This window comes from Dromiciops gliroides, chromosome 2, assembly GCF_019393635.1.
Source record: "Dromiciops gliroides isolate mDroGli1 chromosome 2, mDroGli1.pri, whole genome shotgun sequence".
NCBI classification, from domain to species: domain Eukaryota; kingdom Metazoa; phylum Chordata; class Mammalia; order Microbiotheria; family Microbiotheriidae; genus Dromiciops; species Dromiciops gliroides.
In genome coordinates, this window is record NC_057862.1 from 464,717,803 (window position 1) to 464,788,586 (window position 70,784).

At 44.3% G+C, this 70,784-nt stretch overlaps 3 protein-coding genes across 3 annotated transcripts in view; 1 reads left to right on the forward strand and 2 right to left on the reverse strand.

Annotated features, from left to right (window-relative positions):
* Positions 1-24,526: 24,526 nt before the first annotated feature.
* On the forward strand, positions 24,527-43,738 carry AEBP1 (AE binding protein 1). The gene is made up of 21 exons (XM_043984962.1): positions 24,527-24,886; positions 29,785-30,096; positions 31,847-31,921; positions 32,105-32,173; positions 32,470-32,589; positions 32,858-32,932; positions 33,754-33,831; positions 34,117-34,200; positions 34,445-34,501; positions 34,765-34,874; positions 35,129-35,268; positions 36,195-36,279; positions 36,495-36,639; positions 37,033-37,118; positions 38,024-38,147; positions 39,826-40,022; positions 40,278-40,457; positions 40,789-41,140; positions 42,023-42,162; positions 42,363-42,462; positions 42,769-43,738. Exons 1-21 carry the CDS (start codon positions 24,601-24,603, stop codon positions 43,353-43,355), a joined length of 3,402 nt encoding a protein of 1,133 aa, XP_043840897.1. The 5' UTR covers positions 24,527-24,600; the 3' UTR covers positions 43,356-43,738.
* Positions 43,739-43,950: 212 nt separating this feature from the next.
* On the reverse strand, positions 43,951-57,684 carry POLD2 (DNA polymerase delta 2, accessory subunit). The gene is made up of 11 exons (XM_043980215.1): positions 57,606-57,684; positions 53,985-54,247; positions 49,332-49,453; positions 48,808-48,931; positions 47,876-47,990; positions 47,370-47,568; positions 46,263-46,343; positions 45,947-46,104; positions 45,503-45,630; positions 45,154-45,255; positions 43,951-44,336 (listed from the first exon to the last, which is right to left on the reverse strand). The coding sequence occupies exons 2-11, from the start codon at positions 54,202-54,204 to the stop codon at positions 44,170-44,172; spliced, it is 1,416 nt and encodes a 471-aa protein (XP_043836150.1). The 5' UTR covers positions 54,205-54,247; positions 57,606-57,684; the 3' UTR covers positions 43,951-44,169.
* Positions 57,685-65,999: 8,315 nt separating this feature from the next.
* The window catches only part of MYL7 (myosin light chain 7), an 8,547-nt gene continuing 3,762 nt past the window's right edge, over positions 66,000-70,784 (reverse strand). Inside the window, exons 4-7 of the mRNA XM_043980988.1 lie at positions 70,238-70,342; positions 68,914-68,992; positions 66,953-67,001; positions 66,000-66,301 (exon numbers count right to left, since the gene is read on the reverse strand). Coding sequence (XP_043836923.1) covers positions 66,200-66,301; positions 66,953-67,001; positions 68,914-68,992; positions 70,238-70,342 — 335 coding nt within the window. The 3' untranslated portion in view covers positions 66,000-66,199. The remainder of the gene's footprint in view (positions 66,302-66,952; positions 67,002-68,913; positions 68,993-70,237; positions 70,343-70,784) is intronic.

The following is a 70,784-nucleotide window of genomic DNA, read 5'->3' on the forward strand; positions in this document are numbered from 1 at the left end:
ATCCACTGTTCCCTTTTGGCTAATCAGGAAGCCTATTGAAAGGAAATAAAAGGAATGGGGGGTGGGGGGTGTGCGTGAGATCTTCCCCATCCCTTAGTTAAAAGAGATTTACTATAGTTTTAAGTGATTTGATTAAGATAATAATATATTAACAAAAAATTGTGATTCATATAGATTGCATAAGGTTAGAAGGTTAAGTCTTTTCCCGTATTTCTTAATTTTCCTATGACATAGTGTGGTTGATCTTGTGATATCTGCATTAGGTAATATCACAGGGTCTGGTGGTGGTCAGCAATACTGTTCACGCTGCTGACCACTGGCCTACCAATGATCCACCCTACTGATATCATAATGCTGATCTGCTGTTATTTCTCAAGAATATGTTCTAATTTTAGGAATGTTTGGAAGGGGTATATAAACTCATGAATTTTGTACTTCTGGGTCTTTCAGGCCCAAAGCCTGGATGACCGGTTTTGTTGAGGGACGGGCCCTCTCTCAATAAACCTATTTGCTACAGCCTGGAAACTTTGTTATTTTCATTCTTCCATCGGACTTAAAAATTTTTCGCGACAAGGATCGAGGCAAGGAGAGGTGCATTTTGGAGACTTCACATTCTTAATGAACTTAACTTTTTTTTTTTTTGGTGAGGCAATTGGGGTTAAGTGACTTGCCCAGGGTCACACAGCTAGTAAGTGTTAAGTGTCTGAGGCTGGATTTGAACTCAGGTCCTCCTGAATCCAGAGCCAGTGCTCTATCCACTGCGCCACCTAGCTGCCCCTGAACTTAACTTTTTAAAATTTAAAATATTAAACATTCACATTTTTTAAACTTCTCTGTCCCTGTGCATAACCAGGGACAAACACTTAAAGGGAAACAGGTCACTACTCGTGTTCCAATTATCTCTGACATCTGAGCAATCAGGATCACAGGTCTGGAGTTGGAAAAGATCTCAGAGGCCATCTAGTCTAACTCTAGTTCAGTTTTATAGATGGGGAAACTAAGTTCCAGAGAGGCTAAATGATCACTTGTCCAAGATCACACAGACTGTGCATGGAAGAGCTGAGATTTGAACTGAGGTCCTCTGCCTCCAATCCAGATACAGGTAAAGTACGTTGCAAAGCTTTTTACACATTCTACAATGGGTTGTAGTGGCCCATGCCTGGGATCCCTGATGCCAGAGAGGATCTATTTCACTCAGGGATTCTGAACTGCAGTGGGCTAGGCCTTTTGGGTATTTGAACTAAATTTGACATTGAATGTGATGAGCCTCTGAAAACAAGGGACCATCACATTATCGAAAAAGGGTAAAATGGCCCAGGTCAGAAATGGAGCCAGTCAAGTCTCCCAAAATAAGAGTAGGGATCCTACCCATGAGTGGTCCCTGCACTTCTAGGCTGTGTGAGATACGGAAACCTAGTCTTTAAAAAAGCCCACAACATTGTATAAATAATATTATTCATCGTATAAATAATATTATTATTCATGCATAAACCCAGAGCTGGAATCTTTATGGCCTGTCTCTTAAAGAGTTATACTGTATAACCTACACATTTTCTAGGTGAAGTCAGTCATTAGGTCAGTAAAGCACTTTGTTGTTGTTGTTGAATCTCATTAGGGTTTTCTTGACAAAGATGCTGGAATGGTTTGCCATTTCCTTCTCCAGCTCATTTTACAGATGAGGAAACTGAGGCAAACAGGGTTAAATGACTTGCCTAGGGTCACACAGCTAGTAAGTGTCTGAGATCAGATTTGAATTCAGGAAGATGCCTTTCTCACTCCACTGCACCACCTAGCTGCCTCCAACAACACACTTATTTAACATGAACTATGTTCCCAGGCATTGTGCTAAGCACTGGGGATACAAGACAAAAAAGGAATTATCCCTACTGCCCTCAAGGAGCTTATACTCTGTTAGCATTCAGAATTGGGAGAGGAACCATCTCATGGGAGATGGTTTTCTTTGGGAGATAAGTTTGGGAAGCATGTCTCAAAGAAGGAAATAAACTGTATTTTCAGTTTCCTCATTTCTAACCAATCCTCTGCAGAAGGGATCATGATCGCTGTAGGACAAAGCCTATTTTCATCACCCTCAGAGCTTGCAGAAAGGAGTTAATGCTTTCCCAATGAAGGCTTGGGCTGGTGAGCCAGAAATAGCAGATACTAGTAAGAATCTTGTTTTGTTTATAATGTGTCTTTGATGTGATGCAATAATATATGCAAAGTGCTGTGCAAACCTCAAAGAGCTATATGAATGTTAACTGCTATTATCATTACTACTACTAACGCAAAGTTGTGTAATACTACCCCCATCCTTCTAAGTGTCCCCTCCTCCCTCCCAGATCTTTATCTTAGATCCCTGTATTCTGTTCTGTGTCAAATTGTGGGTCATAGATCAGAAGGGACCTCAGATGTCATCTTCTTTAGCTTCTTCCTTTTACAGATGAGGACACTCAGCTAAGCTTGGGTGAAATGACCAATCTTGGTTCCAGAGAATGGGGAATCAAACACCTTCTCAGTAGAGATGGAGGACTCTGGGTGTGGGGTGCTGCATATACAGTTAGACATACTCACTGTGGCACTTGGTCTTGCTTAACTGTTTTTCTTAGTTATAAGAGAAGGGTAAGGGTGTGTGTGTGTGTGTGTGTGTGTGTTGCGGTGATGGTGGAGGTTGTAGTGGAAATTACCGTGAAGTTAAAAATCAAAGACATCGGTAAAACTATTTTAAAAGGAAGCAAAAAAAAAATTACTAAAGAAGATCATTATTAAGTTGTTCATAAGAAGCTGGGTGGCTTAAGAGAAGGAATATTAGACCAGGAACCAGTATAGATGGGGTCAAATCCCGGATATAATATAATATAATACAATATGAAACAATATAATATACAACCTAACATATATAACATAACATGAAATGACATAACACAAAGTAACAATGTAATATAATGTAATGTAACAATATAACATAACATAATATAACATGATGATATAATATTACATGCTATATTATAAATCTGTATATACTTGCATGTATGCCCATATTCATATATGCATATTGGCATGTACCTATATCTTTTAAGTCTATAAATGTCTGTTATTATTATTATTATTATTCCATTTTCTGTTTGGCCTTAAACAACTCATGTTACCTCTACAAGTTTTAGTTTCCTTATCTGTAAAATGGGGCTAATAAAAACCTAATTGCCCTGCCTATCCTGTATAATGGTTGTAAAGACAGATAGGCAGGCAGCTAGGTGACAAAGGGCACAAATTCAGCCTTATATACTTACTAGGTATGTGACCCAAGGCAAGTCCCTTAACCTCAGTCTGCCTCAGGTTCCTTTTCTGCAAAATGAGATTAATAGTAGCACTTACCAGGATTGTTGTGAATACTAAATGAGATGATGGATTCAGGAGCACTTTCAGTCTTTTACACTACAAATTTAAGGCATTGTTATTATGGTGACAGTGGGGGTAATGGATAGAGTATTTGCTGAAGCACTTGTGTTCAAATTCTACCTCTGATACTCTAACTCATCATGTCCCTCAATCTCTCTGAACCACAGGCATCTCCTTAGGATTTATCTAAATTATGACTGGGGATATGGTGGGATTTCCCACAATGAAGAAATCACAGATCCTTTAGTGTATCTAGTTTGTTTTCTATTATTATAGTTTAGATTTGGTTACAGACTGATTAATGGAATGGGGAGTGGGCAGTGGGGGGAAGTCTCTGAAAGGCTGAACTCCACAGTCAGTGCATATTATCCGATCCACTGTTACTTATGTCCATTCAATCATTGGGTAGTTACTAAGCACCGTGCCTAAGCACTGAGGGGAGATAAATAAGTCATGGTTCCTGTTCTTCAACTTATTTCAACTACTATTATTTCTACTATTTTTTGGCCAAGAAAAAATAAAAGCTTGTCTAAATCAGGAAGCAATTTTAAAGTAAGTACAATTTAATTTGAAATGATATCTGATTTATTACAGTATTTGCTTTTGGTTTGCCTAAACAATTAAGTAATAACTATACTTGTTGTTGCTATTGTTCAGTCATTTCAGTCATGTTCAACTCTTCATGACCCCATTTGGGGTTTTGCTGGCAAAGACATTGGAGTGGTTTGTCATTTCCTTCTTCCCCTTATTTTACAGATGAGGAAACTGAGGCAAACAAGTTAAGTGACTTACCCATGGTCACGCAGTTAGGATTGTCTGAGGTCGGACTTGAACTCCAAGCCTAACACTCTATCCACTGTGCCACCCAATTGCCCAAAGTTTCTGTGTGACCCTGGGAAAATCACTTGACTTGTTTGCCTCAGTTTCCTCATCTGTAAAATGAACTGGAGAAGGAAACAACAAATCACTCCAAGATCTTTGCCAAGAAAACCCCAAAAGGGGTCACAAAGAGTCAGATATGACTGAAAATAACTGAAGAACAACAAAATAATTAGTTGCTTCCCACAATCTGGAAGCAAAGGCACCAAAAGGTATTGGAGTGAACTCTGCATTTGTAAGATTTTAGAACCCCAAAGGCAATAAATAGTCTTGCCATTAACAACTCTGTTTTTTTTTGGAGGGGGGGCTTGCAAGGCAATGAGGGTCAAGTGACTTGCCCAGGGTCACACAGCTAGTATCAAATGTCTGAGGCTGGATTTGAACTCAGGTCCTCCTGAATCCAGGGCCAGTGCTTTATCTACAGCGCCATCTAGCTGTCCAGGAGTGCCATTAACAACTTACACTAAATTGTAAAGGGAAAAGTACAGTGGAGTGAAGATGAGTTCTATAGATAGTCTAGGATATGATTGGGAAATAGAAACTAAAAGCAACTATTAAGCAAGAAGAAGAAAGAGAAGTGTCAGATCAGAATAAGGAAGATCAAAAGAAAGATGTGGGCTTAAAGGGCTTTAATCAACGTCCACTAGAGGGATTTAAAAAAAAAAATGGAAGAAAGTTGGAGTCAGTAGGGATGAGAGGAGAATGAGTAGAAAAGCTAAAGTTGTAGTCTGCTTACACTTTGTGTGAATGAAGAGTCTGAATATAAAGTTTTTAGAATTTCCAAACAGGAGATTTGAGGAAAGGTTTTGACCCCACTGAGATAAATAAGAAGGATTTGAGAAAGTTTTAGAGAAATTGTTGCCAAGAATTTAAAGATTAACTAATGAAAACTCTTAGAAGTAAAATTTACAGCATAAAATTATTTGGATAAACTGAAGGTTAAAAAAAGAAATTGTAGAAAAGAATAGATGCCCCAGAGGAAATATAAGGCATGCACTTATATCTCACCACTCCTCCCCCTCTCCTCCCCCCCTCCCCCTTTTAAGGTGTCAAGACTGGCTAAATTAAAAAAGCAAAATGAAATTATTTGGTTCATGAGCTAACTTAAAAAGGTTGGCCCTGAACCTGGAAGTGTTAACAGCAAATAGCCCTTGGGGAAACAGAGGTTCTAAATATTACCCTTTAAGGTTGTAAACCTCAAACTTCATTTTGGTAGTCTCATTTGCGGTGAGATATGCTCTCCTATTATAGATATTGTACTCAATCAGAATTTAAAACAAATCACCTTTGATAATCTATAAAGGGGATAATAATATTAGTACCCACCTCCTAGGGTTGTTGATGGGACCAAATAATTGTGAAGTACTTAATACATAAGTGTCTAACTTATGCAAAAGGTGAGCAGTACGATATCCACCCCTTATAAGAATCAAATTGGACAAAATATTTCTTTGGTAATTCTCTGCCACATAAGGAGTGCTTTTCTCAAGTGACATTGTACCGTTAGCATTTAACTTTTTAAGATTGGTGTCCTCAAAAAAGGAAAAACTTCAGCCTTACTACTGAACTACCCTGTGATATACATTAGCAAAGTGTTATGCTGATATATTTAAGAAATTCAAAATAACAAATGAGAAATCCCAAAATAAACATCTTAAGGTACTACAGAAGGCAGGATCTGAAACTCTTTCAATTAAGCTTTAAAAACCCGAAGAGGCCTGTCAGCTGGTAAGCACTAGATGAATGTTAATGTAAGTACTCTATGTTGTTCTTTCATTTAATCATTTAGAATGTCATAAGTGATTGTCTATGTAAGATAATTTGGAAGTGCATTCAACTCCTTTAGTAACTGGCAATAAGTTTTGTTTCATGTTTAAAATCCAAGTAAATAACCATATATATACAACCCATATCTGATTGTTTGCTGCCTCAGGGAGGGGGCTGGGGAGGGAGGGAAAGAGGGATAAAAATTGGAACCCCAAACGATCATAAAAATGTTTATTATTTTTTAAAATGTGTGTAAATTTTTCTTATACAGTAAAAATTTGGAGAAACATTGTGTCAGACACACTGTTAGAAGAGTAACTTCTCCTTTTAACCCAGATGCTGTTAGATTCTAAATTAAACTGTTTATTGTGATTAAGACATTTGAAAACTGCTAAACATTTAGTGAGGTATATTTTGCTTTAAATTGACAAATAATAATAGTAATGACTTACTGTTGGGAGAGAGTGTCCAAATCCTCTTGGGCTATCCTTGTCTGTGAGGGACTTCTTACTTGGGTGAGGTCCTAAGAACTGATCAGCCTTGCTGACAAACATGTTATGAAACCCTGAAGTGCTCCAGTTTAAGGAACTAGAACTTCTCACAGTCAAAGTGGGGAATTTTACAAATATAGCTAATAGTAAAAATAGTGAGTTTCATCTAGGATCATTTATCTACCACTTCTGAAAATTATAGAAATTGTTCAGTTTTTTCAGATTCTTCATGACCCTATTGGAGGTTTTCTTTTTCTTTTCTATTCTTTTCTTTTTTTAATTATAAAAGTATTTTATTATTTTCCAGTTACATGTAGATATAGTTTTCAACATTTGTTTTTATAAGATTTCTAGTTTAAAATGTTTCTCTCTCCCTCCCCCTTCTCCTCCCAAGACAGTAAGTAATCTGATATAGGTTATATATGTACAATCGCATTAAACATATTTCTGCATGTTATAAGAATCAGAGCAAAACTATTGGAGGTTTTCTTGGCAAGGATACTGGAGTGGTTTGCCATTACCTTCTGTAGCTTATTTTACAGATAAGGCAACTGATGCAAACAGATTTAAGTGACTTGCCCAGGGTGTGAGAAATTATTATTAATAACTGATACCTTGGAGAGATTCAGAGCTTCCCCCCTTCTTCCAAAGCCCTGACTTTTAGAGGTCCAGTTTCTCCTTCATTCAAGTTTTTCCTTGTACTGAATCTCTTCATCTTGGTCAGGAATCTAGAAATCTAGGTGGAAAAATTCAATGTATTCTACTCAAGCTTGGGTGGAGACACATCTGTTTGTCTAGCTAGGAAGGCCTATCATTTGTACCCCCTACCCACCATTGAAGAGGAAGACATTTTTTTAATTGATAGCCCAAGATTGGAGATAATCTTTCTGTGCAGGAGTCAATTCTTGGCCCTAATGACCTCCGACTATTTCAAGGGTATCTAAGCTCTGTGCCCCACCACCATCATGGTCTTTGGTTGGAGAGAGATGGCCAAATGACCATCCTTTTCATAATAACTTTTTTTTTTTTTTGCGGGGCAATAGGTGTAAAGTGACTTGCCCAGGGTCACACAGCTAGTAAGTGTCAAGTGTCTGAGGCCAGATTTGAACTCAGGTCCTCCTGAATCCAAGGCTGGTGCTTTATCCACTGTACCATCTAACTGCCCCCTTTTCATAATAACTTGCTGGCCTTATAAATAAAATGATTAAATTCACCCAAAACTATGTCTCTCAAAATTTTAATTGTTACAAGAATCACACATCTAGTAAGTATCTGAGACCAGATTTGAACTCAAGAAGATGAGTCTTCCTGACTTCAGGCCTGGCCCTCTAACAACTGTGTTACCTATTTGCCCATCCTGGTGACAAAGTCTAAATCAAGGATTTCCAGCAGACCAGCAGAATTCAACCTTACTGGGAAAGCCCATTTCAAGTACTAGTGACCAGCCTGAGACATCTGGGGCTCAAAATGAAAATGCACCACTTAAATGGATGTTGGGAGTGGGTTTCCAGGTGCAGGGGGAATCAATGTATTACAATTTCCACATATGTTATCTCCCCTGTTAGATTGTGAGTTCTGCGAGTAAGGACTGTTTGAACTTAATTCAGGGCTTTGAATTATTCTATTGTTTTGGCCTTTTGATTCATGGTGTTTATATTTCCTGAGTTTTCTTGGTGATATGTTAATCTCCCCTCTAAAATTAATATATGGTGGCACCAGTATCAAAAGCAAGAAAGTAAGGACATCCATCAGTAACCCTGTAAAAGAACATGGAAAAGGGATAAAGGCCCTCTGGTCCATATTTACACACACACATATATATATATGTACACAGATATCATATATATACATATATACACATATCTATTTATCCATCTATGCATCCATCCACCCATCCATCCATCCATTCATCCACTAATCCATTCACCTACCCATCCATTCATGCATCTATCCATCTAGAAATCTCTCACTTGTGATTCGGAAGCTGGCCCAGCTCACAAGTGAATCCATCCACTCCTTTGCTGCTTCACAAGGAGGAGCCTGTGCTCCTTTTGTTCCTATGTTAATGGATATCAGGAGAAACTGTAACTGTAAAATACTACTATGACTACTACTACTGCTACTGCTGCTGCTGCTACTACTACTACTATTAATAATAATAATAATAATAATAAATGCTTACTGCCAAAATGGGTACAAAGCCCCCCCCACATATGTAACAAATAATTTTAGAAAACACAGCTTAGCAATCAATATAATTTTAAAAACCACAGGTGAACAGAACCATTACCCCCTGTATTGCTGAAAAGAGAATGAGACTAACCCAGTGTCACTTTTGTTTTTGTTTTTTTGATGGGGCAATGAGGCTTAAGTGACTTGCTCCAGGTCACACAGCCTAGTAAGTGTCAAGTGACTAAGGCTGTATTTGAACTCAAGTCCTCCTGAATCCAGGGCCAGTGCTTTATCCATTGTGCCACCTGGCTGCCCCCTATTGTCAGTTTTAAAGATGAAGTCTGTTTGGCTATGGCAGCCAATGTAGAGAGGCTGTGATAGGAGAACACAGGACATCTCCCACAAGCTGGTCCCTGTCATACTTCGAATGAGGACCCCCATCTTGGAGAATCTGGGCAGGGTCAAAGCCCTGTTACACATAACTATAGAATTCGGTGTCAACATTGTAACCTCCCAGTAGAGCAGAGGCTTCCTGAAGACAAAGGCTATTTCATATTTTGTGTCTGTGTCACCATTGGCTGAGCACATAGTAGACACAATGCTTACTGAGTGAATGAAAAGAAGTACCGGGCAGGAGGAAGACCACTGGTGCAGCAGAGAGACATGAAGTCTAGTCCTGGCTCCACCACTGACATGCTTTGTGACCTTGGGCAAATCATTTATTCTCCCTGAACCTCAGTTTCCTCATGTGAAAAAGGAAGGAATGTTCTGTAAGCTTTCTTTCAACTGTCATATTATGAACCATAAAGTAGGAGAGGATGTGAGTAAGTGGAGAGGAGAAGAGAGAGAGGGCATTTCAAGGTAGGAGTAAGGGGAGAGGGTATGGGCTGAGCTATGGTTCAAAGGAGTTCATGATTCAAACCTCCTTAAGGTTTGAGTCCTGGGTTCAAAGACTTCCAAATAACTCCAAGATTCTAATTAGCATAAATCCTTTGATCTTGTGATCCTAGCTGGGAATGTGGGGACAGGGTTAGGAGGAGGCCAAGGGGTGTGCTGAAGGAAAATAGAATGAAGGACCTAGCAGAGTAGAAATGGCCCTAAGACTAAGCATATCCAGTACCTCCAACCCCCATTGCACAGGTGCTAGAAGGAATTCTCAAGGCAGAGCTGTAACTATTTTTTTTTTACTATCAAGATAGAAACCTGCAATAAAGAGAAATTGAGGCAACACATTTCTTTCTGTCTTTTTTTTTTTTTTGGCCAGGCAATGAGGGTTAAGTGACTTGCCCAGGGTCACACAGCTAGTAAGTGTCAAGTGTCTGAGGTCGAATTTTAACTCAGGTCCTCCTGAATCCAAGGCCAGTGCCATATCCACTACACCACCTAGCTGCCCCAAGGCAACAAATTTCTAAGCATGAGCCATTTATTAGCAAAGCTAGCGATTGCCAATAAATGGAGTTTAAGGCTCCTTAGTAACCAAGGACACATCTGACAGTCAAGATGGTTCTTTTATAGTCATACAGAGGAACCCCAAAATAGACAGTGACATCAGTCCAGCAGAGCAAAGGTGTATCTCACTTCTGATTGGTCTGGTTACTAACCAGGAAAGTCTTGAGGAGGGGAACTTAATGGGTGGAGGGTGACTAAATAGGAAACTAACAGATGTAAACTGGATTGAAAGCTTAACAGGACTGATTCTATATAGGAACTGAGCTAAATCTCTCTCTGGTCCCCAGAGACTGTGGTGGTGCAAGGAGGGGATTATATAACACTGCCCCCCAGGGGTGTGGGTGTGTGGGTGTGTGTGTGCGACATGTTTATATTTTTGTTCTTGCTATACCTTTGAAGTAGATATATTCCTTTACGAAAACGAATCCAACAGTTACATGGTCCCAATGGAACTGCAGTATAGGAGATCTCTAGAATTAGGGGAACAGGATCAGTAGGGTTTTGGGCAAGTAGCAAAACCTAGACCCTAAAGCCTCATAAGGATACCGAAAAGCCATAGGGGAGAAGCAAAATTTAGCAGATGGAGTCTTTAGATACAGGACCCTAGGGAAATCACTGTTACATATAATTTACATTTAAAGGTCCAGCTCAAATTCCATCTCCCCCAGGAAGTTTTCCCTGGACTCTATCTCATTCTCTTCTTCTTCTTCTTGGTGGGGCAATGAAGGTTAAGTGACTTGCCTAGGGTCACACAGCTAGTAAGTGTCGTGTCTGAGGCCAGATTTGAACTCAGGTCCTCCCGACTCCAGGACCAGTGCTTTATCCACCGAGCCACCTAGCTGCCCTATCTCATTCTCTTCTAAGACCTTAGGGCACTTCAGTTGGCCTTATCCCTTAACCTCTGGCACTGTAAAAAGAAAACATCTTTTATATCACTGCTCCTCTCTGCCCACCCCCACCCCCCACCCCATATATAGGAAACATAATATTCGGTTTGGGGAGGAATGGAAAGAACACAGGACTTGAAATCAGAGGATTTGGGTTCAAACATCAGCTTGATAATATCCTTTGTGACTTTAAACACATTTTGGGGCCTCACTCAGCTCTTCAACTGTAAAATGAGGGGGTAGGTTGAGATGGATTGCTAAGGTTCTTTCCAGCTCTGAATTTCTAATCCTATGGTACTCAACAAGTGTTTACTTCATTGATTCTCAATACTCCATTTGAGCTTTTGCAACCACCTTTCACAGTTACCAAATAAGACCTCCCCTCCCCCCCAAGTATCTTGTCTTGGAACCTGGAAAGTTCCTCCCCAAAGTAGCATGCCACTGACCACTGACTCCTTGTGATTTTTCCCCCTACTTCCATGAGATGATTTTGGGAGGACGGGGAGAAAAGAGAAGGGCTAGAGCCAAATGAGAAGGAAAAGAAAATAATGTAGGTGATTTGGAAGGGGAGTGGGATTAGTAGATGTAGGTCAGAGGATGAATCTGAGGAAGAGAAATTTGGAGGAAATTGAGAAAAATTTAAAGGAGAAGAATCTCCAGGTCTAGATACTATCTAGAATCTACTTCTAGGTGTGGAAAGAAGAATAGAACAAAGGACGATTTAAAAGGATATGACAAGGCGGGGGCAGCTAGGTGGCGCAGTAGATAAAGCACCAGCCCTGGATTCAGGAGGACCTGAGTTCAAATCTGACCTCAGACACTTGACACTTACTAGCTGTGTGACCCTGGGCAAGTCACTTAACCCTCATTGCCTGCAAAAAACAACAAACAAACAAAAGGATGTAACAAGGATTGAGTTGGCAAGGCAAGAAAATAGAATAAGTAGAGGATAATAAAAACTGATAGGATTAGTGGGCAAATTGGGAAATGGTAGATTGGTACAAGGATGCATAGGGAGGAATGGTCCTGTGGAGTTTTTGAGACCAAGGAAAAGAAAGTGAGTTTTGTTGCCAAGTTTTAAAGAGGTGATAATTGGGTGTAAAAATTTTAACCAGGTGTTTAAGGTTGCATGCAATTTTTTTGTGTGTGTGAGGCAGTTGGGATTAAGTGGCTTGCCCAAGGTCACACAGCTAGTAGGTGTCAAGTGTCTGAGTTCGGATTTGAACTCAGGTCCTCCTGAATCCAGGGCCGGTGCCCTATCCACTGTGCCACCTAGCTGCCCCCACATGCAATTTTTTAAAAGAAAGCTGAAAAGCTCAGCCCTTCTCCCATTGGTGAGCTGCTTCTGAGGCCTCCACTTTGGGAAAGGACCTGGGCCAGCCATCCTTCATTCCCCTCCAGCTGTGCTTCTGACTCTGCAGATGTTACCATGACTCTGGAGCATCTCTCCACCATGCCAGTGCCCTCTTCTACTGGTGAGCTCCTTCTGAGGTTTCCATTTTGAGAAGAATGCCAGGCTGGCCACACCTTTTGCTTCTCTGGACTTTGCTACTATGCCCCTGATCGGGTACCTTTTCCTTACCTATCACCTCTCCTCTTTTCAGCTCCCTTTTATGTTTTGTCTTCCTCCATTAGAATATAAGTTTCTCAAAGGCAAAGGACTGTCTTTGTTTTGTCTTGTATTTATTTGCACCCCCAGGCTTAGAACAGTGCCTGGCAAATAGCAAATATTTGATAAGTACTTGTTGCCAGTGGAAAGGATGTAGTGACTTTCACTGAAAGTATGTTTGTATTTCTGCCACAGCCAAGGGATAGTTATTTGTGTCCCAAGTCTAGGCTGATTTAGGGAGCCAACATTCCAAGTTGTTAGCCAGAATGAACTGTTTCTTCGAAGCAAGACTCTGGTAGGAGAGGGTTAGGGTTAGGGTTAGGGTTAGGGTTAGGGCAGTTTACATGATATGGAGGAAGGGAGGCTTGACCCTTGTCAGGATATCAGAATGGAAGGGAAAGAGAAAGTGAATGAAAGCTATAGAATTCGAGTTTAAAACAGATTTGAGGCTCTTCTTGAAGAAGAGAGAGTGATTCTCGGAAGAAAAAGCAGCAGCTTGTCCTCCAATGAATAATATAGAGCCATGGAAACTGTTATGCCAGATTTTTTTTTTTACAGGGTAATGGGGGTTAAGTGACTTGCCCAGGGTCACACAGCTAGTGTCAAATGTCTGAGGCCACATTTGAACTCAGGTCCTCCTGAATCCAGAGCCAGTGCTTTATCCACTGTGCCACCTAGCTGCCCCCTATGCCAGATTTAATAATCTAGATACAAGTGAGATGGTTAATGAGTATTTAAATCACCTGGATTTGATGGAGCTGCCTTATTAACCAAATGGATTCTATGAGACCCTGAATTAATAGGAACACAAACTTCAAACTGAAGCCAGACAGTCCCCATTCACTTTCCCCAAGAGAATAAACAAACTTAAATGCCCCCTTTGAAATTCCCATTCACTATCTTCTTTCCCCAGGAGAGTAAATAGATCTCATTGTTCTCCTTATCAACTATCACTTTATCACAAGGCTTCCTTGCCTTGGATAAAATCCTTCCTCTTTCCACAAAAACTAATAGCATCTGCTTTAGGTTGAACTGCTAAACTGGTTTGTATTGTTTAACTGATTTACATTTATAGTATTTGTTTTAGGTTGATTTGTAGCATGCTAATGAAATAGATGTTACCCTGTAACCAGTGGGGAAAAGAACTTTGAGAACTTTTCCTTTGAAAGCTTCTCCGAATGTCATACTTGCTTGTTATTGGGATGAAATCAATCGGTGCTTAGTTTTCCTACCAATTAATTCTCTGATCTGGTTTTCTGTGAAGTGTTTACATGAGTAGGAGAGGTGGGGATGGCCTTCTCAGATCTATGTGAGTTTCTGGCTTTGTTTATTTTGTAGGAGGATAGGGACAAAAACTCTATTTAATTTTCGACAAAACTCAGAGAAAGAAAAAAGGAGTAGTAGTTGTGGTTCCCTAAGAGGTACTTAGATACATGTCAACTATCTATTATTGGGTAGATGGAGATAGAGAGGTCTATTGTCTTCTTGGGATATGAATCCAAGGCATACAGAGAACCTGCCAAGACCTATCAAAACGGACAACAACTAGCCACTTCTGGTGATTGATATACACAGGCACATATGGCATTGCCAGAAGGAACCTACAAAGTATTACCAATGATTATGAAGCTTTGGGCAAGAAACTGAAGACCAAGGGGGTTCAGATTATGTTTTCCTCTTTATTGCCCAATGAAAGCAAGGAATTCAAAAAAGAAAAATGAGTTTTGGAAGAGGTTAAGAAGGTAATGTCTGAAGATGGGATTTGTGTTTTGGGGCCACAGCTTAAAGTATAGGGATGACAGATTCCTGGCCAGAGATGGAGCACAACCAACAAAGAATGGTAGCAATGTATTTACTAGGTATCTTGGTAATCTAATAAAAAGAAATGTAAATGAAAAAAAATTATGAGGATAGAAGAAGTATATGCCTATGCATATACCTCAAGTTAGATACCACAGAGAGAAGCTATAACAAAGGAAGAAAAATAGTGGTTGAGAGAGCTAGACAACAGACCTCCTGTTCATAGGAGACAAAGTCTAAAAATGGAACCAATAGTAAAAACTGTGGCCTCAATTGTTTATTGATTCTCAGCTGTTGTAGCTACCTTTTACGTTACCAAATATACTATACTAACCCTTAAGAATGGATGCTTCTCATTCAATCTACCCCCTCCGTACATAGACATACACAGACCCCTTTTCCTGGAGCCTGAAAAGGTTCTCCCTGAACCAATATGCCACTACCACTGACTTTTTTTTCACACCAGTGCCCAAATTTAGACAACACATGAGGAATTAGAGATTCTAATAAAAGAAGACAAATATGATCTCATAGGTGTCATTGAGACATGAAAGAATGAAACCCGTGGCACTGGATGGCTCTTTGCTTCATCCGGAGAGTCATCTCAGACTCTCCTCACTTTCTTTTTTGACAGGATTACTAAATTTAGAGATGATAGGAATGCTAAGGGGATGGTTTACCCAGATTTTAGCAAATTCTTTTGATAAAGCATCTTGTGTTATTCTTGTGGAGAAGATGGAGAGAGATGGATTAAATGAGAATACAGACAGAATTAGAACTGGTTGGCTGGTCAAATTCAGAGTAATTGGTAATTGTTTAATGTCATTACAGGAGATTTCTGGTGGAATAAACAGAGATCTGTGCTTGACTCTATGCTGTTTAATTTTTTTTTTTTTGGTGGGTCAATGAGGGTTAAGTGATTTGCCCAGGGTCACACAACTAGTGTCAAGTGTCTGAGGTTGGATTTGAACTCAGGTCCTCCTGAATCCAGGGCCAGTGCTTTATCCACTGCGCCATGTAGCTGCCCCGCTGTTTAAAATTTTTATTAATGACTTGAATAAAGGTATACATAACATACCCATCATATTTTCAGATGACTCAGAGTGGGAAGGGGTAGGTAACATAATGAATGACTTAGACAGGATCCAGAAAGAGCTCGGCAGGCTAGATCATTGGACTGAATCTGTCAGACAAAATTCAAAAGGGATAAATGTAAAGTCTTTTACTTGAGTACAAAAAAAAAAAAACAACTTTACAAGTATAAAATGGGGGAATCATGGATAGACAAGAGTTGTTCTGAAAAAGATCTGTAGATTTTAGTAGACTATAAGCTCATTATGAGTCAACAGCGTGATACGATAGGTTCCCCCCCCCCCCCAAAAAAAAATGAATGCAATCTTGGGCTGCCTTACGATAGGAATAGCTTCTAGGAATAGGGAGAAGATGATTCCACCACCATATGCTGTCCTTGTTAGACAGAGCTTATCTAGTGCAGTACATTCAGTTTGGGTACCATGGTTTAAGAACGTGGGCCCCGGGGGGAGGGGGGGGTGCAGCTAGGTAGCACAGTGGATAAAGCATCAGCCCTGGATTCAGGAGGACCTGAGTTCAAACCCATCTTCAGACACTTGACACTTACTGTGTGATTCTGGGCAAGTCACTTAACCCTCATTGCTCTGCAGAAAGAAAGAAAGAAAGAAAGAAAGAAAGAAAGAAAGAAAGAAAGAAAGAAAGAAAGAAAGAAAGAAAGAAAGAAAGAAAGAAAGAAAGAAGGAAAGAAAGAAAGAAAGAAAGAAAGAAAGAAAAAGAAAATGGGCTCCAAAATGTCAAATCTGAAAGAAAACCACTGAGGCAGAGATCTGAGCAAATAATCATCTATTAAAGGGACCTGGACCCCTTTAATGAATTGGATCCCAGATCTTCCTCACTCTCTGAAATGCCCCCTTCCTCCAGGGTCTTAATTTTATAGTGCGATTGGATCAGACAATACAGATGAAGCAAACTAAAAATATTGAATCCCATAGATGGATAGAACTTGCTCTTGACCCTCCAGGAGGGTCCACACGAAATATAGAATACCATTGATTGACAGTCAAGCTGATGAGCAAACCTTGACAGACCTATCTTTTTAAAAATAGCATTTTATTTTTTCCAATTAAATGTCATTTAAAAATATTTCATATTTTATTTTTCCCAACTACATGTAAGTTTTTAACATTCATTTAAAAAATTTGGATCTACAAATTCTCTCCCTTCTTCCCTCTCAAACTCCTCCCTCCATTGAGAAGGCAAGAAATTTGATATAGGTTTTACATGGGTAGTCATGCAAAATATTTCCTAATCATGCTGTGAAAGAAAACATAGACAAAAACACTCAAGAAAAATAAAGAAAGTAAAAAAAAAATATGCTTCAATCTGTGTTCAGACACAATCAGTTCTTTTTTGGAGATGGGTAGCATTTTTCATCATAATTCCTTCAGAGTTGTCTTGATTCATTGTATTGCTGAGAATAGCTGTCACTCACAGCTGATCTTCTTACAATATTGCTGTTACTTTGTGTACAGTACATTTCACTTTGCATCAACTTTTCTAAGTCTTTCCAGGTTTTTCTGAGAGCATCCTGCTCATCATTTCTTATAGCCCAATATATTCTATCAAAACCATATACCGCAATTTGTTCAGTCATTCCCCAATTGATGGGCATCCCCTAAATTTCCAATTCTTTGTCACCAGAAAAGAGCTGCTATGAATATTTTTGTACATATAGTTCCTTTTCCTTTTTAAAATCTCTTTTTGGATACAGACCTAGTAGTGGTATTGGTAGGTCAAAGGGTATGAAGGGTTTTATACACCTTTGGGCATAGTTCCAAGTTGCTCTACAGAATGGTTAAATCAGTTCACATCTCCACCAATAGTACATGGATGTCTCATTTTTCTCACATCCCCTCCAACATTTGTCGTTTTCCTTTTCTGCCCTATTAGTCAATCTAAACAGTATGAAGTAGTACCTCAGAATTGTTTTGATTTGCATTTCTCCAATCAATAGTGACAGAGCATTTTTTCGAATGGCTATAGATATCTTTGATTACTTCATCTGAAAACTGTTCATATCTTTTGACTATTTATCAATTGGAGAGTGGTTCTTATTTCAATAAATTTGACTCAGTTCTCTATATGTTTGAGAAATGAGGCCTTTATAAGAGAAACATGCATCAAAATTTTCTTCACAGTTACTATTGCTAACTGTATTTCCCTCCATCCAATTCCCTCCTTTGTTTATTCCATTCTCTCCTTTCACCCTGTGTTTTGTTTCTGTCTACCCCCTCCCCTAATCTGCCCTCCTTCTTCTATCCCCTTCTCCTTCTACTTTCCTGTAGAGTAAGATAGATGTCTATACTCAACTAAGTGTGTATATTATCCCCTCTTTGAGCCAGTTCTGATGAGAGTTTCACTTACCCCCCATCTTTCCCATCTTCCCCTCCACTGTAAAAGCTTTTTCTTGCCTCTTTTATGTGAGATAATTCATTCCATTCTGCTTCTCCCTTTCCTTTTCTCCCAGTGCACTCCTCTCTCACCCCTTAATTTTTACTTTTTCAGATATCATCCCTTCATATTCAACTCACACCCATCCCCTCTGTCTATATATACTCCTTCTAACTGCCCTAATAATGAGAACTTTTTTATGAGTTACAAGCATCATCTTCCCATATAGGAATGTAAACAGTTTAACTTTATTAAGTCTCTTATCATTTCCCTTTCCTGTTTCCCTTTTTATGTTTCTCTTGAGTTTTGTATTTGAAAGTCAAATTTTCTTTTCAGCTCTGTTTTTTTCCCATTGAGAATGCTTGAAAGTCCTCTATTTCATTGAATGTCCATTTATCCCCCTGAAGGATTATACTCAGTTTTACTGGGTAGGTGATTCTCTATTGTAATCTTAGCTCTTTTGTCCTTTGGAATATAATATTCCAGGATAATATTCCTATCCTTTAATGGAGAAACTGCTAAATTTTGTTTTATCCTGATGGTGGCTCCACAATATTCTAAATGTTTCTTTTTGGCTGCTTGCAATATGTTCTCCTTGATTTGGGACCGCTGGAATTTGACTATACTATTCTTGGGCCTTTTCATTTTGGGATCCCTTTCAGGGAGCTCTCTGGCTCCAGAATATCAAGACAGTTTTCCTTGATATTGTTTTGAAAGATAATGTTATGGCTCTCATGCAGTCCAATAGCTTTAAAATTATCTCTCCTGAATCTATTTTCCAGGTCAGTTGTTTTTCCAATAAGATATTTCACATTGTCTTCTATTTTTTCATTCTTTTGGCTTTGTTTTATTGTTTCTTGATTTCTCATAATCATTAGCTTCCATTTGTTCAATTCTAATTTTTAAGGAATTATTTTCTTCAGTGAGCTTTTGCATCTCCTTTTCCATTTAATCAATTCTACTTTTTAAGGAGTTTGTTTTCTTCAGTGAATTTCTGTCCCTCTTTTCCCATTTGGACAATTCTGCTTTTCATTGGCTTTTTGTGCCTCTTTTACCATTTGGCCTCATCTGTTTTTTCTTTAGTATTTTTATGCTATCAAGCTGTTGACTCTTTTTTCAAGATTTTCTTGCATCACTCTCATTTTTCTTCACAATTTTTCTTCTACCTCTCTTATTTGGTTCATATATTTCTCGGAAGCTTTGGATGTAGGAACTTTGTTATCTTCTTCTGAGGCTGTGTTTTGATCTTCCTTGTCACCATAGTAGCTTTCTATGGTCAGAATTTTTTCTTTGTTAATTTTCCCAGCCTGTTTCTTGACTTTTAACTCTTTGTTAAAGTGAGACTCTGCTTCCAGGGTTATGGGTGCACTGTTCCAAGTTTCAGGGGCTTTGTGCAGCTATTTTCAAAGATACTTCTAGCAACCTCTAAGTTTTCAATTCTTCCAAGGTGGTATGATCTAAGGAGAGGTGTGTTTACTACTCTCCTGGTCTGTGTTCTGGTCTGTGAGTGAACACAAGCACTCTTTTCTACCTTGGAACTGTGACCAGGGTCCCTGCTCCACTGCAGCTACAAGCTGGGGTGTGCTGGTGCTTCTCCTTGCCCTGGGATTGCCACCCAGGACTGGGACCAGGATCCAAGTATGGGCAAAGCAATGAAGTCCTGCCTTAGTGCTAGCAAAGAGACCTCTTAATTTCCTTCTGACCAGTTGTTTGACCCCCTTACTGTCTGTGGGCTAGGAGCTTTGGAAGCAGCTGCTACCACTGCTGATTCAGTGGCTCCCAAGGCCTACTTCTGGTTTGTTGGGGCCCAGTCTGTGCTGGTGAGACCTTCACTAGACTGTGTTCCACCCTTACTCAGGTGCAACAAAATTTTACTACCAACCTTCTAACTTGTCTTTGGCTGGAAAATGATTTCGCCCCATCTTTTTGTAGGTTCTGCCACTCTCAAGTTTCTTGGAGGAGTTTTGGGGAGAGCTTAGGTGAGTCTATGCCTTTTTCCCACCATTTTGGATCTGCTTCTTATCATTCATTTTTGGTTTTGTTTTTTGTTGTTTTTTGGTTTTGTTTTGTTTTGTTTTTGTGGAGCAATGAGGGTTAAGTGACTTGCCCAGGGTTACATAGCTAGCAAGTGTCAAGTGTCTGAGGCCTGATTTGAACTCAGGTCCTCCTGAATCCAGGGCCAGTGCTTTATCCACTGTGCCACCTAGCTGCCCCCCTTACAATTCTTTTTTTTTTTAACTGAGGCAATTGGGGTTAAGTGACTTGCCCGGGGTCACACAGCTAGTAAGTGTCAAGTGTCTGAGGAAGGATTTGAACTCAGGTACTCCTGACTCCAGGGCCGGTGCTCTATCCACTGGGCCACCTAGCTACCTCCAACCATTCATTTTTGAATGAAGATTTTGAGTTCCAAATATTTCTCCCTCTTTCTCTCTCCTCCCCTCTTTCTAAAATGGTAGGCAATTGGTTATAGATTTATATATGTGTAATTATGTAAAATATTTTTCCTTATTAGTCACATTTGTAAAAGAAGAAATAGATCAAAAGGGGGAAAATCCCCCCCCCAAAATAAAGTGAAGAAAGTATGTTTCGATCTACATTCAGAGTCCACTAGTTCTTTATCTTGATGTGGATAGCATTTTCCATTATGAGTCCTTTGCACTTTTTTTGGGGGGGGGGTGAGGCAATTGGGGTTAAGTGACTTGCCTAGGGTCATGCAGCTAGTAATTGTTAAGTGTCTGAGGCTGAATTTGAACTCAGGTCCTCCTGAATCCAGGGCCAGTGCTCTATCCACTGTGCTACCTAGCTGCCCCCCCTTTGCACTTTTGACAGACTTATCTTGATGTTTCAGGAGATCTTACTAAGTCAATGAATAGACTCATAGGCTGGACTGAAAAACAGATGTCAAAACATCTATGTTGGCTGAATGACCAGTAGAAAGGCAGGCCACAGGCCAGCAAACAAGGTCACTCATTGGCCAAATGCTCATAGCCATCTCCTCGTGTTGGGCAATAGGGGGATGATGAAGGACTGAGGGGCAATGCAATAGTTGGGGGAATTTCCATATCATTGAGTCACTTACATCACTCTAAGCTTGGTCCCCTACTCAGCAGGAAGAAAGGTCTTCTAGTTAGCTTCCTATGAAGTTCACTTCCTAAGCAAGTAAATTTCGTAACAAGCAAGTGAACATATAGTGAATTTATGATTTTGTAATTTACAGTTTGAGGCGTTTTGTAAGAAAGAATCCTTCCTATTTAATTATTCCTGAATGTACATGTATTAGTTGAGTAAATGTATATCGATAAACAAGTATAATGTTAATTACTAATTACTAACAATCACTACCCCCCCATGAAATCACTAGCTGATTAAAACTGATTGGGATTAAATAGGGACCCAATCATCAATTTCAAGGACTAGAGATTGTCCAGAGGAGAACAATTAAGATGCCCTATAAAGATCATTCAAAGGAACTGGTCATGTTTAGTTTGGATGGAAGAACTCTTGGGGAGGATATGATCGCTATCGTTCAAGTATTTGAAGAGCTATGTGGAAGAATGATTAGACTGTTTGTGTTTGGCAGAACCAGGAGCAATGACTGAAAGATGCAAGAAGCCAATTTAGGCTTGTCTTCAGGAGAAAACGAAAACCTCCCTAACAATTGGAGCTGTCCAAAAGTTAAACCGGATGTCTAGAAAGGTGGTGGGCTCCCCCTCCTTGGAGGTCTTTAAGGAGGTTGGATGACCACGTGTTGCCTCTGTTATAATGGAGATTTCTTCTATGTTTGTGTTGGACTAGATAGTGCTAAGGCCCCTTCCAACTATTAAATTCTTAAAACCTCTTTGCTTCTTTTTCTAGAGCCACAGAAAAGAGAATGGAGGGAACACTTATTTGTACCTCATTCCTCACACCTACTCAAGACTTCTTTCCTGCCTTTTCTCACTGACTTCCCTTCCCCCGCCCCATCCCTTTATCTAATCTGTCTGTGAATGTTCTAGACCTGTGTGTAGAGATGAGTTTGAGAGAGTGAGCAAGAAATTTCTCATCCCCATCAATGCCCTAGGCTTAGGTCACAACTAATATTTTGAGGTGACCCAACTAGGGCTAATTATTTCCTCATTATTGACATGGAAGACAACAACAACAACAAAAAAAGAATTTCTTCCCTTGTATCCAGCTGCCAGTCCTCAGACCAAAATCTGGACAAGGCAAGGATATAGGATTCAGGATCAGGGGAGCCCCTATTCCCCAATGTGTGAGGATAATGATAGCCAAACCCCGGGGAGTATCTCAAGCTATAGCTAGCTAGGATAAGGCATTTGTGGACCTCTGCGTTTGACAACTGTTTCCTAGATCAGTTACTGTTCATGGAAGGCTTCAAGACCACTTGGTAACACATCTGATATCATCACATAAATTCCCCCCAGTCATGGAAAGCCAACTTTTCTGATGTTAAAAATGTATTTATGGGGCAGCTAGGTAGAGCAGTGGGTAAAGCACCAGCCCTGGATTCTGGAGGACCTGAGTTCAAATCTCACCTCAGACACTTGACACTAGCTGTGTGACCCTGGGCAAGTCACTTAACCCTCATTGTCCCACTAAAAATAAATAAATAAATAAAATCTTTTTAAAAATGTATTTATGATAATAATAAACCAACAAGCATTTATTAAATACCTATTATCTGTTGAATATTGCACTAAACAAAGTATTAGGAATACAAAGACAACAGTAAAAATGGTTGACATGACTATGGTACAGTAAAGTAATAACTGACACATATTTTAAAGTACGCAAAGCACTTCACATACATGGTCCTACAATTATTATTGTTCCCATTTCACAGGGAAAATGAGGCCTATGGAAGTCAAGAAACTTGGCCAAAGTCACAATGCCAGTGTCAGAGGTGAGGTTTGAATCCAGGTATTCTTGACACTGTATTTATTGTTAGAATACAGAAAATATGTGGTTTTGTAGAGCAAGATGCTACCTTCTAGAGTCTTCCAGCAAGGTTTCTCTCATGACACAGTGGAAAAAGCTGCTACATTCAAATCCTAGCACACCTATTCTCAAATCCTATAGTCAACAAACCTATATTGGAATCCAGGCTCTGCCACTTACTACCTGTGAGACCTTGAGCAAGTCACCTCACCTGACTTGGTCTCAGTTTTCTCATCTGTGAAATGGGGGACTATAAGCTACTATCTATTGACCCTTCCAGTTCTAAATCTCTCTTTAACTCTAAGTCCATTGCTTTAGCCACCTAACCAATGCCAGTTCATAAAAAGTAACTTTGAAGTGTTCTTCCTTTTCCTCTCACTCCTCCGAATCCCTGAGCTCTACTGTCTGCCTTACCAAGTCCTATCTACATCCAGCTTTGACCCGAGCCTTTCTGCCAAGGTCCTGAGGCTTTCCTTTTGCTTCTGGTCACCCAGAAGTCAGGTCACCAAAACGTGGTGGTGACCATCCTCTTCCCCACAGTGGGTCCTTTGACCCCGACAGACAATCAGGTTTAGAGTTGATAGGGAGCATAAGGATCATCTAGTTAAACCCCCTTCTTTGAAGAGATGAAGAAACTGAGGCTCATAGATGGGAAAAGACTCAAGACCACACAGGTAGTAAGTAACATCGTAGGGATTTGAAACCAAATCCAAGTACTCCAAAACCCAGGACTCAAACCCACTTCTTCGGGAAGGCCCCCTCCCCTTCCCCTCTGGAGCCCTTTGCTCTCCCCTGAGTTCTCGATGGCCTGAGTAGGGCAGAGTAGGCTTTGGAACTGGAGGCGGGGGATAGAGGGGGGTGGTGTTTTCCTCAGTTCTGGTTCCAGCGTGGCCGCTCCAGCTGGGTCCGGGCAGGGGGACAGGGGGGCAGGGCAGAACCCAACCAGCCAAACCTAGCCAGGGCTAGGGTTGCTTTTGCTGTTCCAGAAGGGGTGGGAGGAGTGGAGTCCGCCTTGGGGTCCCAGCCTGGGGAAGTATACGTGGCTCAGGCAGGGGCCCCCGGCAAACCGCTCCAGATAGATCAGGCTGCCACTCGAGCCTTTTCTTCCGCTGCTGTCTACGAAACTTCAAAGACTCCGGCCTCTGCCGCCGGGGCCGCCGTCTGCTCCACATTACGCGCCCGCCCACCCTCTCCCCTGGTTGACATTCTTTGAGCCGAGCGCTAGTTTTCCCCCACTGCAGCCTCCTCCGGGGGGCAGCTCCGGCTCCTCCTCCTCCCTCTCCCCATCCTCCTCCTTCCCCGGCTGCAGAAGCCCTGGCCCTGCCCGGACCGCTGCTCCGCTCGGCGCACCCCAAGCACCGGGCTGCGAGCACCGGGCTGCCTGCCCCGCACCCCCGAGCTGAGGAAGGCAGAGCAGAGCGCAGCGCAGCGCACTGCACAGCCCAGCCGAGCCTGGCGCGCAGCGGCTTGCGGCTCCGCCGCCCGGGCGCCTCACACCTGCCCAGCTGGGGAGCCTCACCTCACTCCCTACACTGAACTGGCGACTGGGAGAGCGGCCGCCCCCGCCTGGTGCCCGAGCCCCTCCAACTCGTAGCTCGGGGCTCTGGATTTTCTCGGCCAGCCCCGCCCCGCCCCATCCCGTCCCATCCCAGTCCGTCTCCTCCCATCCCGGTGGTAACTTCGGGCTCCCTCGTAGTGCTGCATTTGGGGAGAAGGGCAGCTGGTGGCTATGGCTCGCCCTAGCCCTCGAGGGACCCCATTCTTGCCCTTGCTCTGCTGCCTCCTGGGGCTGCTGACCCTGTGCCCTGGAGGGAAGCCCCAGACTGTGCTAACCGACGATGAGATCGAGGAGTTTCTGCAAGGCTTCCTTCAGGAGCTGGACCCCCAGCGGAAGGAGGAGGGAGAGGGAGAGGGGAAGGAAGTGGAGCAGGGGCTCCCTGAAACCACCCTGACTTCCAAGAAAGGGAAAGCAGGAGCTAAGAAGTCTGCAGACAGTGGGGGGGAAGGAAAAGAAGGTAAGCGTCCTTGTGGAAAGGTGTTGGGGGTATGGCAGCCTGCCCCAGAGGAGTTACAGGGACTCGGGCCACAGGAGGGAGATGGAACTGGGAACCCGCAGGGCAGCAGCCACGTGCCCTGGTGGGGTGGGGGGAGTAGAAGGGAGAGAGGGAGGAGCATGGGAGGCGTGGGGGAGCAGGGGACTCCGGGAAGGAGAAGGGCTTGTCTACACACCAAGTCATTTCAAATGTTGAGTCCTGAGAGAGGACTGTTCTCCAAGAGGGTAGGTGGAATGGGGAGACTAATTCTCAACTCCTCTCCATTCATTTTGGGGCCAGGGTCGTTCATCCGGAAGGCTTGGGGAAGAAGTTTCCTAAGCCTTTTATCCCAATTGATTTCCCTTATGTCCTCGGTCTAGTCAGTCTGATGCATTGGCCACACCTCCCTCAACACACACAACCTTCACGTCCCTGGGAACCCTCATCTTCTTTGGACTTGACATTCTGGAGAACCCTCTGTCTCTGTGTTCTGGGACTCTCTACTCAGATAGTCTGGGCTAAGACATCTTTGAAGGGTTTCTGACTTCCTCTCATCCTTCCCCACCTTCTTTGTGGAATACAAATGTTGTCTTTCGGAGTCAGATCACACACACCTCTGGAGGACTGCTTCTTGCCTGGTGCCTAGGTAGTCAGGCAGGCACCCTCAGTTCTCTCATTGTATGCGTGAGCTGAGGGATACCTCCTCCCCCCCTCCCCCCCCCATCTGATTGCAGAAGCATCTTGTAAAATAAAACAAAACAAAAGAACTGGCTCTATCTGGAAGTTCCTCCTTCCCCCTAAACTATATTGAGCCCCTGGGCCCCACCTTCTAGGAGCAAATGAATACTTTTGTTTGGGAAAAAAATCATAAAAGGAAAGACAGCTCTGGGGACCGAGACCACCTTGGGTTAGATGGGGCAGATGTCTGCATTAAAGAGCCTGGACCAGACTAAGATCACGAGATCATCTATCTAGGTAACCTCCTCCTTTCACTGATGCGAAAACAGACTGAGAAGTGAAGTTATTAAAGCGTCTGAGGTCATCCAGGTGACAAGTAGCAGACCGGGGTTTTGAATTTCTATTTTCTGACTTCCCTATATGATACTGCTCTACTTTATCATACTAAACGGGCTCCCTAGTCTTCCAGGCAGAAGGCCTGGATTCAAATCCCAGCTATGTGCCTCTGGATCAGTCATTTAACCTTTTTGAACTTTAGTTCCCAAGTCTATAAAATGAGGATACTTACACCATTCCCCTCCCAGGGTGATCATTAAAGAAGTGCTTTGTAGACATTGAAGTGCCATATAAATGTGACTGGTCAGCATCTAGTCTTTCTTCCCCCCCACAGACCTTATTTTCAAATCCCTCCTTTCTTATTTCCGGCATTTTATCCCACTTTTTTCCCTGCTACACCCAAGAAAGCCCAACTTGAGCGATAGAACAGGCCCAGACACATAGCTGACATCACTTTTCTCACTTCCTTTCTGTGATTTGAAGCACTTTAGAGCTGAGAGGGGCTTTAGGGGTCATTTACTACAACCCTCTTATTTTACACATAAAAAAGGTGAGGGGCAGGGAGGTTAACTGGTCCCACTTTACTTAGCTAGTTTCAGAGGTCTCCTAACTTCCAGTTCAGTGTTTCTGGGGTTCAATAATAACATCCCTGTGAGGCCTCCCAACCTCCTAAAATGTTCCATCCTTCCACACTTCTGTACTCTTTCCTGGATTCCCTCCCACCTGTAGAGGATAGAGCAGAAACCCTCAGGTCTTGATCCTTCCCCAATTTACAGCTCACCTTATCCAGTCCTACTCCTCTAGCCCTACATCACCACCCTCAGCCCTGGTTGGTTTGTTCTTGAAGCTTTTGGCCAGTCTCTATCTCCCTTCGTCCCTCACCCAGGTCCCTGCCCCACAGTGCTCTTGGCCACTTCTTTTTCCCTTGTTTTTCCTCTCCCAGGTCACCATCTGTCTGGGTTTTTGGTTATTTTTCTTTAGCCTTCCAGTATTAGATTTATTTTGTTTTTTTGGTTTGGATGAAATTCCCGGCAGCACTTTCAGCCTTTCCTTATAAGTGGCTGAGCTCTCTCTGGGTCAATGTTTTTCTATGGGTTTCTCTGGACTCTAAAAAACTGGTCTCTTGCTTTTATTATCTGGGAATTTTGCCCCAAAGTAATTTTCTCTTTCTTCCCCACCCCTCTCTGTTCCCCATTATAAGACTATTAGTGAAAGCCATTGGTTTCTTCTGCTAACCCCTCTAGGTTAACTGGTTAGCTTCTCTTCTCTGGGCCCTTCCCCCACACATTCTCCCCCTGCCTTAAGATGATCATTTCCTTGCAGTTTCTATCTGCCTGGCAGTGTCCAATTCATGTGACTATCTCATTCCAGCCAGTTGGAATTCACTCTACTAGCAAAATGTCCAGTGACTAGTGTCTCAACATAGCACAGCTCTCATCCCTGTCCAACTAGTTCCTGGATATGGGCAGCTAGGTGATGCAGTGGATAGACAACTGAGCCCGGAGTTGGGAAGACCTGAGTTCAAATCCAGAATCAAGACACTTACTAGTTGTGTGACCTTAGGCAAGTCACTTAACCTCTCTTTGTCTCAATTTCCTCCAGTGTAAAATTATAAAATAATAGCACCCTACCTCACAGGGTTGATGTGAGGATCAAATGAGATCATATTTGTAAAGAACTAGGCACTGCCCATCATATAGTAGGTGCTATATAAATGGTAGCTATTATTTATATGGAGTAAGAGAAACCTTCCTTATACCAGACTGCCTGCCTGCCTGGACCACTACTCCTTACCCAGGTCTGTGTCCCCCCCGCCCCTGCTTAGTGTGGAATAATGCAAAGAACAGTGGACTTGGAAGGCAGGAGGACCTGAGTTCTGGTCCCTGTCCTGACTCGAACTTTGAGACTTTGAAGAAGGCACCCCACATTCCTGCATTTCAATATTCTCTTGTGTAAAGTGAGGGGGGTGGGAGTCAATGTCTTTTCCAGCTCTCCCATTCTTGGATACCACGGTCCTGCTTCCAAATACTGAGGATTCAGCGAAAGCAGTTGCCCACTCCAATCCCACCTGGATATCACAGGGCTTTCCCAGACCCAGAAAGATGTCTATGTAACCTCGGCAAATCCCTTAACTCTTCTGGGCCTTATTTTCCTGATCTATAAAAAGAAAAAAGTGGAATAACCAACTGCTGAGTTCTCTTCCAGCTCTAAGGCTCCCTTAGAGATCATTTTATCTAACCCTTTGATTTTATAGATGAGGAAACTGACCTGGGAAAAGTGAAGCAACTTGTAGCACAGCTGATATTTGAATCCATGTCTTCGCATTCTAAATCTAGGCCTCTTTCTACTAAACCATGCTTCCTGTTCCTATCAGAATACATTGTATGACATATCTGCCCTCCTTGTGGCTGATAGACACTAAATTAGCTCTGCTTTTCTTATCTACCCTCCTTCTTCCCCATTCTCACTTTGGATTATTTTTCTTTCTGCCCCTTTTGCCACTCTAGCCTTTGCTTCAGTCCCATGGGGGAGAAGTTGCAGGCTTCCCTGAAGTGGCAAAGAGGGTTGAGAAGTTTCTTTTCCCATAAGCTAGTTCCATCCCTGTCCCTGTAAATGGCTCCTTACCATTGTCAATTTCCCTCTCTCCTTTAATCTCCATCTGCTCTCAGGTGTAAAAAATCATGGGAACCAGTAGAATCACTTTTTAGAAATATTTTTTAAAAGAATCAACATTTTTATTTATAGTTTTGAGTTCCAAATTTTATACCTCTTTCCCTCCCTTTCCCTGACCCCTCCCTGAGGCAGTAAGCAATCAGATATGGGTTGTGCATGTGAAATTATATAAAACATTACCATATTAGTAATTTGGGTTTTTTGGGTTTTTTTGTGGGGCAATGAGGGTTAAGTGACTTGCCTAGGTTCACACAGTCAGTAAGTATCAAGTGTCTGAGGCCGGATTTGAACTCAGGAACTCCTGAATGCAGGGCCCGTGCTTTATCCACTGCGCCACCTAGCCACCCCGCCCCCCATATTAGTAATTTTGCACAAAAAACTTGAATAAAAGGGAAAAAAATGAAAGAAAGTGAAGAATAGCATGCTTCAGTCAGTTCCATCAATATCAGTTCTTTCTTTGGAGGTAGATAGTATGCTTCATCAATAGTGCTTTGGGATTGCCTTGGATCATTGTATTGTTGAGAATAGTTAAATCATAAAATAATTTTTTAAATGAACAACATTAAGGATCAATATAAACAAAACTTGCCTATTTCTTCATTTGAATTAATTTCAGTGTGAGAAGTATCATACCCTCTTTTCAGACTCCCAAGATTCCCTGTCCTCCTGTTCTTGTTAACTTTTCCTCTTGATCATAGATAGTAGCAGAACCAAGATCACTCTTCTTTCCTTTCTAAGCTATCAGTGCCACATTTTTAGGAACAATTCTTGTGGGACTTACTACTCCCAAAGATGGTGTCAAGGAGGAACAGCTGTGGCATCCTAGGCCAGGGTGCTGGGAGGGGATAAGGAAACTGAAGAGAGCCAGTGATGTCCCGATCCTTGGTCTCTCCACTTTGGGGACCCCTATGTCTCTCTCCCCACTGCAGTTTCTGGTCCCTTGAGGCCAAGGAATTGAGTGAAATTTTCCCTCTGGTTATATCATGTTTTTTTGTTTTGTTTTGTTTTGGTTTTTGGTGAGGCAACTGGGGTTAAGTGACTTGCCCAGGGTCACACAGCTAGTAAGTATTGAGTGTCTGAGGCCAGATTTGAACTCAGGTCCTTCTTAATCCAGGGCCGGTGCCCTATCCACTGCACCACCTCACTGCCCCTGGTTATATCATGTTGATAATGGAGTATTCTTTCCTCCATAGCACCTCCTGAAAAGTCCAAAGAGAAAGGAAAGAAAGGAAAGAAAGATAAAGGCCCCAAGCCCACAAAGAAACCGTTGGAGAACTCCCCAAAGCCCACCAAGAAGGGGAAGGAGAAGCCACCAAAGGCAACTAAAAAGCCCAAGGAGAAACGACCTAAGGCAACTAAGAAGCCCAAAGAGAAACGACCCAAGACCACAAAGAAGCCCCCCACTGGGAAAAGTCCTCCCACCCAGTTCTCCCTGGAGGACTTGGAGAGGCCTGTAGCCCCACCTCCTATCCTGGAGCTCCACCCTTATGAGGAAACAGAAAGAGGTCAGTGCCAGGCCCACATATATGTCCACATATACATGTATACACATCCACACATACAGACACAGAGTAACCTTAGAGGGGGAGGGTCTAGTCACTGAAGGGACCAGAAATTAGTGCTTTAGCTCAATGTGGAAGGAATGCAAGGATTCCATAAGGCAGAGATGGGGAGGAAGAGCATTCCAGGCATGTAGGACAGTCAGAGCAAAAGCATGGAGATGGGAAGTGAAGATCATGTGTAAAAAATAGCTAGCAAGCTAATATGGTTGGTTGGCTGTAGGGGAGAGAACTGTATTAAAATCCTGGAGAGATAGGAAGAGGTTTAAATGCTAAGCCAATGAATTCTATTTGACTGTAGCTGTAATAAATAGGAGCTATTGGAGACTGTTGAGTAGGGTGGATGATGTATGCCTCCGAAAATCACTTCAGCAGTTCTGCGGAGGTGGGGTTGGAGGGGGGAGATGCAACACTTGATTTTCAGCAATTTCAAAGGTTCAGAGGATTGTATAGTTGCAGGAGACTATAGAAATTGCTTAGTCCAACTCCCTCATTTTACAGATAAGGAAACTCAGGGAAATGTTGAATGACTTTTCCCAAGGTTACATGAAGTCAAGAAGCATTTTTTAAAAGAAGCATTTATTGATGGCTTCCAATGTGTCAGAGGGCAGCTAAGGGGCTGTAGATATAGTGTCAGGTCTGGAGTCAGGAAGACCTGAGTTTCAAATATGGATTCAGACATTTATTAGCTGTATGACCATGGGCAAGTCACTTAACCCTGTTTGCTTCAGTTTTCTCTTCTATAAAATGATCCGAAGAAGGAAATGGCAAACCATTCCAGGATCTCTGCCAAGAAAACCCCAAATGGCATCTCAAAGAGTCGCACATGACTGAAAATGACTAAACAACATGTGCTAGGCACTATGCTAAGCACTTAGAATACAAGCACAAGCAGAAAGAAGAACAGTCCCTGCCTTCAAAGAGCTTACATTCTAATGGGGGAAGACAACACATAAAAAGGAGCTGGAAAGGGGTGGGTGAGATGGTGAAGGTGTTCTGCATGGATGGGGAGAATGGTAGAGAAAGTCTTATGGAGAGGAGCCAGAAGTGCAACCTAGAGAGAAACGAAGACATGGCTTGCCTGGGCAATCTTTTTTTTTTTTTTTTTGCTAGGCAATGAGGGTTAAGTGACTTGCCCAAGGTCACACAGCTAGTGTCAAGTGTCTGAGGCCAGATTTGAACTCAGATCCTCCTGAATCCAGGGCCAGTGCTTTATCCACTGTGCCACCTAGCTGCCCCCAGGGCAACCTTTTTTTGTTTTTGTTTTTTTTGCAACCTTTTAAAAATGGAGTTTCTGGAAGGAACCAGCCAATCAGAGAGAGAGGCTACAGGGTAGCCCCTCTGGACCATCTAGCAGGGGGTGATATTCTGCATAGATCTCTGAGCATCCAGGAGGCCTCTCTGAAGGTGAAATGGACTCAAGTAGAGGCTGAATAGGATCACTTGTTCCATGAGTCATAGTGAGGATTCCTTTTGAGAACAGTTGTTGGGCTAGATGGTACCTTTCAACTCTAACATTTTGTGATTCTGTGATTAAGCAGGGAGGTCTAAATGCTTTGGGTTCAGGGGAAGTAGTAAAGCTGTTGGTTGGGGCCTTGGTCTCTTGTTGGCTTGGAAGATGGACAGAGAGCCCACTCCTCTGACAAGAGAATAAGATCTGATTGTGTCCTCTTGCATCTCTGGGTCCTTGTTGTAGGTGGGGCCATCCTTCCACCCTGGGAGGATCAGGAGGGAGTGCATCCAGATTTGGAAAGGGGGGAGTTCCTGCCAGGTGAGTCTTGGCAAAGCCAGCCACAGATACCCTTAGAATCTTCACTCTGGTGCTCCAATAAAGCCCCCAGGCCAGGCCCTACCTCTCCATCTCCTTGCCACTCGGGATCATGGGAGAAAGCCTGTGATTATGTGGTAGCCAGAGGCCCCCAGGCAGGGCTGTGACCAGTGTTTTTCTCTCCAGAAGAGGAGGAGACAGAACCACCCACCTTGGATTATAACGACCAGATCGAGAGGGAAGATTATGAGGACTGTAAGTAGGATTTCTGCCTTTGAGAGGGAAGGAGGGACTGCCTGCTAGTTTCAGCACTGGCCAGCGCTTAGAGCACCTGAGCTGGGCCTAGAGTGAACAGCCCCTGGGGGACTGGGAAGACCTACTTGGCCATGGGATCACCTCATCATTTTCTCCCTGGTGTGACAAGTTATGAGGCTGGCCACTCTCCCTCCCAGGCCCTGGCACTCCATCTATAGCATCATTTCTCGAGCTCTCCACTCAGCCTCCAATGCCCTGGCAAGGATACTGCCACCCTGATTCTGTTCCTTTCACAGTTGAGTATGTGCGACGGCAAAAGAAGCCCAGGCCCCCTCCCAGCAGGAAGAAGACTGAGAGACCTCGTCCAGGGCCCCCTGAGGAGGAGCTGAAACTAGAGCTGCCAGAGGAGAGACCAGGTAGGGAACCTGCTTCTTCAGTTTTGGAGCGTGGCGTGTGGGGACTAGAAGTGGGAGGAAGGAGATAAGAATTGAGAGTATGCAGGATGGTGAAAAGGATGGATAAGACGGAGGGAGAGGCAGGGCAAGGGATGGAAAGGGTCAAAAGGGAGGGAGTCAGAAGGAACAGAAGAAATCACAGGAAGATTGAGCAAGCAAAACATCAGAGGAGAGGGACAAGGGTATTCAAAGCTTAACTACCCTTTTTCCTTGACTTCTTGCTCCATAGACAGCCTTAAGCCCCCACCACCCCTACAAATTCCGGACTATGGAGATGGCTACGTGATTCCAGACTATGATGACAGTGAGTATTGCTGCCTGGCATTCCCATGTTGACCACGTTCTCCCCATTTCTCAGTCTCAGCTCTGCCTGTTCCCCTTATCCCATCTATGACACTCATTTGCCCTCTGGGAAGTGGGGATCTATGCCTCACAGGTGTCTGGGGGCAAATGTTAGGGCTAGAGATGCCGGTAAACAGACAGAGAAACTGGTAATGGCAGGGGGAGTGGAATCTAATAGAACAGCTCCTGGGAGAGCCTCTTACCAGGTGCTGTGCCCTGTGATAGTGTGAAATTCTTCCCTCTCTTGGCTTCTGTGATTTGGTTCATTACTGACTTTCTTCCTACTTTTATGATTCTGTCTCCTTTGCTGATTTCACTTCCTCCTTCTACTAGCTAATAGTGGGCATCCCAATGACACTGTCCTCAGTCATTTTCTTTCTCTTTTTTTGACTTTTACAGTTAACTCTATTCCCATGACTTTGGTCTCTATCTCCAGCCCTGACCTCTCACCTGGGCTCTGGTCTGGCCTCTCTTACTCCTTCCAGGATGTTTGTAATCAGATGTCTGTCTCCTTAAATTTAGCCTGGCCAAAATGACACTCCTCTCTTCCTTTCCATCCTTTCCTCCCTTCCCTTTTCCTCAACCTTACATCCTAGAGGGTCAGGCCAGGATCACTGTCTTCTGTTACCTCTCACAGTGCTGGGCTCCTAACGGGTGCTCAGTAAATATTTAGTGAATTGAATTAAGAAAGAAGGAAAGTTTTGAGGGCAAGGAGGGAAGGAAGTTGAGGAAGTCTGGGGAGCAGGAGTTGTTCCCCTGAGCACAGCTGGTTTTTCTTTCCAGTGGACTATTATTTACGGCCACCCAGGCCCCGGAAGCCAGACAGTGAGTTGGAGACAGACGAGGAAAAAGAACGACTGAGTAAGTGAGAAAATACAGGCCCCAGGGTCCATACCCCCTTTCCCCAAATCCTGTTACCCATTTGCTTCCCTGGGCCATTGAGGTACAATGACTGACATGACTATCTCCCTTTATCTACCCTCTTTCTTTTTTAATTTTAATTTTTAATTTTTCTCAATTACATGTAAAGATATTTTTTGAGTTCCAAATTTTTCTCCCCCCCTCCCTTCCCTCTCCCCTCCTGAGGCCAGCAAGCAATTTGATATAGGTTATACATTACTATCATATCCATCCTCTCTTCTGCAGAAAAACCCAAGAAAGAGGGTGGCAGCAACAAGGAAGAGGAGCCTGATGAGAAGTGGACTGAGGAGAAGGGCAAAGACCGGAAAGGTGTGTGTGCATGTGCTTATGCATGTGCATGTATGTATGTGCATATGTGCTTGTGCATGTGTGTGCACATGTGCTTGTACATGTGCGTGCATGCGTGTGTGTGTGTGTGTGTGTGTGTGTGTAAGGGAGTGGGGGTGGGGGGGCAGCAGCATGCTACTCCCAGCTCAGCCATGAGCAGAGGCCAAGCTCCTTCCCAGACATCCCTCACTGCTCTGCTCTTGTCTATCTCTCCCTTTCACCCCAGGGAAGCCCAAGAAACCCTGGGAAACAGAAGAGGAATGGAGTCCAGTGGAAAAAGAGAGTGAGTGACCAGGAACTAGCTTGGGAAATGGGAAGGTAGACAAGGGTCTACGCTCCCTTGTGGGCAAGAGTCCGCTTACCCAAGCTGGGGGTGGGGTGGTGCTGGCCCAACGTCTTTAGGAGAAGGCTTTGCTTTTCTGTGGAGGGGGAGGGCATTAGCTAGTCCTAGGGAGGCCCTGTCCCTGGAGGAGGGTAAGGAAAAGGCTGGGACTAGGTGGGGAGGGGGGCAAGGCTGCAGGCTGAGGGGGCTATGTTCCTTCTTAGAGTGCCCACCAATTGGGATGGAGTCCCACCGAATTGAAGACAATCAGATCCGAGCCTCCTCCATGCTAAGACATGGCCTCGGTGCCCAGCGTGGGAGACTGAACATACAGGTGTCGTCCTTGGGCCCAGGCGCCCTCCTTTTCCCCGGGGTCTTTAGCCTCCTCTAGCTATGAGTTCTCTTCACCCTGCTCCCCACCTCCTCACCAGGAGGCTCTTCATTGTGTCCTCCACTCTTCATCTGTTCCCTTCACTGCATGACCCCTGCTCCCTCCACTCCCTGTCCTTATCCTCATCCTGGCTTGGGTGTCTGGGTCTTTGGGGTTGCTCCCCCATACTCAGGCCATGCCTCTGGCTCCCTGGGCAGGCAGGCTCCAATGAGGATGACTACTACGATGGGGCCTGGTGTGCTGAAGATGACACCCAAGTGCAGTGGCTGGAGGTGGACACGAGAAGGAACACCAAATTCACTGGTGTCATCACCCAGGGCCGTGACTCTACCATCCAGTACGTGTCCAGAAAGTCAGTCAAGGGGAGAGGGGAGTGAGAGTTCCCTATGGATCTGGGTTGCAAATGGGGAATCTTGAAGACTTCTGATTCAAGTTCCATTCTTCCCCCCAAAAAGCAAGCCAAATGGGTAGATTTCTAGCCCTAGCCTCAGCTTTTTCACCTGTTCACTGATTCTAACCTTGAGACTGAGTGTTTTTATAGGACTGAACTACCTTCTTTAAGATGTAGCCACAGGGCAGAGGTGATAATGGGTGATGATTTCTTCTTCTATCATAGAATAGAATGGAGAGCATTGGGTAGGGTAAAAGATAAGCTAGCCAAGACCCCAAAAAGTTTATATAGACTTGTAGCCAGAAAAGGATTTCAGAGATCATCTCATTTGACCCCCTCATTATGCAAATGGAGAAATTGAAACCTTGAGAAATCAAGTGATTTGCCCAAGATCACACAGGCAGTAGTTGGAAGACCCAGGATTAGAACTCAGGTCCTTTGACTCCACATGCACTCTTCCCACTACACAGTCACTTTTCAGTTGTTGAGCTCTAGGGCTTGGCCTAGGCTACAGGAGGGGATCAGAGAAGCCTGGTTAAAGGTTAAAGGAGGGGGCAGCTAGGTGGCGCAGTGGATAGAGCACTGGCCCTGGATTCAGGAGGACCTGAGTTCAAATCTGGCCTCAAACACTTGACACTTACTAGCTGTGTGACCCTGGGCAAGTCACTTAACCCTCATTGCCCTGCCCCTCCCAAAAAAAGTTAAAGGAGAATTACCTCTTTCAGTGGAACTTGTTAGCCACAGCCCTTTCTTCTGGGGTCAGCAACCAGGGAGGAGGGATGGCTTAGGTGGGACTTGGGGAAATTGAGTTCTTTGGGAACCCAGAGAGGGAGGGCAGTTTCTAACTGGAATTTTTCATCCTGTTTCTCCAGTGACGATTTTGTCACCACCTTCTTCGTGGGTTTCAGCAATGACAGCCAGAACTGGGTGATGTACACCAATGGCTATGAGGAGATGGTGGGTGTCTGTGTTCTGAGGTCTTTCCCCTCCCTCCTCCCTATGCCCCCTTTAGGACCTTCCCAAATCCAAGCCCTTGGGGTCTTCATGTCCCCTGACCCCATTTCTCCCTTCATGGAGCTGCGCTGTCATGTGGTGGTGGTGAGGTGGGCAGTGGCGGGGAGCCAGGGCTGGTTGTTGGAAGAGGCATTGCTAAGAGCCAGACCTCTCCCCAGACCTTTCATGGGAATGTGGACAAAGATACGCCGGTGCTGAGTGAATTCCCAGAGCCTGTTGTGGCTCGTTTCATCCGTGTCTACCCACTCACCTGGAATGGTAGTCTCTGTATGAGGCTGGAGGTGCTGGGCTGCCCCCTGACTGGTGAGCATGGCCTTGGGCAGCAGAACTCCATTTCCCTTTGGGTTGGGAGGTCCCTGGTAGGGGATGGGCATTGAGGCTTTCAGAAGAAATCAATTTAGAAGATCTCTAAAATGACTTCCCACCCTAAATAGTGTGTGGCTCTAATACTAACAATAACATAATATTCTCCTAGCTCCTCAAAGTGTGCAGAGTGGTGCATTTACATTCTCATTTTGGTTTTGCAATAACCTTGTAGGTACAGGAGCTCTGGAGATGTTACAGATGAGGAAACTGGATCAGAGGTTAAATGACTTGCCTACGGTCACAGAGCTAGTGTCAGAGATAGGATTTTAACTGAGAGGTGGAGGGCATTGAGGGTTAGTGAAGATGGATCAAACCTTTTCCCCCCTGCAGCCATCCACAGCTACTACACGAATAATGAGGTCACGACCACCGACAACCTGGATTTCCGCCACCACAGCTACAAGGACATGAGGCAGGTGGGGATGATGTTTTGCCTTCCCATATCCTGGCTTTCCCCATCTGAGCATCCTTCCTTCAATCTCCATAGTTTTTCGGTCCCCAGATGAATCCTAGTCCCTGTTATATATCTATATCTATATCTATGTGTATATAGATATAGATATCTGCCATGATGTTCTCTCTCCAACCCTTCTCTGGTTCAGCAGATCTGTAGGCTCTGGTGTGGGCTCTGAGAGGCACTGATCACCAGCTGTTCAGGGGCCTAACATAGGGCTGTGTGGTCAGGGGGAAGCACTGATATTTCCCTGCCAAAACTAGACTCTGTTGGAAAAAGTACATGCTTTGATAGGAGTCAGGGAGATGTTCTTCCGTTTCTCCCTGAGCGCTGATGTCCCAAGCGTTCCCCTGGTTGGCATTGTGGGCATGCACAGCCATTCCCCTTGCCCTCTTCTTTCCTTAAGGGTCACTCTAGGAAATTCTTCCTTGATCTTGGATACAAGGAACTATTTTTTAAATTTTTTTTTTTTTTTTTTTTGCGGGGCAATGGGGATTAAGTGACTTGCCCAGGGTCACACAGCTAGTAAGTGTCAAGTGTCTGAGGCCGGATTTGAACTCAAGAACTCCTGAATCCAGGGCTGGTGCTTTATCCACTGTGCCACCTAGCTGCCCCATACAAGGAACTATTTTAAGGGACCTTTAACACTTGTATCACTACACCCACTGTGTCTCCCAAGCCCTGGGTGATGGGGACCACAGGCCAGGACAGGTGAACTCATCTGGATGGGTCCATTTTAGTGGCAGTCCCTGATGCCTTAGAGAGGTGGGGGGTGGAGGTATCCTGGGGAGGAAGGCACAGGGCATTGAACACTTACTGCAAGTGGAAGGCGGCATGTGTGACCCTTGTTTTCTCTTCCCTGTCCAGTTAATGAAAGTGGTGAATGAGGAATGCCCCACCATCACTCGCACCTACAGCTTAGGCAAGAGCTCCAAGGGATTGAAGATCTATGCCATGGAGATCTCTGACAACCCTGGGGAACATGAGCTGGGTGAGCACTGGGCTGGGTGGGGACAGAGCCTTCCATCCCACAGAGCAAACCATAAGTATTCATTGGCATGGCTCAAACTATGAGCCTACATTGCCCCCTGGAGGCCAGGCTTGGAAGGGACAGATGCTCGCTGGCTCAAATGCTGGTTGTGTCAGGACTCAGGAGAGATGTCAGTTTATAGCAGAAATGCAGTTCACATGGTTATTCTCAAGTCAGAGAGTCTTAGAATGGGAAAGAACCTATGAGGCCACCGAGCCCAACCTGTACCTGAGCAAGAGTCACCTGTGAATTTCTAAAAAATGGTTCTTTAGCCCCTGCTGCATAGGTGGGTGGTGAAGCCTACCAGTGTTGGGGAACTCATTACCTCTCTTGTGCATATCTGTAATTGTTAGCAAGTCTGTCCTAACACGGGGCCAGAGATCAATGTCCCTAGTTCTGCCTTCAGGCACTCAGCAAAACAAACCTAAGCCCCTCTTCGAGAAGAATGCCATCTAGCCCTTTGTCCAAATCTTTTATTAATCTCTCTGTCTCTCTCACCTTCTCTCTCTCTCTCCTTCTCTGTCTCTCCCAGATCTGTGATTTCAGATCTGTGATTACAGATCTGTGATTACTGATGTGTTAACTTTCTCTGTGAACATACATCAGCTCCTGCCCTATAACTTTTGGCCTTAAAAACCTCCCCACCTAACCTGAGGCCATTGGGAGGTGAAGTGATTTGGTCAGTATATATTAGAGGAAGGATTTGAATTCAGGTCTTCTTGGCTCAAGATCAAATCCCTATCCACTATGCCATGCTGCCTCACATCTTATGTTTGTGTATTCTCTTTTCCTCTCTCTGTCTTTATATCTTTGTCTCAGTCCCCCTACATAGGTTTCCCCAAACTGCACTAAGACTTTAGGGATACCCTATATATTTATACATATATATGTATGTTTATATGTATATGTGTGCATATGTACACATGTACATACACACATGCATGACTTTATGGTTTACAAAGAGCTTTATCCTGTGAGGTAGGCATTACAGCTCTTGTACTGATTTTGCATATGAGGAAACTGAGGCTCGGGTGAAGTGACTTGCCCAGCATCATACAGCTAGCAAATAGAAGAGTCAGGGCCCTCTAACTCCAAAGCTGGCACTAAGTGTTTTTTCTTTCATCAGCAGCTTCACTCATTTTTTTTTTCATATTCCACACCCTACTGCAATAATGGAAACCCTTTCACAACCAAGTAAAAGTTAAGCTAGAACAAATGATGCAGTGAGCCCCCCTGATAAAGGATGAAACCCTGTTCCCAGCAGCCCTCTCCCTCTCTCCAGGGTATTTTCCCTTAAATCACACTGCTTCTTAAAACAATACCCTACATTTATAAAATGCCTGATGGTTTACAAAGCATTCTCTCATACTTTCCATTTGATCCTCACCATGAGACTGTTAGGAAGGCAGGGCAGAAATTATCATTCCCACTTTTACAGATGAAGAGACAGGCTCAGAGAGGCCATGACTTGCTCAAGATCACATAAGTGAGTGGCAGAGTCTAGGATTCAAACTCAGGTTTTCTGACTTTTAATTTCACTTTTGTCGTTTGCTCTTTTGTTATGCCATGTTGCCTTTCAGGCCCCTTGGGTGGGCTGGTGCTTCTACTGACTGCCTCCTCTTCTTTATGTCTGTCACAGGGGAGCCTGAGTTCCGCTATACAGCAGGTATCCATGGCAATGAAGTCCTGGGCCGGGAGTTACTACTATTGCTAATGCAGTACATGTGTCGGGAATACCGGGATGGAAACCCCCGGATACGGAGCCTTGTACATGACACTAGGATCCACCTGGTGCCCTCGCTCAACCCTGATGGCTATGAGATTGCTGCCCAGATGGTGGGTACAGCTAAGGGTGTGGAGAGTCAAGCACTTAGAGGGAGGTTCGTGTGTGTGTGTGTGTGTGTGTGTGTGTGTGTGTGTGAGAGTGAGTGAGAGAGAGAGAGAGAGAGAGAGAGAGAGAGAGAGAGAGAGAGAGAGAGAGAGAGAGAGAATGAATATGAATTTACTGCAAGAGTGAAGTTCAGGGTTGGAGGGACAGAGATGACAGAGATGCAAGGACTGTAACCACTGACCAAGGTTGGTTCTTTTCAGGGCTCTGAATTTGGAAACTGGGCCTTGGGACTGTGGACTGAGGAGGGATTTGATATCTCTGAGAACTTCCCGGATATCAACACAGTGCTGTGGGGTGCAGAGGAGAGGAAGTGGGTCCCCCACCGAGTGCCCAACAACAACTTGCCCATCCCGGACCGCTACCTTAGCGCTGATGCCACGGTGAGCACCAGAGTGGATCTGGGGCCCTCCTTTAGGACAGAACAGAGCCAGGAATGTGGCATCAGGCACTTCCTGCTCCAATCTCTGTCTGGGGGCAGAGGGGATGGACTAGGTAGCCCTGGTTTCATGGTATCAAGTTTCCAGTCACTGTCAGTGGGATACTGAGCAGCTGCCTCCTTTAGCTTTGTGGGAGCCCAAGGGACAAGTTAGACATCAGAAGGGGCATGCGCTGTGCTAGATGATAATGGCTAGTAGCAGGCTCTCCTGTGAATGAATTGTTCGTTCCCTTACCACTCTGGCCCTGCTTTCACTTGCCCCCTGTAACCCACAGATAGCTGTAGAAGTCCGTGCCATCATTGCCTGGATGGAGAAAAATCCCTTTGTCTTGGGTGCTAACCTGAATGGGGGTGAACGGCTGGTGTCCTACCCCTATGACATGGCTCGGACCCCCAGCCAGGAACAGCTCAGGGCGGCAGCAATGGCCGCTGCCCTTGGGGAGGAGGAAGATGAAACAAATGAGATTCAGGAGACACCGGACCATGCCATCTTCCGGTGGCTCGCCATCGCCTATTCCTCAGCCCACCTCACCATGACCGAAACTTACCGTGGCGGTTGCCAAGCACAGGACTACACGAATGGCATGGGCATTGTCAATGGTGCCAAGTGGAATCCAAGAGCAGGAAGTAAGCAAGGAATTTGGTAGGGGGAGGAGGGAGCAGGGTATGGCTGAGAAAGAAAGCATTCTATCCTGTGGCCCCCACCCACCATTCCATGCTCAACCTCTCACAGCTAGAGAAGCCTCCCAGGGCTTGGAGCCAGCACCCGATGGGGGAGAACCCCATTTTGGTCTGTAAAACATTTCACATTGAACCTTTGGGTGAATTCCTGTGACAGAGAGCTATGAGGTGCTAAGTATGGGGGCATGTCACCTCTACATTTTCCTTAGAGCACTATTGTCACTGTGCCAAAGACATAGGATGGGTAAGTTCTATGGCCACATTGTGGATGTGTTCTAGGCCCTTTCCCGCTCTCTGGGGGGCAAATTAGAGAGCTACCCCAGTCCTACATTACTCCAAAGGGATCTCCTCTCCTAAAGCCATTCTAGGCTAGACAGTCTTCCAGGAGTACCCTAATTCACATCAAAGTTCCTGGACTACCTAACACAAAGTGTCTCTTGTCCTCCATTCCAAGGCTGATATGAAAAGACCAATTCTTATCAGGGCTGCAGTGGATCCTCAAAACCAACATGTGCTTATGCACTGGCCTAATCTGGAAGTTTCTAAGCACGTGACTCTGTGTGCACAAGTAGCATCAGTAGAGGGCAGCTAGGTAGCACAGTGGATAAAGCACTGGCCCTGGATTCAGGAGGACCTGAGTTCAAATCTGACCTCAGACACTTACAAGCTGTGTGACTTTGGGCAAATCACTTAACCCTCATTGCCGCCGCCCCCCCCCCCCCAAAAAAAAAGTAGCATCAGTAGTGGGCAGGCAGTGGGTGCTTTGGGATTGAGTGCTGAGGCAGGGCCACTGGGAAGTTACCGGTCTCTTTGTCTCTCCACCCCCAGGCATGAACGACTTTAGTTACTTACACACAAATTGTCTGGAGCTTGCTATCTACTTGGGATGTGACAAGTTCCCTCATCAGAGTGAGCTGCCCCGAGAATGGGAGAATAACAAAGAGGCACTTCTCACCTTCATGGAGCAGGTGGGCTCACTGAAAAACCCTCCAAAGAGCATGGCTGTGGCAGATAGTAGAAGGGAACTCTTCAGTGGGAAAAGTCTTGGGAGAAAGTTCTGGGCGAAAGGGTCCCGGCTCTGGAGAATTGAGCCACGGAGGCAGGGCACAGGGCCAAGAGGCTTGAGCAAAAGCAGTGGGCCAAGCCTAAAACTGCCTCTTTCCTGCAGGTGCACCGAGGCATTAAAGGGGTCGTGACAGATGAGCAAGGCATCCCCATTGCCAATGCCACCATCTCTGTGAGCGGCATTAACCACGGGGTCAAAACAGGTATGTGGAGCACACGAAGCCCCTGAGCACCTTTTTCAGGGAGGTACAACTCTTATCCATTTCTGAGGTTCTCACCAGTCAGGGGAAAGGCGATTACTTCTGCATTGTCCAAATTGGAAAAGCTTTCCTTTTCTATAGTATCCAAATAGGGATGGGAATAATCCCACTAACCCACAAACCTAGTGCAGTGGGGTCACTGTTTCTCTGATGCTGGAGCCATGAGGGCCTAGGAGTTCTGAAACCTGACCATGGGAAAGTAGAATGTTGTGACAGTTGTCTGACTTGGCCTCGTGTCCTTCTCTGTAGCAACTGGAGGTGATTACTGGCGCATCCTGAACCCGGGTGAATACCGTGTGACAGCTCGGGCTGAGGGCTACACTCCCAGCGCCAAGACCTGCAATGTGGACTATGACATTGGCGCCACCCAGTGCAATTTCATTCTGGCTCGTTCCAATTGGAAGCGCATCAGGGAGATCTTGGCAATGAATGGGAACAGGCCCATTCCTCACATCGATCCTTCTCGACCCATGACCCCCAGAGAGCGATTTATGCAGCGCCGTCGCATGATGTATCGCATCAAGATGCGTGAGCAGATGCGCCTCCGCCGTCTTAACGCCACAACCAGTCCCGCCACGACCCCCACCGCCAGCTTGTCACCTGTCTATCCCATCTCTCAGAGCACTACCCCGGAGCCCTGGAGCCTCCAACCTCCCACTGCCCCTACCTGGGAGATAGAGACAGAGACAGAGACTGAGACCTACACAGAGGTTGTGACTGAACTGGCCACAGAGTTAGAACCAGAGATGGGGCCAGAGGAAGAAGAGCTGGCCACAGGCACAGCCTTCCCCTTCACCACAGCCGAGACCTACACTGTGAACTTTGGGGACTTCTGAGGGCCTGGCTTCCACCACCACCCCCACCCTCCGCAGCACCCCCACTGACCCAGAGCTGGCTGCCACAGCCAGCTCAGCGGCTTCCAGAGAACAGAAGTCTGCAGAGCCCCGTCCGGGCCTTTCCCCAGGGTGCTGGCTCTCCCCACTTTTAGGCTGGAAAGAATGTGACTGAGATCTACCAAGTGTCAGAGATGATGGGCACGGGGGCCATAGGTCTGCCAGTTCCCCTGGCAGTACCCTGGCCTCCAGCCCATCCTTAGCTGTAGAATATGAACTCCTACTGTCCAGCAGGGGTGGGGAGAGATGGGATCAGAGCAAGCAGAGGCAGTAGAGAATGGAGCCACCTCCCTGTCCCCCGTGACCATCCTGCTATACCAATAAAATAAGCTCTGATGGCAAACTTCTCCTGACCTTTGTGCCTGGCTCCGAGAAGGAAAACGGGAATGCTTTTGTAGAGGCAGGCAATCTTAACCCTCTTCACTGACAATAGCTGCCCCAACACACTCGTTTATTTCCTTTGGCCAAGGGAGATCTGAATCTCCACCACTGAATCTGCCCTCAGGAGCTTACTACAAGGGCACATGACAGGCAGGAAGCAAATCTTCAGGTTTTATTTACAAAATGACAAAGCTGCCATAATCTTGACCCACACTAGGTTCACCGGCATGAAAGGAGCCTGATGACCTTTAGCCCTAAGCCCTACCTTTACTAGAGTCCCCCTCGGCATCATGCCAGGGCTTCTCTCTACAGGTAGTTTAGCCTAAGTGACATCATGACCACGGCTCATCTGTCAATGCAGTTTCTGTCTTCCCAGTCAGGACCCCATGTCCAGGCCTCCTCCCAGGTCATCATCCTCCTCAGCACTGAAGCCAGAGAAGCTGATGGGCTGACAAGCTAGGTTTCGAAGATTCACCAGGCAGGCAGTCTGGGTGGTGCTGAAGTTGGGAACAGCCACCAGCAGAACAGTTTGCTCTTCTGGCCCTGCAGAGACAAAATGCAGGAGATATGGAGACTCGGCTGAAACCATCTCAGTGGGCAGTGGAAGGGAGGTGGACCTTTGCAGGCAGCCTTTAAGTGAGGAGCTAGGCTATCCCTTCTATTAGGACATATCTAGATGGAACTCCCAGAATCCTTTGGGAACTATGCTAGTTTCAGAGGTACCAGAGCAGACAGGGGACTCTGAATCAATGATATACTCAGAACAATATATAATACATAATATATAGTCACCTGTCACAATCCCCAAATATAGAGGAACTTACCTAGCTTCGGGCCCTGGGCATTTTCAGGTCTTAATAAATAGGTCTTGGTGAGCTAATTGACCAAAAGAATCTTCATTCTACCAAAACCACCCCTAGCCTCCAGAAAGAAGAGCTCAGGCTAGTTCCAGGTTAACAAAGATTAATAGTAAACCCACCCTGCATTTATAGTGTGTTGGCAAAACTAAACACAACCATGTTCTTATGTCATCTTCATAACGATTCTATGAGGGAGGCAGAACAGATGTATTAGTGAATTTTACAGATGAAGAAAGGGGAGTTCAGAGGGGCTAATGATTTGCCTAAGACCATGCAGCTGCAGGTAGCAGAGCTGAAACTCAAGCCCAGGTCTTCTGACTCCCAACTCTAGTCTATCCACCATATCATAGTGTTCTAGAGTGCTAGAAATCTATCCCATGGGTGTGTGTGTGTGTGTGTGTGTGAGAGATGTTCGAATCTTCACAAGCCATTAGTCTCAAAGATATATCTCCTTCCATACCAGTTTGACCTTTGGTCCCCTTGGCATAGATGGAACTAACCTCTGATGATTTTGGAGCGGAAGTTCGGAGTGTTGCCACAGAAGTAGACATGGGGGCATTCAGGGAAGATGAATGGGTCTGTTTTGTAGAAGGGGTAACATCCTGGAAGGGGGGAAATGCATAAAAAAACACAACTGGTCAGAAGATCAAAAGGGCATGAAGAGAAAAACTGTCTCAGGGTCATTTGATTTCAATTTTATGAGCCCTTGGGGCAGATGGGAAAAGATCTGTACTTACTGTTTATTATCATAAAGGACAAAAGGGACATAAATCTATGCCGAAGGATCACTAATGCTTCCTAACCCTTCCCATACTCGATCCCTCTGTACCTGACTATGAGTCTCATTACCAAGAGTGTCGGGTGCAGTGGGGCTGATGTGGCCAACCCGGAGGGTCCATTCCAGGATTTCCAGATGATCCTCCATACTGCTATACCGGAAAATGTCACTCACATTTTGTCCTGATGTTCCTAGGAACCTGTGGGGCAAATTGCAAGCTGATTCTACTATTCTAACACAGTCTTTCTCTGTCCTTGGGTACAACATAGTCACATTCTATCCTGTGTGAGCCTTACAGGATTGTACAATCCCTGAAGACCCAGCTATCTGCCAAAGGTTATTTTGGACTCTCGTGATTGGTGTGGTCCAGTCTTGAAATCAGAAAGTCATGCACACTGTACCACTTCCCACCTCCACTTACAATTTCCACTAAAACCTGTACCTTCCCCTAATGGTTCAGTCTCTAGCAAAATTAGAAAAAGTTCTTAGCTCTGAGCCCAACCACCTTGAAGTACCTTACTCCTTCAATGGTGGCCTGGTAGGGGTTGGTGACCAGCTGCAGTGTGGAATAGGTAGAAGCCAGTGGGAACATGCAAGGATGAAGTGGCTGTTGAGGTAGTGTGTAGTTTGTTGGGTCAAATTCACCAGGCATCACATCCACAGGCACTGAGGCCTAGCACAGTAGAGAATAGGAAAATAAGTTTTGTCAATATTCACCCTAAATCCTCATTCCTCATTTCCAAATTCTCACCGACTACATGTCATTTGTTGCCCAATTCCAGGCCCAAGGATGTGGTTCCTAACAGTAACGATGGTCTCAGGTATGCTTACACTTAGTTGTAGTAGGATCTCATCCAACATCTTGATGGCCTCCACACTAGCTGCCTGTGTTTTCTTCGTTAGGTATTTAGCCTAGAAGCAGAAATCCCAATAGTCAGTGTCAGTCCCCAAAGAAAGCATGGATCAAAGATTTTCCCCAGAGTCCTACACTCAGGCCTCTTCACTGCATTCTTCTAAGAAGTGCAGGATAGGGGGCAGCTAGGTGGCGCAGTGGATAGAGCACCAACCCTAGATTCAGGAGGACCTGAGTTCAAATCTGGCCTCAGACACTTGACACTTACTAGCTGTGTGACCTTGGGCAAATCACTTAACCCTCATTGTCCCACCAAAAAAAAAAGAAGTGCAGGATGGAACCTAGCAACCAAGGACAAAGTCAGAGTCCTGTACTGTCAACTTCACCATCCCAACAGGCGTTAGGCCTCTCTCTTCAAAGGAGAAAAGTGGGCTTTATGTCAAAAATAAGTCTCACTATCCACCTCCAGAGGAAGAAATGATGGTCTGAATGTACATCAAAGCATCCTATTCTTCACTTTATCTTTTTCTTAGGTTTTTTGTTTGTTTGGTTTTTGGTCTGTGTCTTCTTTTACTATGTGACTAAATTGAAAATGTTTTGCATGACTGTAAACCTGTATAACTTACATCAATTTGCTTACTTTATCAGGGAGGGGCAAGGCAAGAATTTGGAACTCAAAATTTCTTAAAAAGAATGTTCTAAAAGGTTTTTACATATAATTGAGAAAAAATAAAATATTACTAAAAAAAGGAAAAAAATAGGTCTCACTGTTTGAGCTACTTAAGGAGACTGACAAAAGGGAGGAATTTACACTATTACATACCCCATTTTCCTGATAACACAATCAGGCCAGGCATCCTGGAAAAAGAATCTATGGATAAACCAAAAGGGGTTCCAAACAAAGGAGATAGGTGCCACAGCCATTCTGGGAATTTTGTCACTAGAACCTATATCCTTCTTAATTCCGAATTCCCCAAAGAAATTTTCTCACCACAGAGATCACCCCCAGCCCCACCCCTACTCCAAAATGTTAAACACTTTTCAGGAGAGGATCCAAGGAGAATTCAAACAGGTGGAATGCATACCTTACTGATGGAGTCTCTGCTCTGTGTGTTCTGACTGAGTAAGTTTCCAGCAAGAATGACACGAGAGATGTGGGCGGCACTGCTCTGTTCTCCTTCATCGCCTAGCTGTCCTGTGACCACATCCACCATCAACTGGGTCCCCAGAAGGCTCTCACCACTGCATCCACCCAGGCCCAGTCCAGATACCAGCAGCACAAACCTGCGAGAGAAGGTCAGTTGTTTTCTAAGGCAAAGCTGGTGCTGGTGTTCTTCTGGGTAGCCCCCCAAAGAGAAAAAGGCCTCAGCAGAATTTCAGGGGAAATTCCCAAGCCTCATTACAGACAGGTAGAACCACTCTATAAAGGAGTGTTTGGAGAAAACACAGCATGTTCTTGGTTCTGGAAAATCAAGATTTCTAGCCCTTGAGGCAGCAGTCAAGATAAAAAGTACAGCACAGCTTTGAGCCAAAAGATATCCAAGAGTTGCAACTAAAAACAGGTCCATATGTTAAAGCAATAAAACCTCACCTGTCTGCGTCGACTACTGCCATTGGTTTCTGGGGTGGCAGGTCTGCAAAGCAATGATCCTCCACCAGGAACTTGCCATCATCCTGCACGGAGCCCAGCACTGCCAGCACTATTCCTGAAGAGCAGGGTAGATCAGGGTCCCAGAGTTAAAAGGAGGGAGGGGCCTAGAGATTTAGTGCCCTTCTTGTCACATAGCAGCATAGCAAGAAAGTGCTCCTTAAATTCAGATCCCCAAATTGTCACACCTACACTAACCCCCAGTCATCCTCCATCCCTTAGGGAGAGGGTCTCTTCACTGGGAAATGAAGCCAAGTGGTAACCTTCTTGGGGAGGCTGCCGTCTACACCCATCTATATCCCCTGTCTTCTATAGGTCCCTATTGTGGTTTTTTAGTCAATCCACAAACATCTGCCTTTTCTTTCTCTCACTCCAAACATCTCTTCCCTCATCTCTAATGGCGAACAAAACAAAACCCTTGCTCTAAACATATATAGTCAAGCAAAACAGATTTCGGTACCGGCTATATCCAAAAAACATATGTCTCACTTTGCACTGAGTCCTTCACCTTCCTATCAGGAGACAGGAAGCATGTGCTCACACTAGGTCTAATCACAATGTCTACCCCCTCCATGAGTACAAGTAAATGAGCACATACTTGCACCATGTTTGCTGTTGTTGAATCATTTGTAACTGTGTCTAACTCTTTATGACCCCATTGGAGTTTTCCTGGCAAAGATACTGGAGTGCCTGTATTTTACGGATGAGGAAACTGAGGCAAAAGGAATTAAGTGACATGCCCAAGGTCACACAGCTAGTAAGTGCCCGAAGCCAGATTTGAACTCAGGAAGATGAGCCTTCCCAACTCCAGGCCCAGCATTCTACCTGCTACACCACCTAGCTGCTCCGTGCACTTGCACAGTGTACCAGTGTACCTGTTACCAATTTGGATACATCAACAGTGCCTTCTAGTTTGATGCGCTGTAACTCATCTTCCAGAATCAGCTCATCATCTGGGTGAATGTATTTGCTCCGAGGAGGCTGGGGCAGTAGATTATGCTGGAATGTAGAAATGGAGGGATATCTTTAGGATCAAAGTTACTACAACTCAAGTTTCTTACAAGTTTTTCAATATAACAACCAACTTAGCCTTTATACTCTTCCTCACTCCTTTCTTCCTGTATTCTAGGGGCCTACTGCTCCTTCAAATGCCAGTCCCATTCTTCCTGTGTCTGTGCAGGGCTGAGAGGCCTATATATTTGGGTTCCATGTGGTAACAATGCTGGCTAGATTTGTACTTGAACATATCTTTCTAGGAACAACCTTCTGTAGTGTCCTTCAAACCTATGGCATCCTCCTTGCTCTAGCCTCCCAACCAGATTCCTCCAGCTTTAGTTTTCCCTTCCCAGGAGTATGTTAAGGGAGGTTAACTTTGTGGCCATGAAGTAAAAGGTCTCACCTCTTCACTGATTTCCCGAAGGATGGAGGGCTGCAGCTGCATGGACTTGAAGAGCGTCCCCACCACACAACATTTCTCCCCAGGCTGTAATTCACAGAGCTTCCTTACATTTACTTCATTGCCTGTGGATAGCAATGGTTTTGTCATTTATCAAAGCTCAAGGGAAAGTGAATAGGAAGGGCCATAAGGACTGGCCTCAGAACTCCCTCAGCCTTTACCCATAGCAGAGGGCCATTCAACATACAGCCTCCCAAGAGAACACTTTAACAGAATCCTTCAAGCAACATGGATGTACCTGCTTTTCACAGTGTGGAGGATAGCAGTTAACAAAAGAAGAAAACTTGGTGCCCACTAGTAACAAATATCCTGTGGCACCACAAGAAGACAGATGAGCTACTAATGTGGTCCTGAGCTTTGTTCTTTCAGGTAGGACTTCTTGAAGTTCAGAGCCAGAGGAAGAATTGAAAGTACTGAACCTGTGATGCGATAGCCTGGACCAAATCAAAACAGAACAAAAAGATTTGGGGGGAAAACATCTTTCCTGAGAATTTTTTTCCTTTTGAAAAATAGGGGTGGGGTGGAAAAGGGAGAAGGGATTATGAGGGTTCAAAAAACAATAAAACAATGTTTTAAATAAAGTGTTATAAACAGGTAGTCACTAACTTATGACCAAGTTCCAAAAGTTAGTATGGAACTTAGAACCCATAGAAACAATGTTATATACAAGATAGTTCCAAAGGACTCATGATGGAAAAGGCTCTCCAAATCCAGAAAAAAAAGAACTGTGGAATAGCGATACAGATTGAACCATACTATTTCTTTTGTTTTTGGTGCTGTTGTTTTTCTTTTTTGAGGTTTTTCCTTTTTGCTTTGATTCTTCTCTTATGACTAATGCAGAAATATGTTTAATGTTATTGTACATATATAACCTATTGATTATCAGATTACTTGCTGTCTTGCAGAGGGAGGGAGAAAAATTTGAAACTAGAAATCTTATAAAAACAAATGTTGAAAACTGTCTCTACATGTAACTGGAAAATAATAAAATACTTTTTTTATAATTAAAAAAAAGAGAGAAACAATATCACAAGTGACAATGAGGATCCCAGGCCAGACCGAAAAATATTGATGCTTATTGCCTACTAACTTCTCTGTCACTTTACCATTTCCTCAATGACCACATCTCTCCCTCCACTGTGTTTTCTGCCATCATCCTTGGCTATTTCAGTCTTCATGTTAACCAACTAATACCCTGACCTCAGAGAACTTTCTGAGTTCACTACATTCACAACCTCCAGTTCCACTTGGTTTCAGCCACCAGTGGACACAGCTACATCCAGGACAGAATCATGACTCAGGACTTCTGTTGCTTTAAGATGTTGAATGAGCCCTGGAATCCTATTTTCTGACCAGACCACGCTCCCAGCCTTTTATCTCTCATATTCTCCCATGTCTTAATGAACCTGCTAATCTTCGTGGTGACTTCAGTTTTTTTGGTATCTTCCATCATTGGCTTAACTTGTTTCCCTACCTACATTGGACTGTGTGGTTAGCATTTCAAGAGTTCATCTGTCACCACCTGAGAATCTTCTGCCTCCTTTACTTGCCACTCCTTCTCTGCTAAACCCCCAGTCTTGGGTAACTCCACTATTTGCTTTCTTTGCTCCTTCTTCCCCACCACAGAGGAGGTAGTTTAAAAAAACCACACAAACAGAGCTGATTATAAGTCTACTACAAATACATGTTTTCTAACTTCATCTGGGTTCTCATTACTGAGTAGCAACTCCTAATCATCTCTCATCAAGCATAGTGTCTTGAACATAGTAAGGGCTTAATAAATGCTTGTGAAATTGAGTTCCCTTCTCACCCCAATCAAGATAAGTCAATGGGACCTCCACTTTCTTCCTCTTTCCCTCAAAACATCATCCAATGTCTAGAGGTGGCCTTCATTGCTAAAGCATTGCTCTTCTACTTGTTCCCTTGGATCCCATCCTTCTCTTCCTCCTCCAGACCCTGTTCCATTAGTCATCTCCCTTTTCCCCCCATTGCTTTCCCTCCACCTACAACACATACTAGTCTTCATTTTCTTTTCTTTTTTTTTTTTTGTGGGGCAATGAGGGTTAAGTGACTTGCCCAGGGTCACACAGCTAGTAAGTGTCAAGTGTCTAAGGTCAGATTTGAACTTAGGTACTCCTGACTCCAGGGCCAGAGCTTTATCCACTGCACCACCTAGCTGCCCCCCTTCATTTTCTTTTATAAAACAAAAAACAACCCTCTCCTGGAGCTATTCTTCCATCTCTACCCTCTCTTTCACTGACAAACTTCTAGAAAGAAGTAGCCACATTCACGGCCCTTTAACTGCTTCAATACCCATTTGTTCCTTAACTCTTTCTAATCTAGCTTTACTATGTATTTGCAGGGCAATGAGGATCAAGTGACTTGCCCAGGGCCACACAGCTAGTAAGTGTCAAGTGTCTGAGGCCAGATTTGTACTTAGGTCCTCCTAAATCCAGGGCCAGTGCTTTATCTATTGTGCCACCTAGCTGCACCCTAAATACTTATTTTAAGACCAATGGCCATGATGCTAATAAACATTTTCTCCTTGATTTTTCTTCTCCCCTAGCTTCTGAGGCACTATGCCCACTTCTTTTCTGATAATAGCTTGTCTACTCTTTCTCCACACTCTCCCTAAATGTAAATAATCCCCAAGGTTTGAGTCCCTTCTTTCCCTCAGCAATCTCATGCACTCTCATTTTGACTATCACTCCTATGCAGGTGATTCCCCAAACTGATTTCTTTCCCAAGTTCCAGGCTTATATTTTTTATTGCTGACTGCAGAATTTCTGATAATGGTACCCAATATTCTCCCAGATACCCACACTTAAAATCCGAGTTATCTTTAACACTTCCTCCCTGTATCTAGTCATCAGGTCCTACTGATTCTGTCTCTTGAAGCCATCACATCCTTACTAATCCCACAGTTAACCACCTGAATTTAGGCCATGAATACATTTTGTTCGCAAGGGTCTCTCAACCCTGTAATCCATAAAACACACAGATGACAAGACTGATCACATGACTCCCCTACTTAGGCTTTCCACTGTCAGTGGAAGATAGTCCACAATTACTAAGCTGGCCTCTAAGGCCCTACATAATCTTGCCTGTTTCTCCCTCCACCCTTAACCCATACTACTGGTCTTCATAAAATGTATACTACAACCAACCTAGACTAGATGTTATTCTCATAACTTGTCTTGAATTTTCCTCTTTGTTCAGGACACTTTCTACGGCTGAAATGCACTCTATCCAACCTCATCTCTAACTGATGAAATCCTAACTAGCTCAAATACTACCTCCTCAAGAAGCCTTCTCTGCCTCATCCACCTGCCTTCCTTGGAAACTTCATAGTACTTTATGCCTTTCTTATAGCATGTATCACGTTTTTGTAATTTTGTTGGGGGAGGGGTGTAGTTTACATGTATTAACTTCTTTACTAGACAGCAAGGTCCTTGTGGGGATAGACTGTGTCTTATTTATCTTTGTATTTCCCTCTTATACACAGTAGGTACTCAATAAATGTTTGTTAAACTGAATTGAAAATAATGGATAAAGAAGCCTATAGAGGAACTGGGACTTGGACAGAAAATGTGGCATAGCCACTATCTGATACATTCCATTTCATATAGAGGGAGACTAAAAGATTGGGTGAAAGACTTTCTTGATACAACCCAGCAAGCAAGCATCTAAAAGAATTCAGGTTTAGGAGAGAAAATGAATCTGAACATATTCATATGAGAAATACAAAGAAAGAAATCCATACACAAATAGGTACAATAGTACAAGTATAGAAGTATATAAAAAGCAAAGGCAAAGGGGATGGGATCTCATTCTAGCCCTTTGCATCTAAATGGAGAAAAAAGAAGCTGCAGGGAAGGAGCACCTAATACAAGCAGAAATGGCCCAAAACATAGGGACCAGCTCTTTCAGAAAGATTAAAGCAGTAGTGGCTAATGGAGAAGATGGCTATGCCTTACAAGTATGTGAGGATAGAGAAGCAAAGAAGAGAATCAGGGGAAAGAAGAACTTTGAAAAAGATAAAACCTAGCTGAAGATAAGAAAAAATATCTCCCTTTGCTAGCATACTGTGGAATCACTACTATGGAAGGATGTAAAAGATTATATATGCTTTTATTACATTTTCATTTTATTATATGTAGTCTAAGCAAAAGCACTGAATATTCCTCTAATTATAAAGTTTTCTAAAATTTTAAAAGACTATATAAATAAAGAACTTCTCTGAAAAGCTTACTGCTTTCTAGGGGGTGAAAACAATAATAGCTAATAGCTAACATGTATAGTGCCAACTATGTCCCAGGTACCTGCTAGGTGCCAAAGCACTGTGTTAAGCACTTCACAAATATTAACTAATTTTATCCTCACAATAATCCTATTATTATCCCCATTTTATAGATGAGGAAAATGAAACAAACAGAGGTTAAGTGACTTCCCCAGGGTCACATAGCTAGTAAGTGTCTGAGGCAACATTTGAACTCAGGCCCTCCTGACTCGGGTCTTACACTTTCTCTACTGTGACACCTAGCTACCCCATACCTTACAAACCAGTAAAAACTTCCCCAAACTTCTGTCACTCACTCCAACGCTGCCGAGCCCGGTTCACCAGGAGGGGCGTCATATGAATAAGGCGGGTGGCATAGATGTGGGCATACTGCCGGCTAAAGCTTCGCTCCCCCAAACGAAAAGGTTGAGAAGAGTTAGTGTAAGTCGTCACAGGTACTCGAGCAAAGGTGGAGGACTCAGTTGATGGTGGGGACAAGAGTGTGTGGGCCCTCTTTGAAGCTTGCTCTGAAAACATAGTCAAGATCCTAGGGTAGGTTTTTGTCTTAGGAATACTGCACCTAAATAAAGGAGAAATTGGTTATTGTCTATTTTCAAAAGGTCTCCTCTATGTACTCACCGCCAGCCTAGTTTAATACACACTATCAGGGAGGCATATGAGAGGTAAAGAGACAGCTTCAGTTCTAGGAGAAACCAGCTTAAAATTGGGTAAAATATCATCTGACCAGATTATCAGTTTCTTGAGGGCAGAGACCATTTTTAAAATTTGTATCCCCTACAGCATTCAGGATAGTATACTGCATTTTGTAGGTATTTAAATTCAATTAAACAAACATTATTAAATGTTTGTTGAATTAATAACAATAGCTAGTATTTATATAGTGTAAAGCACTTTACAAATATCTCAACAACAAATACTCACAACAACCCTGGGAGGGTAAATGCTATCATTATTCCCGGTTTAGAGATAAGGAAACTGAAGCAGTGGTTAAGTGACTTGCCCAGGGTCCCATCACTCACTAGTAAGTGTCTGAGACCAGATTGTAACTGGTCTTTCTGACTCCATGCCCAGTGCTCTATCCATTGTGGCACCCAGCTGCCTGAATTGTGTGTTAATGACAGAATGAAGACAGTCATTCAATAAAGATACCTATGTTTGGCTCTGTAGCCATCACATCTGTAGTCACTTGATGAAGGGGATGGGGAAAACCAGGGCCAAGAAACGCTCTTCTACTTTCTACCTTGATTCAAACTGAGGTGACTCAATGCAAGTTTGCAAAATGATGGCATTAATTATCATCACATATATTCCTGGAAAGGGAGATCTAGTTCCATATGTACTATGCCACTATCAAATGATCTTGGGGAAATGACTTAACCTCTCTCTATAAAAATAAGGAAGTTGGACCAGATGACTTCTAAGAGCCCTTCCTGTTCTAAAACTATCATCCTCTGTAGCCTTGGGCAAGCCACTTAAAAATTGCTAGTGTTCTTCATTTGTAAAATTAAGAGCCTAGGGAAAAATGTTTCCTTATGATTCCTTGAATCTCTAAATGTCTAAGATTCCATGGCCTAGCATTCTATACCCTCCAGTAGCTAGCTGGCCTTCCCTCATTTCTAGATTCATCCATCATTTTTTCATACAAAGCCTTCTTTCTTTAGCTCAAATCAATCTATCTGGCATTACTGGTACATGATTTTCTAGTTTCCATCTTCGCTCATGGCTGTCCCTCACTCCACCAATCCATATCTACTACTTCCTTTGGGACTTGGCTCAAAATCTAGTTCCTTCAAGAAGTCTTCGACACCTAACCCAATTCCATTCTTTTTGGGGGGGGGGGCGGGCAATAAGGGTTAAGTGACTAGCCCACAGGGTCACACAGCTAGTGTCCAATTCCATTCTGATCAATCCCTTGGTCCAGTGGTCCTTAGCCTGTGAACTGAGGACCCTACAGGAGCTTTGGAGTTATGGTAAAGGGTCCAGGAATTTAAATCCAATCCAAAGTATTGTTATTTTTATCTTTAATCAGCTCTAAAAAAATTAGTAATATAACTTAGTATAATAATAACTCACTTATATAGGACTTCAAGGTTTTCAAAGCACTCTCCTCATTCTATAGATCAGGAATCTAGGGCCCAGAAAGATTAAGTGATGTGCCTGTGGTCATAAATCAGCTATTCAGAGCTAGAAGGGACTTCAGAGGCTATCTAGTTCAATCCTCTCATTTTATAGATGGGGAAATAGGTAAAGTGACTATCCCAAGGTCATGTAGCTAGTCAGTGTCAGAATTAGGATTCAAAAACTGTTCTTAGACTTTCTAGAATATTAATGGCATTGTTTTTTAGGGGGCAAAGCCCAGGGTTTCAATTCTGATCTCCTGAAACCTAGCCTAGGCCTTTTCTCTTTACCACAGTACAGTGCCTTTTGGCCTTTGCTTCTTTTCCTTTGTGTGGCCCTAAGCAGGTGGAGGTATGAGGTCCTTCATGCCAGACAGGGCTCTCCCACTTCCAATCCTCAAGCTTCAAGGTCTGGCTGAAGCTGCACACTGGTCAGGGACTGGAATACAGCCATATGTGTGATCTATCTTCTTTTACACATAGATTTTTTTTTTTTAGTGAGGCAATTGGGGTTAAGTGACTTGCCCAGGGTCACACAGCTAGTAAGTGTTTAAGTGTCTGAGGGCCGGATTTGAACCCAGGTACTCCTGACTCCAGGGCCGGTGCTCTATCCACTGCGCCACCTAGCTGCCCTACACATAGATTTTTAAATATTGCTTTAATATTCACAAAGTACTTTCTTCACCACCATCAAGGGGGAAAGGGAACACAGTGGAGAAAGTACTATATTTGGAGTCAAGAGAATCTGAGTTTAAACCCTACCTGTGTTACTTATTACCCTTTGCAAGTCACTTAACTCCTCTCTGGACCTCAGTTTGTAAACTTTGTAAAATGAAGGGGTTGGACTTGACTTTCCAGCTCTTAATCTATGCTATGAATCCTGGGAGATAAGAAGCATGGACATCATTATTCCCACTTTACAGGTAAGTATACTGTGGCTCAGAGATGTGATTTTGATCAGGATAGAGGATGTGAATACAGATCTGCCACTAAGCAATCTCCCTGGTACTGAGGAGCAATTTGGCCTCACTGGAAGTGGGTTGGGACTGAGAAGAAAAACAGACTTAAGAACCTCATAGGTTAACTAGAGTAACTTCATTTTAGCAACGAGCAAATCAAGACCCAGGGAGGGAAGTCTTCTCATCCAACCTCTCTTTACAAATGAGTAAACTGAGGCTCAAAGGGATTAAGTAATCTGCCCAACTAATTAATGTCAGAGCCGGGATTCGAACTCAAGACCTCTGAACCCAAATCCAGGTCTCTCAGAGGCAGGGTGGTAAAGGAGAAAAAGCATTAGACTCGAGGTCAGGAAGAATCCTGCCAAAGACACTACTAGGTAAAGGAGGCAGCCTGGTGCAAAGGCAGGAGGGCCTGGGTTCAAAGTCCGTCACTGACCGTTCACCTCTCTAGGCCTCAGTTTCCTCATCGCAAAACGAGGAGGTGGGGCTAAAGAAGCAGCTCTGTATCTATGATTTTACGTGTGACTCGTAGTCATTTCGCCTCGGAGGACTCCTAGAATGGGGATGCGCTGAGATACCGTTATCGGTCCTTTCTCGCAAACCTAGAGGCGCTACACAGGAGGTTGGCATAGAGACGCCCAAAGGTCCCGGTCCCCGCCCCGACCCCTTCCCTGGCCCCGCTCCGCTCGCGCGGCCTCCCAGCCTCACACCCGGCCCAGCTCCCAGAGCACGCCGGCCCGTCCGGGGATCGGCCCCGCGGACTCCAGAGGCAGCAGAACCCACGGGCCGCGCCCGGCCGGACCCCACAGAGCCGCAGGCGGCCTACAACAGAACCACTCACCTAACCGCGCGCGCCGGGCCCGTCTCACCACCCGCCTAGCCCGCGCTCCGCCCCGGAACCCGAGGCCGGAGCCCCGCCCCCATCCCCGATTGGAGAGAGACGGCACTCGCCACGCCTCCCAACTTCTCCTTGTGCCGATGTACCGCCCCCTTCCTTTTCCCTGTCGCGGAAAGAAGGTGAGTACCTCGCCGGGGAGCGCCAAGGCCTTAGCCCCGCCCCCTACATCAGGCCCCACCCCTTCACTCCTCCCCAGCCCGGGCCAGTGAGGGAGAGAGTGGTGGAGGAGACGGATTATTGCTGCTTTGAGGCTGCGCACTGTCCGCCTTCCGCTCCTTGCAGGGCAATGTATTTGCTTGTCGGCTTTCATCATCTTTATCTTTTATGCTTCCTTTGCACCTTGAGGGACAGAGACATAAGTCATTTTCAGGTGTTAAGAACTCTGACGCTTATTCACAGAAATGCAAAAAAATAGGGTTTCACAGACCCTCCCTTTATCTTCCCGATAGATGAACACTGACAGATGACTAGAGTGGCCAGGAATTTCTGCAGGAGATCTGGGCTTAGGTCTATGGAATCAAGTCATGAGAAAACGGCCAATCCGACCCCATCCATCCCTGAATCCTGTATGGATCTAGTACAACATAGTTTGCATGATGTCCCCCTCACTGGCTTGAAAGCTCCTTGAAAGCAGGAACTGTCTTTGACTTATTTATTATTATTAATTTGGGGTTTTGCTTACTATTACTACTACTACTACTACTACTACTACTACTACTACTACTACTACTACTACTACTACTACTACTACTACTACTGCTACTACTACTACTGCTACTGCTACTACTGCTGCTGCTGCTGCTGCTACTACTACTACTACTACTACTACTACTACTACTACTACTTTGGTATCCCTAGCACTTAGCACAGTGCCGGGCACATGACAGGTTCTTAAAAATGTTTTTTGACTGGTTGATTCTTCCCATGCCCAAGCCTTTCCTGGCTGTGGAGCTACAGTGCTCACAGACTGTCAGCGCTGGAAGAGAGCTTGGGCATGAAGGAGTCATAGAATCATCCCATTCACCAAACATTAAATGCCTGTTTTGCGCCGGCCACTGTGCTAAAGACATCAGATTGAGAAATAGTTCTAGTCCTCAAGGGCCTTACTTTCTTGTGTGTGTGTGTGGGGGGGGAACCAGCATTTATTTAAGCCCCTATTGTGTGTAGTACATTATGCTGGGTGGGACAAAGGTGGGGTGATAACATTTATATAAGGCACAGTTCTTGCCCCCATAGGGCTTACAACCTAACATAAAAATCGTTGACCAGGAAGAGACAGACCTTAGAGTCTATCTACTCTGATTCCTTCATTTTACAAATGAGGATGTTGCAGCCCTAGGAGATGAAATAACTTCCAAAGTCACAAAACAAGTTGGTAGCAGAGGCCAGATTCTCATAACTCCATCTAGTTAGACATATGCTTCCCTACCTTTTGGAATCATGATGAGCCTTATGTACAATGGCTATAGAAGTTTGGTTTATGACATCCACCTGGGTTATGGCCTCCCTGACCTCCAATCGTCCTCTCCCTGTCTTCCCTCCCTCTGCTTCCTCTCTAACTTAGTTTACATAATTGACCTGTGTCTGGAGACTTTTTGGGGTGGGGGGAGAGTCGGTGCACTCTTCCCTGCCTACATCTCTCAGAAGGGTTTAAGGGCAATAAGTACATACATCCCCGGGATCCTAGGTGAAATGATGGCTTGGGATGTCCTTCGATACACAGACTTTCAAGGGAGAGGTCACAGAGCGGTGGAGGCATGGAAGCAGTGGGGAAGGTCTCTTTCATTATCTCCATTCGAGTAGTAACAGAACACAGACAGCGAGAACAGCAGAAGTATTTTAGATCTTAGTGCACGCAGCAGAACAATGAATTCTTGTCCAGATAAGCAGATGAAAGCCAGAAGGGGCAGGATAGAGGGATAATAGCAGCTATTAAAGCCAGCCGTCCAGCCGTCAAGGCAGTGACGATCAGGACTGAAACCATCCTGCTAGAATCGGAAGGTTTCCATTAAGCTCCTGAACTTCTATGTCTCAACCTGAATCAGATGCTCCAAAAAGTGAGGCTCTGCCCTGAGTGTGTGTGTGTGTGTGTGTGTGTGTGTGTGTGTGTTTTTAAATACAACCAAACAGTCGACTAAAGTAACGGTCTGCGGCGTTGGTGAGTAAGGAGGCTAAATCGTACTTTACTCAGCCCACCTTTGTCGAGGGCGCGGCTTCGCCCCCAGGATTTATGCGCGACTTTCTGTCCCAGCTCCCTGCTTTCTAGGGGGTGTGGTTTCCTTTCAGACTTATCCAAAAAAGATTAATGGCAGAAGCTTGCTTTACTCACTACCAACCAGTTGGCTTGTGCACGCTTACTGAGTGCCTACTCCTTTCTTTGTTCGTCGGATGTGTGTTAAAATAAATCAATATTTTTTTCTTTGTCATATATGAGCCCTTAACCAGCAGTCACTGGAAAAAAAGTAGTTGAGATCTCTTCCGGTGGTTTTCCCCATTTCTCCTCTTAAGAAGAGCATTAAAGCCCGGGAACAAATACTTTACCAAATTTGTTGATTCACCCTTATATGAGAAAGCTTAAGAAAAAAAAGAAAGAAAGAAAAAGTACTGTAAAACAAAGTTAAATGCCTCTTATGGGAGCGAGGTGGCGCCAATAGGCGTGCTGGAAGATTCATTTCTGAGTTCATAATTTGACCTCAGACACTAGCTGCGTGGTCCTGGGCAAGTCACTTCATCCTATTTGCCTCAGTTTCCTCATCTGTAGGAATGAGCTGGAGAAGGAAATGGTGAACCACTCCAGTATCTTTGCCAAGAAAACCTCAAATAGGGTCACAAAGAGTTGGACATGACCGAAAAACAACAAAATCCTATGGGCAGGTAGTATAAGCTTTAGTCTCCCCATTTAAAAGATTATTTTGCAATGGAAGAGGGGAATGAAGGCTACAAGTCTTGTCTAAAGGTCTAATGGATCTTTTAGGGCAGGTTCTGCCTTGTAGTAGTTTGTATGGCATCCACACTGACCCAACTCAGGACATCCCCTGGTCCCTTGGTGCTCCCTTTGATAATCCATGGCATCTCAATACCTCCCTGGTTTGATTTCTGCCTGCCTGCCTGCCTTCTCTTGTCCTCCTGCTTCTTTCTTCTGCAAGTCCCTTAGCTCAGGGTAAAACCAGAAAAATTAGGAGGACAGCACAGAAAACTCTGCCTAAACCCACAGGCATCCATCTCCCTGCATTCTCATCTCCCATGGTAACGCTTGCAAGCTGTGTGCCAAGAGGGTACCACTAAGAGTGTGAGCTATAGAGGCTTCCTTGACACAGTGCCTGAAGAAAGAAGGCCACCTCGAGTAGGTGGAGAAGGGCCCAATGAAATGGAATAAAACGGTACTCCTAGACAAGATAGGTAAGAAATGGGAAGTAACAGTAAGAGAAGGACTGTTTTAGTGCAGCTGTATCCTCTGGGGCCTAGCAACTCAAAAAGGACCAAACATTGGTCGCAGCATCCCCTACCATAGTTGTTATTCCATTGTGTCTGATTCCTTGTGACCTTTTTTGGAGTTTTTTTGCCAAAGTTACTGGAGTGGTTTGCATTTCCTTCTTCAGTCTATCTTACAGATGAGGAAACTGAGGTTAACAAGGTGAAGTGACTTGCCCAGAGTCATACAGCTAGTAAGTGTCTGAAGTCAAATTTGAATTCAGGTCTTCCTGATTCCAAAACCAGTGTTATATCTACTGCACCAACTAGGTGCTCCACATCCCTTACCAGTTGCATTTAAAAGGAACATTTCTTTCTTTCTATATTTCTTCCTTCCTTCCTTCCTTCCCTTCCTTCCTTCCTTCCTTCCTTCTTCCTTCCTTCCTTCCTTCCTTCTTCCTTCCTTTCTTCTTCTTTCTTTACTTTCTTTCTTCTTTTCCTTCTTTCTTTTCTTCTTTCTTCTTCTTTCTTTCTTTTCTTTCTTTCTTTCTTTCTTCTTCCAGGGCAATGAGGGTTAAGGTGACTTGCCCAGGGTCATACAGCTAGTGTCAAGTGTCTGAGGCTGGGATTGAACTCAGGTCCTCCTGAATCCAGGGGATGGTGCTTTATCCACTGTGCCACCTAGCTGCCCCCCCTAAAAGGACATTTCTTATAAAAACTGAATGAAACCAAAACAACTAGGAAACATTTTATACCTAACTTTGTGTTCAATGTTTTCATTTACCAGAAGCACATTGATGTAGTCCTTTCCCCTTCTCCTGTGAATTTATCCATCCCCTTTCCCCCTCCTTTTCTCTCTGAATAGAAGAGATGTAAAGAGAAAAATCAGGGTAGAAACAGATAGATAGTATCTTGCTGGGGGTGGGAGAAAAGACCCTTATTTATTTTGTTCCTTGGATAGTTGGATAATTGCCATTTTCCCTCGAGGCCCTATTGCAAGCTTCATCTTAATACTGGGCCTGGTCCTCCAGCTACTAACAATAGTTACCTATTGTCCCAACCTTTCCTACTGGGCTTTATGCTATTGCTTGAATTAAAACGATACGTTTTGTTTTTGTCCCCTCATGCCCAGATTTCTAGTTTCCAATTGAGCTAAAGAAATAATTCTTAATGTCAGCTAGGTAGTATAATGGATAGAGTGCTGAAATTGGAGTTAGGAAAAACTGAATTCAAATCCTTCCCCAAACACTTTCTAGCTATGTAAGACTTAACCTCTTTCACCCTCAGTTTCCACGTTTGTAAAGTAGGGATAAAATAATAGCACCCACCACAAAGGATTGATGTAAGGATTAAATGAGATAACATATATAGAATGCTTTTCAAACCATTAAGCTATAGTTAAATGCTAGCTAGTCTTTTTTTTTTTTTTGAGGCAGTCGGCCCAGGCTCACACAGCTAGTAAGTGTCTGAGGCTGGATTGGAACTGCAGTTCTCTTGACTCCAGGAATGGTGCTCTGTTTGCCACCTAGCTGCCCCTAGTCTCCATTATTATTATTATTATTATTAATGAAGGGGTACTGTACTCTTCCTATCTCAGGTGTCAATGAACATTCTAACAGTGATCTGGCAGAAATGGTACTCATGTTTTTAATCTTCCTACATTCTTATTTTGTTATTATGGTAACTTGAAATGAAGGCAACACACTGGATTAATCTCTAGAGGTATGTTGGCTTCTTAGCTGGTGGAGAGCCTTCTCCAGTGTGAGCTGGAGGAAAGGAGATGAATGGGACAGGAGCTGGGGTCATCATCCACCAGGGTTTCTGCCTGCCCCATGTGTGACTCAGCAGAGACCCTGACCAGATGTGTACTCAGTTCCCAGGGAGCTTTGTGTGTGGAGGGCACAGATCCTAGCCAATCATTCAAATGTGGGACAGGATGCAAACCTATACTGATCGACAACATGCTGCTTTTCTTTGTTTTAATTTGCTTGGAAACTAAAACAGATGTTTGTCTCCTAAATTTCAAGAGCCACTGAAATGTTGTGAACAGTCTGGGGTGGAGTGTGAGGGGGGAATGATGAGAAATATCCAAATGTTAGTGACATTGAATGTGGATCCTCTGGGAAGTGTCATGGAAAGAAGAATCTAGAAGGCTTGGTGGTGCATAAAAATCAGACAGAGAGAGGAAAAGAGAAGAGAGATATAGAGAGACACAAAGAGAGAGGAAAGAGACAGCAAAACAGAGAAAGAGACTGAGAAGAGAGAGACAGAGAGAGAGGAGAGAAAAAAAAATTTAAAGGGGAGAGACACAAAGAAAGAGGAAAGAAACAGAGGAGAGAGAGAGAGAGAGGAAGACAGAGGGAGGGAGAAAGAGAAAGACAAAGAGACAGAGATGTCCACAGAGATGAGAAGCAGAGAAAGAGGAAGAGACAGACAGACATCCACAGAAATGTAAACAGAGAGGGACAGACAGAGACAGAAACAGAGAGATAATCACCTTTTAAGATGGTTAGCCTGGGGACAGGATAAATGATATTGTCACTGGCAGAGAGATAAGATTTCTATTTTCAAACTTCAGCTTCAAGTGGCAGCTTTATGCCTACATGAAACATCTCCACAGACAGCAAGAAATTCAGGAATGGAGGGAGGGTGAGAGCATCACACTAGAGATTAGTTTGGCAGATGGAAAGTGAGAGGTTATTGTAGACTCCTGGAATAGCTTGGGTAGAAGAGAACCTGGTGGTGGGGGGAAGGGGGGGGAAAGAGAGGTGATAAAATGCAGAAAGGAAGCCAGAGGGACACTCCAAAGGGAACTTTTTTCTTTGTACTGGTCATTCCACTCATCACCAGAACCTTAAAGGGAGGATGGGGAGGTTCCCCCTGGGTACCAGTTGTGAGAACCCAACCCCTTTCCATGCCCCTTTCTCTCTCCTCAGTTGTTGCTGTTTGTCCTTCATTCTCCAGGAGGACCAATGACATCATGAGTGATGTCTTGACTTGTGCATGACTTGGATTTAAGTGAAGCAGAGTTGCACAAAGTCATCAGCCTTTCTCTTCCAGAGTCATCAGAGTCCAGTGGCAAGACAAAAGTCAAGAGGATCTGTGATGGCCCAGGATGCAGGGGATGACCTTGACGTCTTTGGTATCTGACCAGGCTCTACAGAGCCTGCTTCAGCCTCCTTCATGGCCTTTGCAACAAATTGTTCTCATTCACCCATTCCACTGGGGGAAGTCTTCATATGTTTGGGGTAGACAGCTGCCTACCTCACCAATGGGTTTGAGGTCACCCTCAACCTGGTTTAGCTGTCTGCTAAGACAGTTTACTGGGGTGTAGCCTTTGCATTTTCCTAACTTTTTTTTTTTTTTTGGTGAGGCAGTTGGGGTTAAGTGACTTGCCCAGGGTCACACAGCCAGTAAGTGTTATCCAGGGCCAGTGCTCTATCCACTGCGCCACCTAGCTGCCCCAGCCTCTGCATTTTCTACAGATTCTTGGAGCCACAACTGAGTTGGGTGACAGGTGATCACCAAAGTTGGATGAGCAGCCCTGGAAAGGGGTTGGCAAGCCCTTACACCAGAGGGGCTAGTCCTCCCTGGACACCCTATGAGTACTACAGGCATTAGACAAGCACCATCTTGCTTAGGTAGTGAGGTGGCTCAGTAGAGAAAGTAATGGTCCTGGGGCCAGGAAGACCTGAATTCAAATTCAGCCTCATATACTTCCTGGCTGTATGACCCTGGACTCTGCCTCAGTTAAGAATAGCATCTACATCATAGGGCTGATGTCAGGATCAAATAAAATAGTATTTGTAAAGTGCTTAGGACACTTCCCGGCACATAATAGGACATAGTTGTTGTTTGTTCTTTCTTAAAGAGGACCATGACATGGGAAGGTGATGCCATGACTTGCAGTGAATTGAATTTAAGTGAGGAAGGGCTGTGCCAAGTCACCAACCTCACTCTCTCCTCCAGAGCCATCTGGGTTGTGGCAATATATGTATGTGTGTGTGTGTATATCAGGAAGACTGGAGATGTTTTGAGACAATTGGGGTTAAGTGACTTGCCCAAGGTCATACACCTAGTAAGTGTCTGAGGTGAGATTTTAACTCAGGTCTTCCCAACTTCAAGGCCAGTGCTCTGTCTACTGCATATAGAACAGAGTAGTAAAACTCTGAAGGAAGACAGGGATTCTGACAGGCAGAGATGAAGAGGGAGGGTCTTCCAAGCATGGAGAATGGCTTGTGCAAATTCATGGAATCAGGAGATGTAGTAACAAGACTAAGAGGATGGTTTAGCTGGAATCTAGTCTGTTAAAGGGAATATAGCAATATGAAATGATATTGGAAAAGGAGCCTGATTGTGGAGGCCTGTACTTGCCAGGCTGGGAAATTTGGGTTTTAACAAACTGTGTATAGAGGGTGAAGGAGAGTGAAGAATTGCCAGTGGCTCCAAGGTTTCCTCCCATGCCAGGAATGCTCTCCCTCTTCACTACTGCCTTTTAGGGTCCTTGAAAAGGTCCCTTCAAAGTGTATGGTGCTCAGGTGCCACTCTACTCAGGCTGTTGTGAAATTGTCTAAGTGTATGTGTGCGTTTTCAGTATTTTTTTATGGGCTCCTTTGAGTCCATTGCACTTTCTGTACTTTGTGGGGGGAAAATCAAGATTGTCCTCTACCCAATATGAATTTGTGACAACATGAGCTTGTGCGGGAGCTGAAGACCCTGTTGCCTACACTTGTAGCACATAATAGAGGCTTAATAAATGTTTGCTGAAGCTAGGGAGGGGACTAAGCATTGACTAGAACTCATTTGATTCTCTTAAACATCTGGGGGGATAAACAGAATCCACAATTCACTGTATTAATAGTAATCAACAGTATGGTTGTTTTATTATCTCCATTTTATTGATTAGAAAACTGAGGCTCAGAAAATGATGGGGCAAAAACCTGAATCCATTCTCCTGCCTCTTGGTCCACACTGCTTTTCCCATTAATCTACATTGCCTCCATCTGTCCCTCTACCAGCCTCCTGCTGTGCTTCTCCCAAACATAAGAAAAGACTCTGCACTAGATCTTGGTATCTGTGTTTTATTGATCTCAGCCCTCTGCTGCCCACCCTTTCCCCCCATCTTTTTACTCCTCCTTCTCATCCCCATGGGTGATGATGTAGCACAGAGACTTGTAGTCAATGTTTCCCGACAAGTCCATAGGTGTCAATGAAAACATTTGCTCCACCTGTAAGGGAAGATGCTGGTGAGTGGACACTGGGCATCAGGGTGCATGACGGGGAGGGGAATGCTACTGCAGGTTCCAATTCCAGTCCATCCTCTGCTACAGAGTCCGGTGCACAGTTACAACACTAATGCTTCCCAGACTGGAGAGTATTTTGTGCCTGAAGGGGAACTGGATCCAATCTGTATCTTTCTTTCTTTCTTCCTTCCTTCCTTCCTTCCTTCCTTCCTTCCTTCCTTCCTTCCTTTCTTTTTTTGGTGAGGCAATTGGGGTTCAGTGACTTGCCCAGGGTCACACAGCTAGTAAGTGTCAAGTGTCTGAGGCCAGATTTGAACTCAGGTACTCCTGACTCCAGGGTCATTGTTTTATCCACTGCACCACCTAGCTGCCCCTAATTTGTATGTTTCACTGTGACTTGGACAGAAACCTTGTGACTCAGTTTCCCTTTCCCCCCACCTCCAGATACTGAAAAGAGAAAAGATTGTCTGCTGCCACTATGGTCAGGTTTGGTATGATGATGCTTGCCAACCTCCTAAACCCAGAACTATTCAGTTTATTTTCTGTTCTCTAACATGGCATTCTGGGCAGCCCTCTAGGGTCTGAAATGGGGGATGTGCCAGCTCCAGACGGGATATAGAGATGGCTTTTACTCACCTCAGCTGGAGAGAATTTGTCTGCCTGCGTCAGGAGCAGCTGCTTAAACCTGGGAGGGGATTAGAAAACCATGACAGCTAGCAACAATAAGCTACAATAGCCCCATTAAAGAGGAAGAGAATCAGGAGAAGGCTCACAGAAGCACAGAAACAGAAGGGACCTGACAGGCCACCTAGTCCACGTCCCTCATTTTGCAGATGAGGAAACAGGCCAAGAGAGGCAAGTGACTAACTATTCTGAGGCCACCTTGCTAGTAAATGGCAGAACTGAATGGGGGATTCTGATGAAAGGGAGGGAAGAGTCTGCTCAAGAGACCAGTCAGTGGATGCTAGGATAATAGAACTGAGAAGAAGCAACTTCAGAAGCTATTTAGCCCAACCTTCTCATCTGTGAGATGAGGAAACAGAGTCCCCAAGGGGTTATGACTTGCCCAAGGTCACACATGTAGTGCTTGAGGGTGGGCTTTGAACACAGGCCCTTTGACTCGAGGTCCAATGCACTTTTCTTTTCTTTCTTTCTTTTTTTCTGTGTGAGGCAATGAGGGTTAAGTGACTTGCCCAGGGTCACACAGCTAGCAAGTGTCTAGTGTCTGAGGCTGGATTTGAACTCAGGTCTTCCTGAATCCAGGGCTGGTGCTTTATCTACTGCACCACTTAGCTGCCTCCCCAATGCACTTTCTTTCTTTTTTTTTTTTTTGGTGAGGCAATTGGGGTTAAGTGACTTGCCCAGGGTCACAGAGCTAGTAAGTGTCAAGGGTCTGAGGCCAGATTTGAAGTCAGGTCCTCCTGAATTCAGGGCCAGTGCTCTATCCACTGCACCACCTAGCTGACCCCCAATGCACTTTCAATTGTATCACCCTGCCTCTGAGTTATATAAGTAGTCAGGTGGAGTGTGATTTGAAGGGCACACAGAAGACCTTACCCCAAATTATCTGCTAGGCCTGCTTGCTAAGTTGCCTGAAATTCTATAGTTTTAACCCCAAAGCACTTCTTTGGGGTGTCACTTAATGGTATTAAAATGAAAATGTATAGATAGTAACATAAACCCATGATGACCATTTATCAGAAGTTATCCAAGGGCAGGAGGGGAAGAAGCCAGGTGGCACAGTAGACAGAGTACTAGACCTCAGGAAGACTCATCTTCCTGAGTTCAAATCTGGCCTCAGAAACTTACTGGCTGTGTGACCCTGGGCAAGTCACTTCATCCTATTTGCCTCAGTTTCCTTATCTGTAAAAAGAGCTGGAGAAGGAAATAGCAAACCATCCTGGTATCTCTGCCAAGAAAATCCCATAGGCTGTCACAGAGTGAGATAAGACTGAAATGACTGAACATCACATCCTAGGGCAGAGCTTAAGGAATTTATCATTTATCATTAGGTACAGGTAAATCTGGATGAATGGGAGATTCATTCCCTTTGGCTCCAGAGGGACAGAAGGAGCAGCCATGGGTGGGATTTGCAAAGAGGCCAATGTAGTTTTGAGGGTCAGGGCAAACTTTCTGGCCGGTTAGAATTATCCAGAAGTGCCTTGGGAAGTGCTGAATTTCCCTTGCTTGGAGGCCTTTAATCAGAGGCTGCAAGGCCAGCTACTTTGTCAGTACACTGTTGTGGGGATTCCTTTGTGGAGGAGCTACACCAGACAGTCGTTGAGGTCTCTTCCACCTCCTGGATTCTGTGATCCTCTGACCCTGAGAGGAAGGGTTGTGTCCAGAACACGGGCACGGCTCATTGGTGGGGAGGCCGGCCTTGCAGAGTGGGGATAAGGCTGGGTCCTGGGCCCGGGGTCACTGAGTGCTTCTGGCTGGGAACATGAACTGGGGGCAGGAGCACGAGGCGCTGCAGACAGACATTCCTCCTGCACTTTTGCTAAGGGCTGGAGTGTTCCTGGAGCTGCCAGCTCTTCCTCCCAGGGCTTCAACACCCCTGTCCCACTTAGTCCCTGCTCTTTCCTGTTCATACTCACTCTTCTTTGTTGACAACCCCACTGCCACTGGGGTCGAACATGCGGAAAGCGCTGAGGATGGATTCTTCAGGGTCAGTTCCTGAGGAGCAGCAGACACTATAAACTCTGGCCTCGTAAATACATCCCCCCTTCCCTCCCCCATCAAAAAGAGATCTTAGGTCTGAGACTTCAAGCCAGAAGGGACATTTAGTAAGAGATTTGGGACCGTTTATCTCCAAACCCTTTGTCATTCCCCTACTCTCTCCTCACTGAATCACAGAAAGGGATTTCTTAGGTCATTTAGTCTAACCCCTAATTTTACAGATGAGAAAACCGAGGCCCGGAGAGGCTAAGTGACTTGCCCAAGACCACCCAACTTGTGTCTGAAGCAAGATTCAAGCACAGGTCTTTCTGACTCCGGTTCCATACTTTGTCTATAACCCCTTGCCACCTCCATTATTGATTATCAGAACTGGAAGGGACCTTAGAGATCATCTGGCCTGAGCTCCTCATTTGTCTGATGAGAAGCCCAGAAAGGTTACATGATTTGACCAAGGTCACAGAACTAATCAGTTGTCAAGTTGGGACTAGAACTCAGACCTATGAATCCCAGTTCAATGTTATCTGCTGTCAGTGGTGGTTTCTGAGGTGGACCCAAGGGCTGACTGAGGGCAGTTTCAGGACAGACTCAGGATTCCAAATTCCTAGGACCCACCCATGGTCCTAGAATACATTTGGCTATTTAAGGATGATCCATAGTTAGATCAAGTTAAAAATATCATGTTTTAGTGGATAGGATACTGAAACTTGGAATCAAGGAGACCTGGGTTCAAATTCTATCTCAGATACTAGCTTTGCAATCCTGAGAGAGTCACTTTACTTATCTAGGCCTCAGTATCCTCCTTTATAAAATGAAAAGGCTTTGTGCTATGGACCTCTGATAATCGGGTGAAATCCATGGACCCCTTCTTTGAATATCAGTTTGTTGTGTACATCCAGAATTGAAGAAAATGCTAAGTTTCAGTTAGAGGTTATTCAAAATAAAGATATAATTTTTTCCAATCCAAGCTCATGGACTTCCTGAAATCTATCCATGGATCCTAGGTTAAGACTGGACTAAATAATCTCTACAGACCCTTGAAGCTCTAAACCTATGATCTTATGACTCAACCTGGTATGGGAGGAGGTGTCCTAGATCACGTTGACCACGTAGCCTCTAACTTGGGACTTAGGACCCTGGGACTTAGAAATTCCATGTGGAAGTTATAATAATAGGATATGTGATAGTGGGAGAGTGTATAGAGGAAAGACTGAGCGATCCCTCCTCCATTCCCCCAATCCTTACCATTGAGTTTCTCCCCAAAGAGTGTGAGAAAGACTGTGAAGTTGATTGGGCCCTTGCCTTCCTGCAGCATCTCATCCAACTCTTCCTCAGGCACATTCGCTCTTCCTGGGGGACGCATGGACAGAGGATGAGAGGGAGACTGATTTTCTCCCCACCCCAACCCTGAAACCTACAGGCATACTTAGCATTCCACCGCCCATAGTGATTGCAGAAAGGAAATGCTTTGGGGAGGGAGGGGGAGGGAAATGGGAAAGAATAGGAGGAAGCAAAAAAAAATAGTTATTAAACTGACTATATCCTTTGACCTAGTAATACCACTACTAGGCCTATTTCTAAAGATGATTAGGGGGAAAGGAAAAGAACCAATATGTTCTAAAATATTTATAGCAGCTCCCTTTGTGGTGGCAAAGAACTGGAAATTGCAGCAATGCCCATCAAATGGAGAAAGGCTGAACAAGTTGTGCTATATGATTGTGATGGAATACTATTGTGCTGTAAGAAATGATGAGCTTGATGATCTTAGAAAAACATGGAAAGACTTGCATAA

What these genes read in the sequence shown, in the direction of transcription:
- AEBP1 (XM_043984962.1), top strand. Translation starts at nt 24,601, where the DNA reads ATGGCTCGCCCTAGCCCTCGAGGGACCCCATTCTTGCCCTTGCTCTGC. An exon ending in ACCTTAGCGCTGATGCCACG is followed by an intron (nt 40,458 to 40,788) that starts GTGAGCACCAGA and finishes TGTAACCCACAG; the next exon opens with ATAGCTGTAGAAGTCCGTGC. An exon ending in GTGGAATCCAAGAGCAGGAA is followed by an intron (nt 41,141 to 42,022) that starts GTAAGCAAGGAA and finishes CTCCACCCCCAG; the next exon opens with GCATGAACGACTTTAGTTAC.
- POLD2 (XM_043980215.1), bottom strand. Translation starts at nt 54,204, where the DNA reads ATGTTTTCAGAGCAAGCTTCAAAGAGGGCCCACACACTCTTGTCCCCA. An exon ending in TTCGGGAAATCAGTGAAGAG is followed by an intron (nt 48,932 to 49,331) that starts GTGAGACCTTTT and finishes TCTACATTCCAG; the next exon opens with CATAATCTACTGCCCCAGCC. An exon ending in CACTGCACCCGACACTCTTG is followed by an intron (nt 45,256 to 45,502) that starts GTAATGAGACTC and finishes CCCCCCTTCCAG; the next exon opens with GATGTTACCCCTTCTACAAA.